The 50,531-nt window shown below is 46.3% G+C and overlaps 1 protein-coding gene across 3 annotated transcripts; it reads right to left on the reverse strand.

Moving 5' to 3' along the window:
- Positions 1–349: 349 nt before the first annotated feature.
- On the reverse strand, positions 350–14,165 carry IL1RN (interleukin 1 receptor antagonist). Of its 3 annotated transcripts, none has more exons than XM_087426089.1 (5): positions 14,131–14,165; positions 5,317–5,368; positions 4,016–4,104; positions 2,762–2,874; positions 350–1,632 (listed from the first exon to the last, which is right to left on the reverse strand). In XM_087426089.1, the coding sequence occupies exons 2-5, from the start codon at positions 5,328–5,330 to the stop codon at positions 1,423–1,425; spliced, it is 426 nt and encodes a 141-aa protein (XP_087282215.1). In that variant the 5' UTR covers positions 5,331–5,368; positions 14,131–14,165; the 3' UTR covers positions 350–1,422. The 3 variants fall into 3 exon arrangements, with proteins under 3 accessions (XP_087282215.1, XP_087282214.1, XP_004435826.1); XM_087426088.1 differs by lacking the exon at positions 14,131–14,165 and adding an exon at positions 5,511–5,569; XM_004435769.3 differs by lacking the exon at positions 14,131–14,165 and having other exon boundaries at positions 5,317–5,504.
- Between the last annotated feature and the right edge of the window lie 36,366 nt (positions 14,166–50,531).

The following is a 50,531-nucleotide window of genomic DNA, read 5'->3' on the forward strand; positions in this document are numbered from 1 at the left end:
AGGCATCTGTTTTGTTGAGTGCAGCTGGCTGCAGTTCATCCATTTTCTTTGCTGTGGAGCATTGCTATGTGTGAACATACACGATTTATGTGTTCATTCTTCCGTGACAGGTGTTTGAGTTGTTTCCGGTTGGGGACTGTTGTGGACAATGCTGCTACACACCTTCCTGGCAGGGAGATTTGCTCTCATGTTATCCAGGGGGAATGAAGTCCAATGATGAAAGGACTCTCAGAGGAGAGGCAGCCAGGCCCAGACCCAAGTCAGAAAGACCCAATGGCCTCCCCATTCCCCAGCATCTATGCCCCAAGTCCGGCGAAGCCATGGACACAGCCAGCAAAGTAGATGAGTTTCAAGGTTTTATTGTAAAACAGACCATGGGCTCGGCCCTGTGGGGACCTGAGACACATGCGAGTCACGCTCCCTGCTTTCGGGAGCTCACAGTCTGGGGCTGGAGATGGGCAGAGACACAACCATCTTTCCAACAAGTCTCAGAGTGTCAAAAGTGCTAAAATGGTCAAGGAGCGATTCATTCCCCCTGGGAGATCAGGGGAGACCTCGGAGGAGCCGCATCTGTGCTGTGCCGTGGGCGCTGGGGAATTTTGGATTGGGGGGTGGAAGAGGAGAGCACTGCAGGCGGCTGTGAAGGGTCTGGAGTGGAGATGGTCCTTGGGCCTGGGCAGTGGGGTCCAGATTTACAGGAACGTTTCAGAAAGAAAAATATTATGGACCAACATAACTGAACACTAACTGCTCATTGTTACTGGTTAGGGTATTACAAATATAAGAATGAACACTAAGAAAGGAGGCCTACTTTCACCATTACTTCACAAACACAGGAATATTTTGATCCCCCATTCCCTTCCGGAAAGGAAATAATCTCCAAATAAAGGACTCTTCTTCAAATTGGATAAAGTTGGCTTAAAAAAAATGCCATGAAATCCTTATTTTCCATTTTGCCACAGACCCTGAAAATCTTCCCTATGGAGCAGCATCATTTTGCAAAACAATGTACAGAAGCCATTGGCAGGGGGTCAGTGAGTAGCCTGAGGGATCTGGGGCAGGGACAGTGGGGTGAGGGAGGAGAGGGAGTTGGGGAGAGGAGAACAGAGGGCTTCCAGGCTGGCCAGGTGGCCTGGATTTTATCCTGAAGGCACAGATGACACTGAAGGGCTTTAAGCAGGTCTGTGGTTCAATCTGCGCTTTAGAAAGACCACGGTAGAGGCAGCATGGAGGTTGGGTTAGCTGAGGAGGCTGGAGACAGAGTCCTGTTATCAGGGCTCTTGTACCTCCTTCTGATGGTCCACCCCACCGAGGCTGCTCCTCAGAGCCCCACGACAACCCAGGAGACCCAGCAAGGGTGGAGAGGCAGTCTCTGGAGTCATCGATGTGCTGGGAGTGGAGGAAGGGGAGGGATGGGCAGTTCTACTGCTCCCGCTGGAAGTAGAACCTGGTGAGGGCCTCTTTGGTCTTGTTGGTGAGGCTGACGGGCTGGTCTGCCTCCAGTGCCGTGCAGAGGAACCAGCCGGGACAGGCGGCAGACTCGAAGCTGGTGGTGGGGCCGATGTTTGACCTGATGAAGGTGAAGCGCTTGTTCTGCTCCTTGTTCTTGCTCAGGTCAGTGATGTTAACTGCCTGAAAGCCAAGAGATAAGCAGGTGAGAGCTGAAAGCTGGAAGATGCTACCTACCTCTCCACCCCTCACCGTGACATGGCCCTCTGAGTAAGTGCCCGAGACATGCTGACCTGGAGACCACTGTAGGAGGTCATGTGTCCCAGGTCTCTTAGGACAGCAATGATACAAAGAGGCTGTCCCATTGTTACACCTTGACTTGGGGAAATCTGTCCACTCTAGCCATTGGCCAAGAAGTTTGATAAACACATGGCACCATCGACAGAGGCCAAGGCCTGGGGAGGCTGGTGCTCTGTCAGGGTCTGTGCGTCCAAGGCCAGAGGGTGGTGGAGAAGGTGGGCAGAGAGCATTGCAGTCCATTTGACACATTGCACACAATAGCCTGGTCATCCCTACTCCACACAGCGCAGGCAGCTGCTCTCCAAAAAAGTGCCCCATCCGCTAGTGGAGGGAAGCAACAGTGCCACAGTTACAGCCACTCACATTTGGGTTAAGAACTTGTCCAGCAAGCCCCTGAGAAAAAGCCATCTTTTCCCAGGGCTGGCAGCCCATTAATATTGCATGGGACCAAGGAGTACAGGGCCCCGGATGGGATGCCAACTCATGAGTTTGAGTAGATAAGGATTGGAAGAGAAAGGTCCTGAAGCTTGGCTTTACAGGAAGAGGGTAAGTCTAAGTAGGTTGGGAGCCTTGGGCAAGTGAGTGGCACACAGAGATTGAGGTCCCTGAATGAACCATGCCCCCTGGTGTTCACATCCTGTGTAGTCCCCTCCTCCACTGAGGCTAGACTTAGCCGCGTGACTGGCTTTGGCCAATGGGACATTAGCACTATGATGCAAGCAGAAGTTTGATAAACACTTGCATGTTGAAGCTTGTCTTTTCTGGAATACTTCCTCTTGGAAGCTGGCAGCCATGTTGTAAGGAAGCTCAACCTGAAAACTGAACTTTGAGAGACCATGTGGAAAGCTGAGCTCCCTGCTGAAGGCAGCTACAGAGGAGTGACCCCAGCTACATCATGTGGAACAGAACTGCCCAGCTGCCTAGTCAACCCACAGACTCATGAGAAAGAACATATTGTGGTTGTTTTAAGCCACTGGGTTTGGGGTGGTTGTCGTCTGAGACAGGTCCTTACCTCCAACCGGAGCTGAATCTCATCACCAGACTTGACACAGGCCAGGCACAGCTTCCCCTCGTGGAGTCCCAGGAATAAACCATCAGGATCAATGGGTACCACGTCTATCTTCTCTGGGGAAGAGTAGAGGGGAAGGTCAGGTTGTAGAGAAGAGGAGGCAGAGATGGCGAAGTGATGGCAGCCTGGACTCTCTTTGGGGATTTTTCTGTTCCCCTCCTCCAACTAAAACCCCAAGGTCAGAAGGACAGTGAGTCCTCACCTTCCTGGTCTGCATCCAAACAGAACCAAGCACATCATCTACCTACTCCTAAGGATTAAGTTGTCTAGATTCTGCTCTGTGTGACCTCTATCCTTCTCTTGCTTCCCCAGGATACCTATGCTCCAGGCCAACAGGTGTGTTGCCCATGGGCAGAGAAAATAGCACACAGGTCATGAGCGGAGCCCCAGGGTTTGGTCCACAGGAGCCTGGGTGACTTTGAACCCACTTCTTTTCCTCGGTGGTCTCCATGCCCTCATGTAGCAATAAAAATCTCAGACTCTCTGTGCTTCCGAGTGTTCATCAGGAGAATCACCAAAAGGGCAGGAAAGGTGGGTCTCACGTTCTTTCAGGGCAAAGCAGGGGAGAGAGAACAAGGGGATGGGGCAGGATGGGGAGATTCAGGTAATACCATTCTACAACTCCAAGCCAGCAAAGGGACGTGAGAACATCCTAGAAGGCTAGTGCTGAAAGAATCTCGCATCACATCATCCAGCTGCCCCAGTTTTACTAGAGGGAAAACTGAAGAATGGAGTGGGTGAAGACTGCCCAAATCCATCCAGAGCATGGACGTGGAACATGACAGAATGTGGTATCCATGAATAAGGGACGTAACACAGCCTTGTTTATGGTGTATTAAATTTTGGGTGGGAGTTAGAGTTAGAACACACAGGAACATGGGGGCTTACTAGGTACAGGGGGAAGGAAAGGGTCCATCTTGCCTTCTGGGCCATGATCTGCTCAGCTGTGGCCCTGGGACCATTGTGCCTATAGATAGCGGCTCCCAACCTAGGCTCTACCCATCCTTGCCTTCTTGAAGCTGCCCTCATATGTACCCTCCAGTGGCCAGGCCTCCCTAGCTTCCAACTTGGCCGCAAAGAACCAACAGGGATTAGGATGTTGTACGTAAACCTCTGAGGGCAGGCCATAATGCTGCAGACCCCAGGGCAAAGTGACCCAGTGCCCACACAACACTGGCTTTCCTGGCCACCGCTCACCTTCTAATTTAGTATTTGGTCCTTGCAAGTATCCAGCAATTAGTTGGTTATTCCTCATGTAGAAGATCTTCTGGTTAACATCCCAGATTCTGAAAAGAGAAAGGACCCAGCTGTAGGGAACAGCCACTGTGTGCTTGGCCCTGTGCTTAGTCCCTTCCCGTGTCCCCCAGAGTTTGCTAAATCTGCATCCAAATTTCTGCCAGAGGTGTGGTATTGTAACACACCCAAGACATGGATGAGGAGACTGAGGTCAACACTGGTTAAGAGACAGGCCCAACCCCTCTCCTCGACTTCTGCCTCATCCTCTGATTCCTGGGGCACGTGCCTTCTACCTCAGCAAAGCATGCTCTAGAGTAGCACCATCCAATAGAACTTTCTGGGGTGCAGAAATGTTCTATATCTGCACTGTCCAATATGGCGGCCACCAGACACATATGGTGCTTCTCCTGGAGTCCCTAGCCAACAGGAGGAGGCAGAGGCAAACCTCCTGAAGCAGACGGTTTCCTATGTCTGGGAAGGGGAGGAACTTGCCTAGGATGCACACACGCACACATGTGCACACACACATGCCCCCACACACAGAGTCCTGACCTGCAGCCTCAGGCCAGAGAAACCCAAGAGTTTGAGGGTGAGGTCACCCTGACACAGCTTCAATCCTGGGATGTCCCAGGACAGAGGGCATGTGTAGACAGCCCTCTGTTTCTATCGGCATCACAGCCTGTCATTTTTACAACAGTAACGGTGATGTCTCACAAAGCTCCTGACTCAATTTTTAAAAATGACAATAGTTTTTGGGCCTTTTGCACTTCACAGAACACGGTCACAGTGTTACCTGTGCGTTTGATCTTCACTACAGCCCTGGAAGGCGGGCAGGGAGTTATCATTAATCCCATGTCACAGATGGGGAAAGTGAGGCTCCAGGAGAGTGGGATCCTCCAACGTTTTCAACACAGACTGGCATTGACAACAACCAGTTGGCACTTTGGAACTTTGGCCTGTGCCCTGCCCATGGTGCCCTCTCTGCTTCTGTGCCCAGCACACTGCCAGGCCCAGATCCCAGCACGGCTCCTCGGCACATGTCTGTCACTCACTGAGTTGCCACAGTCTCCGGGAAAGTCAGGCAGGCCTCTAGCCAAGCTTTGCACATCTGGGATATTTTGAAACACAAACCCTGAGCACCATCAACGTGGCAGCCCCTTTCTTGAATAATGGACATCCCTTTCCAGCCCAAACCCAGTTTTCAGGCCCTGGGGAGGCAGGCAGCCCCAGATGGCTGTGATGTGTCTCCATTCCCGCCTTACCTGAAGGTTTGCATCTTGCAGTGTCTCTTCCCAGAGGGGCGGCAGGCTGTCTCTGAATAGAACAGGAAAAGGAGGAGAGAGATTAGGTGACTGAGGGGACACCTGCGGATTTCCATCCTGTGGCCACAACAAGGCAACCAGAGAGTGCCATGTTGGGCTCAGAGGAGCTGCTTATAAAGAAAATAGTCGCTCACCCAAGCCAGGCTGTTGCTGCCCGCCTGGCTCAGAGAAACGGAAATGCCCTCACATTTCCAAAAAGAGAAACCCTTGCTGTTGTCACTTTCAAGCCTGCTGAGTGTCGCAATAGGGTGTTGTAACTGATTCCCTCCCCTTTTCCCCTGTGAAATTTCCCCAAATTGAGATTTCTATTTCCCCCTTGCTGAGTTCCTCGGAAAAGCACAATGAAGCCCAATCTCCCTTATCTGCCTGACAGGTACCCCGAGCCAGTTTGTTGACTTAACAAACAGACGTGAGTAGAAATGTCTCCCTTTCCTAACAAGCCAAGCGGTAGGGCTCCCAGCACACGGGGCAGTCTCCTGTCACTTTGTGTCCTTTGAAGGACGGACAGCCTTACTGGACTCTCGACAGGGACTAGCAAACATTCTGGAAAGGCCCAGATAGTAAATATTTTAGGATCTGTGGGCCATATGGTCTCTGTCATGATTACTCAACTCAGCTGTCGCAGCTTAAAAGCAGTCGTAGACAGTCTGTAAACGAACAAGATAATTATGTTCCCATACAATTTTACTTACAAAAACAGGTGGTGACTGGATTTGGCCCGGAGTTCGCTGACTCCTGCTCTAGAATAAACTTCCTGAGAGGTGCTTTGAAACCAACTCTGTTCCTGTTATCCACGTCTTTGAAGTTATTGTCTCGGGAAAATGGGGTGAACTCAGCCCTGGGACAGAAATGGATCCAAGTTGCACCTCTGCCACTTGCCATTTGCCGCTCATGTGACCTTGAACAAGTCACTTCACTTACGTGGGCCTCGGCCTCTGCCTCCTCGTGCTCAGAATGAGGTTGATCGTATCTTCCTTACAGGTGCATGGAAGGAAGGAGAAAGTTCTGGCCTATAGTGGGCACTAATAAACATGAACTTCCTTCCTTACTGCGTTCTAGACAGTCAGGAGAAATGTAAGCATACTCCTATTTATGGATAGAAAAAAGGTGAGGATGGTTTCTACATGATCTATGTGGTAGGAGGACATAATGCTAGTGCAGAAGCATAGATTGTCGTGTTTGAGACCTGGAGCTCAGCATCATCCTATCTTGCCCTATCATCATTTTGAAGAAGACCCAGAAAAATCCAGAGAGGAGGAAGGACGTGCCCAAGATCACACAGCTCATTAATGGCAAAGGAAGGGCCAGAAATCCACGTCTTCTGACTCCCAGCCAGGGGTTAAAGTAGACCGTGATGTGTTTGACTTTATTTTCGACCAAGGAATGAGAGTCTGTGTCCACATGAGGGTAAAATCCTCCAGAGAGGAAGGCTACACTGCATAGCTGAAAGTTGCTAAGAGAGTAGATCTTAAAAGTTCCATCACAAGAAAAAAAAATTTTATAACTATGTATGGAGATGGGCGAATCATGATATTGTACAGCTGAAACTAATATGTTTTATGTCAATTATACCTCAATAAAACAATTTTTTTTAAAGAGGAAGGTTACATTGATTTTCTCAAATCTTTAAAGAGCTCCTCTTTCAGAGGGAATGGAATATTTCTGCAAAAATTGTATCACCTCACTAGGTGATTACTGTGAGGGATAAAATGGCACGTACATATCCCTGCTCTGTTCTTAGAAGCTGTGTGACCTTCAGGGAGTCATTCACCCTGGAAATGCTTTAGAGAAATAGCGTCTACCTTGGAGGGCCAAGGGGGCATTTTGTTTGCTTTTGTGAGGGCTGGCCAAAGGAGGAGATGTGTAAGAACCCACTCGATTATTTGCCACTTGCAGTATTTGCTGAATTGGGGTTTATCATTTCTGAACATTTGTGAATCATCAGGTGCGTCACTTGGTCATCACACCTGCTGAAAGGGAAGGCAGTTAGCACCCCACCGTGATAAGTTCTCTCCTATTTGTCTTTCTTACACTGCTTCCAAAGCCCTCCTCAATTGTTAAATCAGCATCCTTCAAAAAATTGAAGATTGAAGAAGAGAAGTGATTTTGCCAAGGGGAGACCAAGGGGCTCCATCCTGACTGCCGGCCCTCAGACAGCGTTCCGAGTCTAGGTCCCAGCCACACTGCAGCCCCTGGGTAGACGTTCCCCTGTCCCTGACCCAAATTCAAAGAGACAGGTTTCTCCAGGACAGCGGCAGCCCCAGGTTTCCCATCTTTTCCAGGTCTGTGCCCTTTTCCCCCTGTGCCCGAGAGGTGGCCCGGCGGGCCTTTCCGGGCATAGGGGAAGGAGTCCCTAGGGCCGGGCTGTGAAGTCAGGCTGACCTTGGGCTGCACCTTCTCATATCATTTATGAGCTGGGCCACCCAGGCAACGTGCCGAAGTTTTCTTGGTCTCAGTTTCATTATCCTTTAGATGGGGCTAATAATAGAAGCCCTGTCATGGGTTGCTATGAGGATTGAGATATTGCACATGATGTGCTTAGCCCTGACCCTGGCACGTAGGAAATAAACAATAGATAGCTATTGCGTATGCTTCTTCGCCCCGGGGAGAGTGCAAGAGGTCAGTCGCAATGCCCCTAACCCAGTCAACCCTACCCTGCACTCTGGCCTCCTTTCCAGGTCCCATCCCAAGCCTGCTTGACTTCAGAGGGGGAGGCCTCACTCCCTCTGTGTTAGGGGAGGAAGTTAGCGGGGAAGAGGAGCTTCCTTTCTCTCCTCACGCTTCTGGCCACAATTCCACTCTTGGTTTCGTCTTAGCAAAACATTTGGTGTCTCTATGATTTCTGCCCACAGGAAATCTCTGACTAAACTTATTCTCAGTTCTGGGTGCTCAGCCCCTCACTCCACTTCCTGAATTAGGGTTAATGACCACACCATGTAGTGGACTCTGCCGTCCCCGTCAGCACCTTGTGCTTTCCTCCCGAGCACTAGGCAACACGATTGTATCTTGTGTCTTCTACATGCTGAGCCCTGCCCTCCTAGACACTGGTGACAACAGAAACCACTAAGATCCACTTAGTGGGAAACAGGAAAAGCAGGCTGTCCCTGTCCTGAGAGTGACACTAGACGGCTCTGTGGAGACCACATGCTGAGCCTTAACTGTTGATGCCTGCAGAGTGTTCAGCACAGCGCTGGCCCCATAGGGAGTGTCCAATAAATGTTAGCTGTTTCTCAATTTCAGTTAATTGCATTTTTCAGTTCTAGGATTTCCATCTGGTTCCTTTTTTGTACAGTTTCTAGTTCTCTGCCAAAACTTTCAATCTTGTATTTTAAACCCTTGAACATACTATTCACGGTTCTTGTAAAGGCTGCCCCTGCTAACTGCATCATTTGAATCTCTGCTTGGTCTCCTTCGGTTGTCTGTTTTTCTCTGGTGCACAGATTGTCTTGCATACACCTGATTACTTTCTATTGACTGCTGGACAGTATAGCAAAAACTGTAGAGATCATTTGAGGCTCTGGAGGACGTTGTATTTATCCAGAGACGATTCACTTTTGCTTCTGCTGGGCAGTGAGGCCAGGGGCACTGCGGTCCCAGGTGACCTTCACCAAACAGGGCTTGAGGTGATGCAGAACTGGGCTTCAGTAATGGAGGGCTGCTCCATTTCTGTTCGCTCCTAATCCTCCGGGGTCCCAGCCCAAACCTGAGGTGTTTATCGGGGCCTCTCCTCCTCAGTGAGAGATAAAGCACAGATTTTATCGTCCCCCAACCCCAAGCCCCAGGAGTCTGTCCAGAGCTCAGCGGCAGCCTTTGAAACCGGCAAACGCTCCCAGAGGTAAAGGGCCCCAGTGCTGGGTCCCACCTCTCTCGGCCCCTGCAGCTCCTCAAAGCCTTGGTCATTCTTGGATGCCTTCAGATTTTTTATAAATACATTTTCCTAGCTTTTCTAGTTACTAACAGAGGAAGGTTGGGCCTCAACAACCTAGGCCAGAGGTGGAACCTAATGTTATCTATTTTTAAGTCTTGTTATTCAGGATGGTCAGAGTTTGAGCAGCCTTTAGGGGTAAGAGCAGGAGAAGTGATTGAAAAGTTGGGCAGGAGCCAGAGGAGGAAGGGCCTTTAATGCCACACCAAGGAATAGGGAATTTATCTTAAAGAAAATTGAAGCAGAGGGTGACGCTGTCAGATTGTTTTATTAAGATCATCCTGGGGACAGGGGACAGGGGGATTAGACTTGGATTGTAGTTTGGTGTGACTGAACCTGACAGCAGGGCAGTGGTGTGCTGGTAAGAGTTGACAGCTGGATCTCCAAAAAAAGTTCTGATTTGCCGCATTTGCCGATTTCTCTGGTGTAAGTATTCCCACCATGGACGGTTTCAAGCCACCAGCATGGCATCACTGAATGCAGAGTTGGGAAGAGCTGCACACAGTCGGATCTTGCTGGTTCCAGCACCCCGCAGAGGCAGGGAGAGTTGGCTGCCCTTCAGCCTTTCTAGAGAGAAATCGTCCCCACATTTCCCAACTCCAATCTCCCTTCTCAGCCCAAATGGCTCCCCCGACAGGTACCATCTCCCTTTCAGAAAACAGTCCCTACTGATAAGTCCAGCTTATCAGGAAACTTAAATGAATCTTGGTGCAGACATTTTTAGCTGTGCCTCTTGGAGCTGCATTTGTGTCACCCAAGCACTACAGTCATGCATCGTATAATGACGTTTCGGTCAACGACGGACCACGTACATGACAGTGGTCCCATAAGATTAGTACCATACAGTCTAGATGTGTAGTAGGCTATACCACCTGGGTTTGTGTAAGTACACTCTATGATGTTCACACAATGACGAAATCACCTAAAGACACATTCTGAGGAATGTGTCCCCATTGTTAAGAGATGCATGACTGTATTTGTAAAAATTTAAGCAGCTGGCTTTGGGTGGACAGGTGTGCACCTTAAATTGTAACGGCTTAATCTCATATTTAGATTCTTCAGCCAACTGTTGAATGCCTGAGTGTTACAGCGAACTCGACACAATACCGGCAGTACTGTCCAAACTTTGTAAGTTTTTACTAAGATAATATAGTCATACGACGTTCATTGTGTAAACATCTTAGAGTGTACTTACACAAACCTAGATGGTATAGCCTACTACAAACCTAGGCTATATGGTACTAATCTTATGGGACCACCATTGAATATATGGTCCCTCACTGACAGAAACGTCGTATGAGGCACATGATTGTAGTACAAAGATTCTGGTTACTCTTGCTGAGAGATGGGTAAATATATTAGTACAAAGAGGAGGAAGAAGGACAAGTATAATCTGATGTCTTCTCTTTGTCAGTCTCCACCTACCCAGCCCTGCTAGGTAGCCAAGTCAATTTTAAGCAAATCCAGTAGTTCATTAGAAGCTCCCTACAGCAGCAGGTCAGGTTTGGAGACAGGTGTTCTCCTGGGCATCTCTGCCTACCAAGCTGTAGCCATTAGAGTGACCGCCAGGCTGGCGAATGTCAGGAGATTGTGTATAAAGCCGGCTGTTATCGATTGCTGCCTTACAAGAAGCCAGCTCTCCTCCCACACCTAAATGGTAAATATCATGAATTCTTTCCGAAGTTCAGAGTTTTGCAAGATGGGTTTTGCTCCAGCAGCCTCTGAGTTTGATATGGATCTGTACCGAAAGCCATTATTTATCTAGCTATCTTGTGTTTTCAGAGATATGTATTTGTTCTTGCCTTCTGGCTTTGATGGTTAACTTTTCAAGGCAGCTGCTCCGCAGGCAGGAGGAGAGGGAGAGTGACAGCAGCTGGGGGAAGGGACAACTGTGTTTCCTACCTGCAGTGTTTCCGGCTCTGTGTCCTGCTCTTTCATACAGATCTTGGTTAGTCTTCCTAACAGCTAGGCAAGGTGGCGATATTTACACCCACTTTCAAGATGGGTGTACACTTATACTCACTTTGTAGAATGAGAAATCAAGGCTCAGAAAGATTAAATCACTTGCCCCAGATCCTGGCTGAGCCGGGATTTGAACCCAGTCCTTATATTCCTTCCTACACTACAGTTCTGCCAGAAAGGCAGCTGAGATTTCTCTTCTCTGCTTCATTGCACAGTTAACAGAAGCAAGAATTATATCTGTTCTTATGGTGTTCCTTTTGGTTTGAACTCACATCTTATAGAACAACAATTTACTCTGTAATTGTTTGGAAATTTTAGGAGGTTTTTTGGTAGTTAAAAAAGGATGATTCTAAATCCTTACATAGGTTAGAGAAAAAGCTCTTTACCTGATTATGGACTAGGGTGGCCAATTTCCCTGGTTTTTCTAGGACTTTCCTGGTTTTAGTACTAAAAGCTCTGCATCCGGGGAAACCCCTCAGTCCCTCGAAAACTGAGATGATTGGTCACCATATAATGTAAACCCTTAAAAGGTGCTGGCACCGTCTGGTGGCTAGTGCTACAAACTGCAGGCACATTTACTTGGCTAGTGCTACAAATTGCAGGCACATTTACTATCAGTCATTGCACCTTGCCAGTTTGGACTCTTTCTGGTAGCAGAGATGTGGTCCATTTGATTAGATAAATAGACGGGTAGATAAAGCACACAAAAGTATCCAAAAATCTTAGTAAGTCTTCCACTCAAGGAAAGAGACTATAACAGATACAATATTGATCAATCACTCTCATTCTGATCAGGTTAATTTTTTTTTTTTTTTTTTTTTTGTGAGGAGATCAGCCCTGTGCTAGCATCCGCCAATCCTCCTCTTTTTTTGCTGAGGAAGACGGCCCTGGGCTAACATCCGTGCCCATCTTCCTCCACTTTACATGGGACGCCGCCACAGCATGGCCTGCCAGCAGTGCGTCAGTGCGCGCCCGGGATCCGAACCAGCGAACCCCGGGCCGCCACAACGGAGCGCGCGCACTTAACCGCTTGCGCCACCGGGCCGGCCTCTGATCAGGTTAATTTTTAATTAAGCCATTCATATTTAATTTTCTCCAACTGTGTAATCAAGATATGGTCAACATCTAATAGCTTAAAATTGTTTTTAAACTTAGGTTGTAAAAAGGATTTACCGTTTCACTGTGATTGTCTTCACCTTCTCCTCCTCCTTCTCCTCCCTCTCCTTTTTTACACACATTAGCTGTGAGGTCAGTGGTGTAGAGAGGAGGCAGCGGTCCAGTGAGGTAAAGGACTTGTCCAAGGTAATGGAGAATACACACACAATGGTCGCATCTTCTTCCTTGTTCCTCTGTCCTCACTTTCCCAGTTCTTCAGTCTAACCATGAATGTCTCTATGGACTCTCTTCTCACAGCCCTGTTCTCTCATTGGCAACATTGGTACCATCCGTGCTCGCGATCTTAGGTGGAGAATGTGGTTCCTCCTCCCAGGAAACATGCTATCTTCACTGGGCTTACATGCACTTGTCTCCTCAATTCAACCCAATTCAACTTCATACACTTTATTTAGCATCTACTTTGTGCCAATTTAAAATATTTTGGAATGAACCATTTTTATGTATAGTCATTTCTTCACATTATATCACTGTCTGGTTCTGAGAGTGGCATCCCCTTTTGCACATTTGAAAGATCATACGACTGTGGGCTAACATTTTAACACATCCCGCTGGAGACCACTACCCCCAACCAGGAGAAGGAGGAGGATTTGCTGCCCTTGGAATAACTGCTTGTGGTTTACAACGCACTTCTTCCTCCATGATCTCATTCAGTCTCCATGCCCCTATAGCATAGCACAGTGGTTTGGAGACAGACTGTCTGAAGTCAAGCCCAGCTCCTCCCCTTATACTGGCTGTCTGGCTTTGGGCAAATTACTTAACCTCTCTATGTCCCAATTTCCTCTTCTGAAAATGTGAACAGTAATAGTCCTTCCTCACATGGTTGTTGTGAGGATTAAATGAGATAAGCCATGTGAAGAGCTCAGCAGGCACCTAGCTTACAGTAGGCACTATGGAAGTGTTAGCTGTTACTGTGTCCATGAATCCGCAAGAGTTTGCCAGTCTCCTCTTGACAGTGAGGAAAGTGAGACCCAGAAAGCAGAAATAGCTTACCCGTTAGAGGTCAACTTAAATTAGAAACTGGGTCTTCAGACCACCAATCTTAAGATCTTTTCCCTGCTCCACACATAACCAGAGGTTGCAGACTGAATATTTTATTTGTTCCCTTTTTTGTTTTATTTAACCAAAATTCTACACCTAACAAAATCAGAATATCTGACTCTTTTTAAAAAATGAGAAGCTCTGGCCCCCTGGGCCTGCATTCTCATGTGACCACCATCTGCTGGAATTGACTAGTGACAGCCCCTAATTCTCCGTAGTCCCTACACTGCCCTATTACCCCTCGGATCTTGTGGCTGAGTGCCAGATTCTATTAGTATTTCTCACTGAGCTCACACTGTTCTTTCATTTTACAGAGGTATTTATCCAGTTTTCATGTCTCTATCAACAGTGGAGAATGACCAATAGACTACAAGGGCTCCATGAGTTTTCTCACAGCAGACATGCTTCCTTGTTCACCTGCTGGCCCAGCAGTATTGGGCCAGCAGCCCCTGCCTGAGAGCATCTGCATGGTCACCCACGGAGACTGTTGCCTCCACAGTGGGCAGGTCTCCCAGACAGGTCTGGAGCTCCATGCCCTTGACATTTCCCTGGAAGCTTGCTCTTCAGAGGCTGAGAGCATTTGGTAAACAGCAGTGGTAGAAATTTTCCTTCCCATTTTTCAAACAGAAAACGTAGGAATGGAAGGAGCTTACCTAAAGCCGTGAGGAGGGCCTGGAGGGTACGAGGTCTTCCGAGGTCTTCCAGCCTCTGGCTCTAGACTGAGCCACTGCCCAGAGAGGAGGAACACCCAGGCGGTACCTGTGCCACCAGCACCTCCCAGGGCGGAGCTGCTCCTTCCTTCCCAACTACCCCAGGGGAGTAGGAGGAGGAGCTACAGCCTGCCTTCCCGCGTACCAACACGGGGCTGGCCACCTGAGGCAGGCTCAGCTTCCGGAAGGGTGACTCAGGCTAACACAAGCCAACTCGTTCTTATCTGCGTAAAACTGGAGGTGACATGTAAGGAACTGAGCTGGATTAGTGGGGTTGCACCTTTGTGCCCACCCAAGCCCAACTGCCACCAGTTCAAGCATGCATGCCTTCATTCATCCAAACAACATGGATTGACTTAATCCTGTGAGCCAGGCACTCTTCCAGGCATTGGGGAAAAGCCAGAGAAGGTCCCTGATATTCTAACGGAAGAAGGCAGACAAGAAAGGAATAAATTAATAAACAAATATCCTATGGCGGTACGTGCTATCGGGGAAGTCAAAAGCACAATGTTTTTGAGGGACCTGGGGGTGGGTGTGTATTTTAGGGAAAGTGGTCAGGGAAGGCCTCTCGGAGAAGGTGACGTTTGAACTGAGACTTGAGAGATGTCAAGGAAGGGGAGAGTGTTCCAGGTGGAGAAAACAGCAGGAGCAAAGGCCTTTGGGTGGGGACTTTCGTGGTTATTTGAGAATCAGTTGGAGGCCAATACAGTTGGAGCATGGTTTAAGGAGCAACGGGGTGTTCATTCCCTCTTCCAGTTACCCTCAGGCTCTATACTCCAGCTGCTGGTGTGACACTGTCCACAAAGCCCGATACTCTCCCCACCTTCTCTGAAAGACCCTTGTTCTAAACCTTCTTCTCTTTGCCATTCAGAAACTGCTGTCTAGCATCATGCCCCAGGGCCACGCCATCAGGTCGCAGACAATGCAGGAATCATTAAAACCATTTGGGTTGATGCCTGGGAGCAATGCCAAGGGCTAACTCAGCAGGCTGAACATCCTGGGTCTTGTCCCCAGGTCTGCAGCTAACCAGCTGTGTGACTCTGGACACGTCCCTTCTGCTTTCCAGGCCTCACTCTGAGGTCTGCCCCACCTTAAATTAGGGAAGGACCAGAAGAAGGAATGACAGATAGATTAGAAAGTACTATATACATGGTGTGCATTGAAACAGGACCTTGCTCTAGGCAATGCCTTAGGGCACAGAGGAAGGGGAGAGTGAAGGGGACAGTCCTGCCTAATGGCTGCCTCTGATCCTGCCACTTTCAAGCCTGTCTCTTCTGTCAGGGAAGGACAGGCCACACTCACTTGCAGGAGGGCTCATGGTTCATAAACATCTCCAGAGGGTCTGTTGGAGGCCTCACTTTCCCTCACCTTGTCTCTGGGTCCCAGGCTTGTCCCCAGGGTCCCTTTGCTCAGCCTACAGGGCCTGAAGTCAGGCTGAGAGGTACAGGGCCCCCTGGCCTGGGTGCTCCTGACCACAGGGACTTCCCACTGGGCCTTCACTTCCTGCTCTCTTCAACCTTGGCTCACCAGCTAGAACGCTAAGGCCTCTGAGCCTGGGCTGGGAATTTCTGAAGAAACTGTAGAGAAACGCCTGTTTGCTAACAAATCAGGAACTAAATTTTGTAAACCTGGAAAGTTGGGCCTTGGGGCAGCTGGGGAACCCGCCTGTAGAGCCCGTCTTGTCATCATGGTGTACGTATCTGTTATTACATCAGGAAGACCACATCGTGAGGTGGGCTCCAGTGCCTGGAGATCCAGATCCTGGCCTCGTGTGCTATATCTGTGTGACCTCTGGGAACATCTGTAAAACGAGGGTAAGACCGTTGCCCACCTTGTGGGGTGGTTGTGAGGACTGAGCTAACAAATGTAAGGTGCTTAGAACACAGGAGGCATTACTTAGGTATTAGCTATTATTCTCGCAAGGTATGGGTCTGATTTCTTCCCTGGGGAGCCAGAGGCTGGCCTAGGCTGGGGTCAGTAAGGAGATAGTAAACTAGGCTACCAGGCAGGACCAAGAATGGCACGTTGATCAGTGCCCAAGGCTGGGGGCTCCCTGGCTGGCCCTGACACTGGGCACATCCAGGGTGGAGGGACCATTTGTGGGCATCTCTAACCGCCCAGGGCCTAGCCCACTCCAGAACTCTCCTCTCCAGGCCTGCCGCCACTCCTCCAAAGCTGCAAAGCTCTGACTACTCCCTCCAGCACAGACCCGCCTTGGGCCAGCCCTCCGCACAAGGAAGAAGGGGCGAGGGGATGGTAGAAGGGAGGTGGAGGCAGGAGGTAAGGGGAGCAGGCGTCATGAACAGAGGAGCTAGATATTGAGGCTTGGTGTTGTTAGAACCTGTGTCTGGGATTGAGACAGTCACAGGCACGGTCCCCTGGCATGAGAAACCCCAAGGCCCCAAAGGGAAGTCCTACTGTGGGCACAGAGTCTGGGCCGCCAGCTGGGCTCAGCGGCAGGGCCTCTGTGTGCTGTGGGAAGAATAAGAACGTGGGTGAGTCCCCTCACTGCAGCCGTGTGGAGAGGCACCGAGGGCGCATCCTGTTTCTCGCTAGTTTAGGCACAAGGGGCCACAGCAATGCATCTGAGTTTTGAAAAGAGATGGCATTGGTTTTACAATCTGATGATTGTAAACCCTTGACCTGTTTCCCACGGTCTTAGATAAACCCTAAAGTCCTTTCATGGTCCGTAAGAATCTACACAATCTGGCTCCAGGCTCAGGTTGTAAAAAACAACCCCCTTTGTTCTCTGAACTCCAGCCATGCAGGCCTTCTTTTAATTCCTCAAATTCACCTCTTCCTCCTGCCTCAGGACCTTGATACAGGCTCGTCCTCTGCATGGAACACCCTTCCCTTCCCTCTCCCCTGACTAGTTGACTATCCTCACCCTTAAGACCTCAGCTCAGGCACTTCATTTGCATAAGCCTCTGTGCAACATCTGCCTCCCTGGCAGCTCACAGCAAGGACTGTGTCTGTTTTGTTCACCATTATATCCCTGACTCATAGCATAGGACCTGCCACGTAGAGAAATCAAAGGAATGGATAGGAAGCCACGGCTCATGGACACAGTGTTTGTGTGTGTGTGTCTCTCTCTCTCTGACACATACACACACACGCACACCCCCCACATTCATACATCTCTATACATGAATGAGACTCCCTGGCATGGCATTCATAAGTGGTCACACATTGAAACACATAGGTTCACACCATTCAAGGCCAAGATATACAGACTTTGCTCAACCCATGATCCACTCCTCTGGGAACTAGTCCTATCACCACCACCACATCTCACAGGGCCAGTCATGTGTAAATGTACCTGACTTTGTCCCCAGGCCATGCCTGATTGGACCTGTAGTGGGCTGCTGCTTCAAACGAAGCCACTGCCAGGAATAAGGAACTAGAAGCAGCGAGGTCAGGCCACGTGTAACTGCTTTCCAACCAAAGTCTTTGAAATCCACGAGCCTTAGAATGGCCACTATCCACAGGAGCCAGAGAAGCAGAAAAAGCCATTCTACAGGGAAGGAAGAACGAAGCAGACAGACAGACAGAGTCAGAAATGAGAAGGCAGTGGCCTTCGACTGACAGGCGGTTATGGCTGCCTTCATTTCTCATAAGCTCCTCGTTCCCAGTTAGAGTCTCTAACAGGATTGGGCTGCATTTCCTGTCACTGGATCTTCTCTCACAAACTCCCTATTATGGCAGAAGCTAGCTCGAGCATGTCTGTCTCCTGCAACCAAAGCTTTAAATTAAATCATCCTATAAGAGCCAACAAGCAACACATAAGGGAGCTGGAGAGTCAATCAAAATGAAAATGTGGAAGGGAGGGACTCCAGCAAGGCTCAGGTTGACCGATGGGAAGATTCGTTTCCTTCATCTGTATGGTCCATTCCAGTTCACAAGGCTCCGGGACATGACTCCATCGGTTCAGCAGTGCTCGTCTGAGCTGTGTCTGCCCAGCACCCTGCCTCGTGTTGGTGAGCCATGCCTCCTTTGCTCACTCCAACCGTCATACCGTGTCCTCAGCCACAGTGCACTGGGCACAGGGCCGCGTCAGAACAACCCGCATCCTCCTGGTATTGTTCAAGCTGAATCTGAAGGAAGAACAGCAGCTCCTCTTGCTTTGGCAGCAGCCAAGGGGTAGAGCTGAAGGTTAGTTCAAAGTGGGGTTTGGGCCCCTGCAACAACATCCAATAATCATAACAAAACCTAGCACGCATTTGCTCCCCAGCATTTACTCCCCACCCACCACTGCCAGGTGCTTTGTTAGACCCTGAGGGTGCAGAGGTGAGCAAGGGGGCGTGCCCTTGTCCTCAAGGGACTCACAGTCTCACACCTCCAGAAAACTACACCACAGGGTGATATCTGAGAGGATAAAGGAAGCACAGGTTTTCGTGGGAGCACAGAGCAGGGTCACACCACTCAGGCTTGGAGGTGGGGTCAAGGGAGGAAGATAGGACAGGTAGAAGAGGAGGAAGGGAGGCTCCAGATGAGAGAAAGCATGGCTGGGGGCTCAGGCAATTATAAATAAATCATCAGAGCTGAAGTGTAATGTTCCAGAGGAAAAGCAACGGGAGTAGCCTACATGGGGCCCTTGGCCTCCAGACACTTATCCATTTACCCGATCAAGGGCTCTGGACTTGGGGCAGAATTAAGGGTTCCAGAAATTCCAATGGGGAAGATTGGGGTGGCAGTCTTGTTAGAAGTGGGGGAAAGGCTAGCAACTCTTCAATTTGCATTTTCCCTCTTACATCGTACACTTCTCTCGGGGAGAGGGAATCGGGGAGCTGATTGTAATTATGGGGTCCTACCCCCCAAAAAAACAACTTGAGCTAAAGTGTATCTATTGGTCGTTTCATGTAACAGGGTGGCTGGGCCCTGGGAAGCCCTGCCCCAAATGTTAGTCACCTGAGAACACTTCCTTTTCTGAGGCCAGGGGCTTTCACGCGAAAAGTAGAAGCATTCCAAATACGGGGTCTTGCGGTGCGTCAGAATTCCTGGAGAGACTGAGCTACAAGCCTCTCTGTGCTCTGTAACAGGAACACATGCAATTGACCTGTGGTCTGTTACAAAGGATTGCATCATTGGGGAAAGTAGGCTATGCCCAGGAACAGAACAGCCCAGAGTCTGGGGTTGCCAGACGTAGAGGCTACCCCAGCTGGCCGGATCCCAGGGCTGGGGGCCAGGGTCATGGACTTAGACCTCAGGAGGGCCTGCATGTCATGGTCTGTTGCAAGAACACAGGGTGCACACCTGTGTTCAAAGCAGCCTCTCTGCTACTCTGGGAAGAGGGCTTGGTGTGGATGGTTCCATGCAAACTCACTCCCCTTTGTGGTTCATGCCTGACTGACGGTGGATGGTTTTCATGCATGCACACAGAGCCTAGCATGCAATGGAGATGAGCATTCAGGGCATTTATTGGGGAGTTATCTCAAGATCCACACTTGTGTAGTGTGAAGAAAGGACTGAGGAGAAAGAGGAATTGTGCTACAACACAGTCACAACATAGGCCCAGCCCACTCCCTAGGAGATCTGGAGTGGGGTGGTCCTGGCAATGGAGCCAGGCCTTTCTATCCCCATATTGACTGCTCATTGGATGCAGGCTTCTCTTGGGGAGGAGATGTGACCTCTTTAGCTGTGGGCCATTCTCATGGGGCAGGGGAGGAGATCTGGGCAGCATCCCCCGGCATCTACTAATGACTAATGACAGCTGTCATGATATCATATGGACCATCTCCTCGAGTTTTCACAATGGCCTTCAGAAGGTACTACTATTATCTTCATTCTACAGATGAGGAAACTGAGGGACAGAGCTGACTCAGAGCCCACTTTACCACCATAACGCCTCCTTCACGAATAAAGCCCTAGATGTATAGTCAGGAAACCTCCATTCAAAAAACCTTAACTTGTCATTTACCCACTGGCTGTCTCCCAGACAAGTCTTTATTCTTCTCTGAGATTTGCTTTTCCCAGTTGTAAAACGGGGATCACAATACTTGACTTGCCTTTTATTTTCCTTATAAAATTGTTGCCAAGACCAATTAAAAAGAAGACCACATATGTGTGTGCGCTTTGGGAACTGCTAAAGCCTAAGCAAATATAAGATAGAACTCCTACTACACATGAAGGACAGCACATGATCTAAGAGATGGCAGCATAAGACCATCCCAAAACCTCTGAGGATAGCCGGGATCCTAAACCTTTTGGACACTCCAACAGGCAGAGGCAAAAGGCAAACACCTCCATCTGGCAAATGGAGAGATAGAGGTAAGTGATGGAAGTCTGTAGACAGAACTTAGGCCAAAAATTAGTTCCCAGAATCCATGTCCAACACAGCCTTTGTACGGCTCTGATGCCACAATGGAAACAAGAGGCGACCCACCCAAGAGGGTATGGACTTGCCTAGCGAGGTAGGAAGGAGGCAACATTTGTTAAATGCCCACCTATGCTGGGCACCATGCCAGGTGCTTTTATATATGTTATGTTTCCATCCCTTCAATAACCATGGGCACTTGACAACCAACAAATCAGAGGGTCGAAGGTAGGGAGCAATATGTTAAGGACATAGAGCCTGGAAGGGGCAGGGCCTTGGCTTTCTCCAGCTCACCTGACTGCCTCCTGTGAGGTGAGGAGCTTGCTCTGGTGTCGTATGGGCCAGCCAGCATTTGAACCTGTTTCTACCCAGGAGTTCAAACTGTGGGAGAGAGTGAAAGATTTTGTCTCTTGCAGCAAGACCTGTTTCTTTAATTTTGGGATTATCTGAGGCCCTTTCTGGGGATAATATGCTAGAGGGCCTGATGTGGTTGATCAGAGAAAGTTGCAGGCTACGGAGGCCAGGATTGCAAGGCCCAGCACAGAAAGAAACCTCTGGCTGAGACAAAGGGCCACAGAGGAGAGGCCTTCCTATAAGCCCCAGAATGACAGTGGTTTCCTTAAAGAGCTCCAGAGTAGGACCTGGGATCTAAGTGTTGGCACCACTGCCGGGCCAGGAGAAGGGTGTGTGTGTGTGTGTGTGTGTGTGTGTGTGTGTGTGTGTGTGCACGCAGTGATTGACCTGGGGTCAGGCATACCACGAAGCCTCTTGATTTATTTGCAACCAGAGAAGCCTCCATCCAGATCTATCTAAACGCATTTCAAGGGTGACTATGGTCCTTCAGTAAAGGCACACCACCCCTCATCCTGATGGATGATGCAAAAAAGTCCTCCAGGTGAGGTGTGGGCTCAATGAGAAACATGCAGTGCCCAGAAGACACCAAGGCGTGGCCCAAGTATAACCTCTTCCTCTGTGAGGAAGCTTTCCCCATCTGTGAAATGGGAATGATGACAACACTTGATAATACCAGTAAAGCTTTTAGTAGAGGGACGTGGACATTTCAGCTGATAGCCATGGCTCCTCCAAAATTTTATGTATGTTGAGGCTATTCTTATTTATTTACTTTTGCAGGCATACAACTTTAGAAGCGTCATATATTAGTGATGAATTAAATACTTGGTCACCGTGTTGTGGCCTTCCTCTTCCTCTTGACGCTTTCTCAAGGAAATTCTGCTCTGATCTTAATAGAGTGGCCCAGCTCTCTTCTAATTAGGGCTTGACTCTTCTTTCATTCTTTTACTTTCAACTTTTCTGTTGAATATTTTAGGCATGTCTCTTGTAAATAGCATTAAACCAGATCTTGAAATCCAATCTGACAATCTGTCTTTCAACTAGGAAGTTTAGTTCATGCTCACTTTTTTTGAGGAAGATCAGCCCTGAGCTGACATCTGATGCCAATCATCCTCTTTTTGCTGAGGAAGATTGGCCCTGGGCTATCATCCGTGCCCATCTTCCTCCACTTTATATGGAACGCTGCCCCAGCATGGTTTAATAAGCAGTGCGTTGTTCCATGGCCAGGATCTGAACCTTTGAACCCCAGGCCGCCGTTGAGGAGCACATGAACTTAACCGCTACACCACTGGGCCGGCCCCCAAGTTCTTTTTTTTGTAATCTTTAACATATGTGGACTTGCTTTTCTACCTTAATTTTTAATTTCTATTTTAATCCTTTTTCAATGCTTCTTATTTCTCCTCTCCTGCCTTATTTTTGGATGGGGGGGTGGTTATTGTTTTTTTATTCCAATCCCCCCTCCCCTACTGGTTTAGCAGTTACATACTGTTTCTGCTCTTTTAGTGTTTACTACTGAAATTTTACCATGAATATTTTCCTTTTTAGAGTGTAAACGTAATAAATATCTAAACTTCTTTCCCTCAAATTACATGGATCTATGAGCATTTTTAACTTCAATCATCTCCCTCTTAACCCATGTGTTATTGTGGAATGGCATTTTAGTTCTGTCCTTTCTCTAACCCCACATTTAGATTTTTTTTTTTTACAGACAAGATAAGGTTTGTTTAGATTTTCCTACATGTTTACTGGTTTCTTGGCTCATCATTCTTACTTACATCCCAGATCTCCTGATACAGACGGAATAATGTCCCTTAAAAATGTCTACATCCTATTCCCCAGAACCTGTGAATATGTTATATTACATGGCAAAGCGGGAATTCAGGTTGCAGATGGAGTGAAGGCTGCTAATTAGCTGACCTTAAAATAGGGAGATTATCCTGGATTATCTGGGTGGGCCCAGGGTAATCACCAGGGACCTTCAAAGTGGATGAGGGAGCAGAAGAAGAGACAGAGTGATATGACATGAGAAGGAATTGCCTACCCTTTCTGGCTTTGAAGGTGGAGGAAGTGTCCACCAGCCAAGGCATGCAGGAAGCCTCTAGAAGGTAGAAACAACAAGGAAGTAGATTCTCTCCTAGAGCCTCTAGCAGCCCTGCTGACACCTTGATTCTAGCCCAACGAGACTTGTGTCAGAATTCTGACCCACAGAAATGGGAGATAACAACTTTGTGTTGTTCTGAGCCACTAAGTTTGTGGTAATTTCTTATAACAGCTAATAAAAAAGTAGTATACCTTCTCTCTGGGATCATTTGTCTTCTTTTTAAAACACCCTTTAGATATTCTCTTAATGAGGGCCTCTTGGTGGTAAACTCATATTACTTATCTGGAAATATCTTTATGGTGTCCTTCTTCTTGATAGATAGTGTTGATAGGCACACAATTCTATATTTACAGTTAATTTTCTCTCAGCACTTTGAAAATGGATTCAACTATCTTTCTGATTCCATTTTTATTGAGAAGTCAGCTGTCAGTCTACTTGTAAAATACTCTCTTTAACTTTGGTGTTTTACAGATTTTTTACAATGTATCAGTGTGCAAATTTCTCTTTATTTATCTGTCTTTGTATGGGCTGTATTTCCTAGATATGTGGATTCATTTACTTATTGGTTCTGGAATATTCTAAGATATTAACTCTTCAAATATTGTTTTTCTCCTTGCTTTCTATTTCCACCTTAAGGGGCTGTGATTAGATGTATGTTAGGCTCCCTTATTCCATCCTCGCAGTGTCTTAACATGTCTGTCATATATTGAATTGCCCTGTTTCATTGTTCTGCATTCTGTGTAATTTTTTTGGTTTCTTCCAGTGCAATAATTCTTCTTTAACTATTCATTCAGTCTGCTGTTTAAACTCATCCACTGAGTTTTTATTTCAAAAATTATACCTATGACTTTTAAAAACTTAATTTAATTCTTTCTCAAAATTGCCAGATCATTTGTTATTCTTCTCTCTTGCTCACTTTTTGATTCATTTTTTTAACTTTAAATATTTCAAACATCGTTATTTAAAATTCTGAGTCGAATAAATCTGAAGTCTTTGGGGGCTCTACTCTTGTTCTTTTTGTGTCAGACCCTGAGGTTTCCACATCACTGGGACTATGTCACACCTGAAGTTGGAGGTCTGAATGGTGAGGTGGTCAAATTCCCATCCGGGACTTTGAAGTCCACCCAGCAATAACCTCAAAACACTCAAAAAAAAAAAAAAAGGAAAAGAAATAAAGACTACATTGAATTATTTACAACATTAACTTATAACACAAAACATAACAAAACAGGTAAAAATAGACAAAGATTAAATGAACATTTTAATTAAAGCAATTATTAAAGAACAAAGGATCTTAACCTGAGAGGGGTCAGTACGTAGGCCTCAGGGGGTGCATGAACTCATTTAAATTCTATGCAATAAGTCAGGTTCATTTTGGGGATAAGGACTCACATCTCAAAAGGATGTATAATCTCAAAAAAGGTTAAGAATCACTACTCTGGAAGAACTTCAAAAATGAAAATAGACTCTAAGTTATTATTTTGTCTCTTTCTTCACTACCCCTCTGCTGTTCTGATTCCTAGTCTCTTCCTTCATTTCTGTAGCTTCCACGAGAGACCTCTCGTGATTTTCCCATGTGTGATTTTGGAGTCATACAAATTGGAAAGAAAAATATTAAAATTCCAGTAGATAAATGAGCAAAGAAAAAATTGCAAAAAGTTGGAATCAGATGGAAAACAGAAATAAATATGCTTAATTTCCATCACTAACAAGGAAATCATAGTTAAAATAGACATTTACACCTAATGAATTATCAAAAATTAGGAAAAGCATTGGTGAGGTTACAGTGAAATTCGATGCCAGCGACAGGCTATCATTTCAACCTTTCCTGAAGGTGACTGTGTGACGTGTATCAAAAGCCATAAAAATATTATGAATCTTTGATCCATTAATCCCATTTCAGAGAATCTTTGAATAGAAAATAATCCAAAGGATAAAACTACATAATTATTTCAGCATAGATGAAAACACTAGACGAAATTTTAAGGTGCAAAAAAGGAAAATTAATTAATAATGCAGCATTTATGGAAAACTACGCAGCTATTTGAAATGTTTAATTTTGCAGACTGGGTAGCAAAACTTGAAAAAACTTATAACACACTGTTAGTGTGATTTCACCCAACTGAGGCTCAGAAAAGGGAAGGAGATTTCTGAGGAACACAGTTCTCAGAGGATATGGCCTAGGGTGCAAATTTCCCTCTATTTTAAAAAAGTTCTGAGCAGATGGCTGTGCCTCATGATCGAATGACCATATCGTATGAGTAACAAACTAAGAAGCCTGTGACTACATGTATAGAATTTACAGTTCTGATCAAACAAATCTCACCAAAAAAGTTACCCTGGGACATACCTTAATGAGCAACATAATGATTATGGAACAGAACGATAAGTAGGCTGAAAGGTTCACCTACTTGGTTCTCATGAGCAATGATGTATAATCAGCGTGGCTTTAGGACTTAGCTGGACGTGTTAAGGGTTTTCTTTCCACAGGATCTTCAGTCATCATCCGAGCCAACAGTACCCCCTGATGTCATAAGCTCTTGACTCATCGTTGTGGTCACCAGCCTACTCACTCTTCCCAAACCTGTCCACCATCTTTACGCCTGCATATTTCTCTCTCTACCCAGAAAGCTCTTCTTCTGGCCAGAAACTCATTCACCCCTGAGTCCAAGGCCACCCGCTCTGAGAAGCCTCCCCTATACATTCCTATATCAGTATTAGAGCTTCTACCCAGGGCTTCCGTGCCCTTCTTTTTAGTTCCCCATTGCTACATTCTGTCATGGTAAGTTGCAATTCCATCTGTTTCCCCACCGTGACTGGGAGTTTCTCAAAATCAGAACCATGTTTAATTCATAGCAAAATGTATCAAATATAGGTTTTGGAGTTGGATAAACCTGGCTTTAAATTTTGGTCACACCACTTGCTAGCTCTGTGACCTTGGACAAGTTACTGAGCCTCTCTGAACTTCTGTTTCGTCATCAGTACGATAGGGATCAAAGAAAACCTCTTCATAAGGCTATGGCACATGCTAAGTGTCCAATAAATGTTAGCTATGCACCCAGGCTTATGAACCACTGGAGTAGACTAAGACCAAAGTCTTTTGGCTCCCAGCTCAGTGCCACACCATATGGGCTGAGGAAGGTGGATGAAGCACAGAACGTCCCAGCTCCTTGAGCCAACAAGAGTCCAACCCTAAGTCTAGAAATCAGCAGTTGCTTCTCCTGTTCCCTTGGAGCCCTTAGACATTGGGGAAATCCCTTCACCCACCTCCCCCTGCCCCCACAGTGAGTAGGCCCAGGAATAGATCACTGTAAGGGAAGGAGGAGTCAGATACCTTAGCCACTGCCCAGCCTTCTGCCCCCTCTCGCTGCTGGGCCAACAGACAGTGAGTCACTGCTGACATCATCTGTGACACCCACCGGTCTTGGAGTCAGTGACCTCATGACGTGAGGAAACTTTCCTTCTGAGAAGCATCTCCTCCAGGTTACTAAAAACTCATCTCCCATCCTACTACCATTGCTCTGAAGTTTATTTACCCCCAGCCTCTCAAAGTGAGCCCTTAACACTGACATTACCTATTGGGGACCTCATCTTCTGTGTTAACCGAGAGGAATCAGCACATCTGTCAGGGACTTCCTTCCTCAGAACTGCAGTAGAACCTTAACACCATGTAATGAGAAAAATCACACAGTCCAGAATCGGATTGGACCCCGATGTGAGTATGGTTCTGTCTGTCATTAGTTGAGTAATTTTGAGCACATCTCTTAACCTCTGGCCACTTACCTGGGCCACATACCTGTGAAAATCAGATTAAAAAAAAAAAAAACCCACCTCTAAGATGTCAAGAGAATTAAATAAAATAACTTGGTAAAAGAACCAGAAACCTTACAGGTACTCAACAAATATTGGTTATTATCCACTTCTCTTCCTTTCAAAATATTGTTGTTCCTTCCTTTCTGTCCCTGAATTTCCAGCTGTTGGATGGACATCTCCTCAGTAATAAGCATCCTACCTGTGACATCCAGAGTGCCCAAAACGGAGTCCTTCAGCTTCTCATTCCACCCTTCAGAGTGCTCTGTTTCTGTTGATGATACAACCCTCCTTGTATTGGTTTCCTATCACTGCTGTAACAAATTATCACAAACTTAATGGCTTAAAACATAAGTTCACTGTCTTACAGTTCTGTAGGTTAGAAGTCTGATACAGGTATCACTGAGTGCAAATCAAGGTGTCAGCAGCACTGTGTTTCTTCTGGAGGCTGTAGGGGAGAATCCTTTTCCTTGCCTTTTTTTTCCAGAGGCTGCCCACATTCCTTGGCTTGTGGTCGCATCTCCTTGACCTCTCCTTCTGTTGTCACATCTCCTTCTCTGACTCACACTCTTGCCTTCTTATTATGAGGATCCTTGTGATTACATTGGACCCACGTGGATAATCCAGGATAATCCACCCATTTTGAGATCCTCAACTTAACCTTACCTGCAAAGTCCCTTTTCCCATGTAGGGTAACATGTTGACAGGTTCTGGGAATTAGGACATGGACATCTTTGGGGGACATAATTCTACTCACCACGCTTCTCCCAGACTCCCAGGCCTGAAGCATCAGGAACATCTGTGTCTCCGCCATCTCCATCCCCATCCCCACCTCCCTTCATAGGCAATCACCCGGTGCAGTCACAGCAAAGAGGTTTCGGGTCACACGCCCACTCTGATCCACTGGTGCAGGCTGCCTGGAGTATGGTGCTGAGAAGGACTGTAAGATACGTGAGGCTGTATCTTGGATCCAAAGAAAGAGCGATCTGGTCAATTAGTTGTGTCTGCCATGGTCATGGGACAGCAGAACACAGCATGAGTGCGGTACATCTCCATCCTGGCTCCTCCTGCGTCTGATCTCTCCTTCCATGTCCACAGGCTTCCCCTCACCCCCAATTACAACTCATTGTCCAAAATACTGCAATAGCCTCTTAAGAATTGAAATCTTTCCTCTGCCTGTATGTAATCTCTCCACAGCTCCAATTTGCCTTCTATACTATTGCCAGATCTCTCAGAGCAGTGGTGTCTACATGTTGGTCCTTAGACCAGCACCAGTCTTAATAATGGGCCAAATAAAATGAGAAGAGTGAGAGCCCTGTACTTGATATTTAAATATATTGGGGTGCTGTTGACAACTTTCCTTTTTTGAGATGGGCTGTCCTTTCTTCTGAGATCATATCTTTTCTTGTGAAGAAAGAGTGGTGTAAAAACGGCCTCTCTTTTACGAATTAATGGTTACAGTAGATATAACCTGTTATTTTGATTAACGTCCTTGTCAAAATTAAAAGTTGGTTTCCCAAATTAAAAAAAAAAATTTTACTGACATGAATTGTTCAAAAATCTGTGAATAGCTGTTTTAAATCATAGCTTCCATTATAGAATCATAGATCATATCAGGCCTTCTGCCCCCCGCCCACTGTCAATCTAAAAACATTAAGGCCTCCCTCCGCTGATGAAAGGAAACCATTTCACTCCTTATGCCAATCCAGGTCCTTCACAACAGGGTCCCTACAGTGGGTCCCCACCTGCTCTGCCCTCCATGAATTCCCACAGGCCATCACGTGGGCCCTTCACCGTCTCTAGAACTTCCCCCCGATACACTCCCCTCCTTGGCTTGTTTTGCTCGCTCAATCTGCCCTGTCCTTCATGCACACGTTCTTCTGCTGAAATCCTGGTGACCCTCAAAGCCCACATGGAACACTGCTTCCCCCATGAAGCCTCACTGATCCCACAGCCTTTTCCAGTCTCTTCCTCTTCACAGATTGTCTGGATCTTCCTGGCAGCATCTATATCTTGGCTTGTTTGAGTTTGTTAGACACCCTCTGCCGAGAAGGAGGAGGAATGTGTAGTGATTACAAACCCGAGCTCTCAGTCAGGAAGGTCTGAATTGGAATCTTGTCTGCACCACTTACCAAAGCAAGTGATTTAACTTCTCCAAGCCTTAGTTTCTTCCTCTATGATGGGGTATGAAAGTGCCCCTGATGTGAGGCTCCCCAGGTTATGTGCTCAGCACAGCACCTTCAAGGGTAACCATTAGGCCAACTTCATAGATACAAAGACAGGACTCATTCCTTCTGTGTCTCCCACAGGGTCCAGCACTGGGCCTGACCCTCTCCTGTCCTGGCACCACGTCTTGTCATTCGCTACTTCTCCTGAGACAGGACTCAGCTAATACCTGCTGGTGTGAATATGAATTTGTCTAACCACAAAATAGTCTCATTTGCTGGCTTTTAAGAAAAAACAAAATGCTACAGCAGAATGTTCCTTTCTCTCTGAGTGGCCATTCTCTCTATCCTTTCTTGGTGTTTTTCCCCTCAATTTGCCTACCCTGCCCCCACCTGCAAAAAGCTTCCTTTGATTTCTGCCCATTTTCTGAACCAGTTATCTAGCTTTCCCATCAATTCTGGGAACTACGTGATAATTTTTTTTCAATAAAATTGACAACTGAAATTAATTGAAATTGAAATTAAAACTGAATTTAAACTAATTGTTTAAAGTAGTCTGAGTCCATTTCTGTGACTTGTCCCACTACTAAACCCTGGCTACTATACACAGATCTGTCAACAATGATAGGCTTGTCACACTAATATTGTCAACACTTCACATGCCATGTATGCATTTGTTTTCCTAAAGTGTGTGATGGTTATCATTGGTGGTACGTGAGACAATTTCAGATCTCAGAATATATTTGGATATTTCAATAGTATAACTATGTGTTTAAGATGTAATAGAAACAAATATAGCTGGCACATTAAACTTGTGATTTCAAGGATATCAGTGTCCAAGAGGAGGCTAAAATGGATAATTTCTACTTTAAAAACGTGTCCATAGTGTAGCAGCTTTTTTCTTTTTATCCACCAACTAAACACACTTCCCATTGGGGATAAATCCTCCACTGGGCGTGTCTTGGTAGGAAGTAGGGCTCTGCTTTCTGTTGTTGAAAGAACCAAATACTTTTTTCCTCTTCCCTGGATAGTGAGGAGGGTGTGGGCACATGACGAAAGACAGGCCAACTGGATGCTCCTACTGACGACTTTGAATTGGAGGGAATGACGCAAAGACACAGAAGGCATTATGTTTTCCATGGCAGTGGTGGCAGTAGCTCTTATCCTAATCCCTCACTTTATGGGTGAGCATTTTGATGATGTGAAGCACTGAATGAGATCCAGAAAGTTGAACGAGTTTGTCCAGGTCACAGAGCTATTGACGAGTAGAGTTCACTGAGGGACAAGACCTCCTGCCCAGGCCCCTCCTTCCTTCCAGTTCTCTACCGACTACACTCCCCCCATAGGAGAACATCAGATTTGTCATTGTGAGTCAGCCACCCCATGAGCACTAGTCTCGCACTAGTCGCACACTCTAAGCTGCAAGATGCAAACCCAGAGAAGGAGCATGAGCTTCAATAGAGAAGAATGTGAGAGTGTTGGCTCAACTTTCCACCGTGGGCATAAAGTTCAACACACCCTGCACAGGTGGACGGCATGGCAGGGGAGTGAAAGGAGTAACTACCCTGCATAGAGCTTGTCCTATCTCTACCGTCATACGAGGGCCATTTCTGGTTGCCACCACTCAGTAGGCATGGGAAGGGGCAGTGCATATAGTAGCTTGGCTCCTCAGCATCTCTTTTAGCATCCTTCCAGCTTGTCCTTGCAGTGCCAGGAAAGCTGAAAACCACATTTCTGAGACACCTTTGCAGCTAGAGCTCCAGATGTGATTTCAATTCTGCCAAGCAGACACATCCGTGGGAGATTGAATTTGGAATGCATTATTTGGAGAGAGTGATCCATTCTCTTACTGCGGATTTTAGCAAGCACAGCATGCTTCGGGAGGTAGCCTTCTGGTCTCCAGGTTGTGGTTGACGCTGTGCGTTCCTGGAGCCAACGGCCGTGGCGGCCACTTCCTGATCCCTGCATTGGGCTCCAGTGGTGTGAACCTGGAGCCAGCAGTTGTGACAACATCTTGCAGGTTGTGGCAGAGATGACGGCTCCCCCAGCAAGCCAGTTCTGGAGTGTTCCTCTGGGGATTATTCCTGCATGCCCAGTCCAAAGGCCATTGCTCTAGTCCTCTAGCTGATTCAGTAAGTCCCCAATTCTTTATATGAAAACATTTTCTGATTAAATCAGCTGGAGTATTTTCTGTTACTTGCAACTGAATGTTGACAAATAATCCAACATTTCACCATCTTCCTCATCTCTGTACCTTAGCATGTGTTCTTGGCTCTGTGTGAAAATCCTCTTGCCCTGAATCTTTGCCTGGATGTCTCCTACTTTTTACCTCAACACTTGGCTCAAACATCACCTCTTCCTTGAAGCCTGTATGCCTATTTGAGTATGGTTTAGTTCCTGCTCCTCTTCATTCCCACGCACTCTCCATCTCTCCTTCTTTCTTTTTTCCTCTCTTCCTTCCTCTCATTCATTCTTTCTTTCCTTTCATTTGCTCATTTATCACATATTTATTAAACACTTGCTACAAGACAGTCACTGGAGATACAAAAATGCATACAGCACAGCTCTTGCCCTTAGGTTCTTACAGATTAATGAAGGGGCTCACAATTAAAATGTAGTTTGGCAAGTGCTAAGACAGGGGTGATCCGGGGTCTCATAGGAGCTTAGCAAAGGGATACTTAATCTGGCCACCAGGCTACATGTTGTTTCCCTGAGGGATTGAGTCTTTAGTTGAGCTCTGAAGTATGAGTAAAATTAGCCAGGGAAGTGGAAGAGGAATGCTTTTCTAAACAGAAGGACCAGCATGTGCAAAGACAGAACTTGTGAGAGAGAGTAGTATCCTGGGGACCAGCAAGAGGTTCACAGCGGCCGTAATATGCTGCATGTGCACGAAGCTGTGAGGGAGATTGAGAGATGAGCTGAGGGATTGGCAGGACCCAGAAGATAAGGGATCTTGTCTGTGCTACAAGCATATGGGAACCATTGAAGAAAAGTCATAGTACCATGCAGATGTAGCAATGTAGACCAAAGTTTAGAACAAGGAAGACTGCAGTAAGAAGGCTGGCTGTGAGTGTGCCTCCGTAGCCCACAAGTGAGGAGACAAGAGTCTCAACTATAATGATGACCATCAAGATGGAGAGAAGGCCCTAGAAATATATAGGAGGTAGATTCAATAGGACTTAGAGACTACTGAATGTGGGAGGTGACTCTCGAATGTGGATGGACAATAGGGATCAAGAATGTTCTTATTTTTTGGCTTAGATAACTGGGGAGACAGTAGAACCATTTATTGAGAAAGAAGATACAAGAAGGAGGAGGAATAGATTGTTTCTGGATGGAGACAGTTAATTCAATTTAAGTTGTGCTGTGTTTTGGATGCGAATGGGACACCCAAGGGAGGTGTCCAGTTGGCAGCTGGACTTACAAACCTGGAAGTTAGAAGAGAAGATTGTGCTAAAGACAAAAATCTATAAGTGATGATTGAAGCCTGAGAGATGCCTGAAAGAGAGAGTGTAGAGTGAAGGGCAAACCAATATTTCAGGAAGTATTGTTTTGTAATGTCATTTTAAAAAACGATCTCTTCTCCCTGCTGGATTATGAACTATCACATTTTTATCCTTGAGTCTCTATTTTCTACAACAGTCTTGAATATAGTAAAAGCTCAAAAAGTTAAAATAAATGAATCAGTAATGAATTAATTTAGTCACTTTAAAAGAGAAGGGCTTTAAATGTAGCTAGAAAAATATTTTTTCCTCATGATCTCAAGAAGATGTCCAGGTGAAGAGACAATGAGGAAATACAGTCCCGTAGGATTCATGAGAAAGGAAAATCAGGCAGGGGGGCACTGATCTGGGGCTGAGTGGCATTTCCAATGCCCTGGCCAATCAGGGCACCAGAGAGGTTCATAGGAGCCCAGGGCTGCTGCTCTTGGGGCCGCCTGGAATGAGGGCACCCTCCCCAAAGTGCCCATTTCTCATTACCAGTCAGTTACAGCTCTGTCCCCTAGATATTGTTCCTGGTCTTCTGCTAGCCTTATTTAGAGATCAATTAAGAAAGTAAATTTCCTATGTCTACTAACTGCTGGTAAAGTAAAACTTCCTTTTCTTTGCCCTAAAAAAGTTGACTCTAATCCTCAATGAGTGTCATGTCTGAAGTGCTAGCCACTTCCCCTTGCTCAACTTCGAGAACGCCATGGCTGCCTACACTACGTGCAAACTGTCTGCCCTAGAGGCTGCCTCCAACCCCCGCACAGCAAGCATCTGCTCTGCTGTCCAGTGGCTCCGTGACCTATGCGGCCCGTGGGCGGGGGTCACAAGTGTCCGTCATTGGCCTTGAGGTCAAGCAGGTAGGAAAGGTCATGCACTGGCCACAGCTTCCCCAGGGGGCCACAATGAGAAAGAATTACAGTGAAAACTCTGGCAATTCTTTTGCAAAATCACACAACCCACAGCGATGGTTTGCAAACCCTAATGTGCTTTGCTCCATCTGCTTCTGTAAAGCTATTTATTCTAGCAAGCATTCATCCAATAAAATCTATCTGGGCTTACCATTGATGCAACTCCCACCGCACCCTCCATTCCCTTTGGAGGACATAATTTGTGACATATAAATCCCCACTTCCTCCACACACCCCTTACTTTCCATCTAATAACCCTATTTTTTTTCTTCACAGGCTGTATCACTATCTGACATCGTATTCAGTACATATTTGCTCAGGTGTTTGTTCTCTCTGTCTCCTGCCACTGGAATGTAAATTCCTTAATATGTCTTATTTACAGATACATTCCAATGCCCAAAACAGTATCATACACATACCAGATGCTCATAGTCATTTTTTAAATGACTGAGTCTATCTCTCTTGCCGTTCTCTTTTCTAAATATTCCCCCAATTCCTGCCTTGGCTGAAACCTGACTCTCTTCTGGGGACCATGCTTTCTCTGCAGCTTTCTCAAGAAGAAAGAACTCATGCCCCTGCACCCAGATATTTCAGGAACAAAAAGTTGGGGCCAATGTTGGGTCATCTCTCCACTGATATTAAATTGTGACATCTGCAATCTTTGTATAAAATGAACAACCAACCAAAACAAACAAAATCCCCCGTCTTTTGAAGTTTATACTATCCTTTATCTCTCTTTGTAGCTTTCAGTTATGACTTCCTGGTCATTTCCCTCCATTTATTAAATATTTGGTGCCGAAAACCAAGTCCTCCTCTTTGTCCTAAATCCCAAGGGACCTTGATGCACATTTGGATGAGCAACACCATGACCTCTCAGTCGTTGGACTTTCTCACCTCCAGTGCCTTCTACCTCTACTCTCCCTTTTTTACCCACTCCCAGGGCCACACCCTGTGCCTTGCCATCACTCAAAACCTTTTCATCTCTAAAAAGTTCAAACATCCCGTTACTGGATACATACCCAGGTTCTTTACCCGCCACACAAGAGGAGCCAAATAAAAAACTGGAACCCCAGGCTTATGGCAAGGAAAGAGTTTTTATTTTGGGTGACATCAGGCGGGAGATGAGAGCTCTCAAATGCATCCCATCTCCCAGAAAGATGAGAGGCAAGGGGTTTAAAGGTTGTGAGGGAGAGCATGTGATGGGATTTTAGGTAGGGGATAGGGAGCATGTGCTGGGATTTTAAGTAGGGGAGAGGGAGCATGTGCTGGGGTTTTAGGTAGGGGAGAGGGAGCATGTGCTGGGGTTTTAGGTAGGGGAGAGGGAGCATGTGCTGGGATTTTAGGTAGGGGATAGGGAGCATGTGCTGTGATTTTAGGTAGGGGATAGGGAGCATGTGCTGGGATTTTAAGTAGGGGAGAGGGAGCATGTGCTGGGGTTTTAGGTAGGGGAGAGGGAGCATGTGCTGGGGTTTTAGGTAGGGAGAGGGAGCATGTGCTGGGATTTTAGGTAGGGATAGGGAGCATGTGCTGGGATTTTAGGTAGGGAGAGGGAGCATGTGCTGGGATTTTAGGTAGGGGAGAGGGAGCATGTGCTGGGATTTTAGGTAGGGGATAGGGAGCATGTGCTGGGGTTTTAGGTAGGGATAGGGAGCATGTGCTGGGGTTTTAGGTAGGGGATAGGGAGCATGTGCTGGGATTTTAGGTAGGGAGAGGGAGCATGTGCTGGGATTTTAGGTAGGGGAGAGGGAGCATGTGCTGGGATTTTAGGTAGGGGAGAGGAGCATGTGCTGGGGTTTTAGGTTGGGGAGAGGGAGCATGTGCTGGGATTTTAGGTAGGGGAGAGGGATCATGTGCTGGGATTTTAGGTAGGGGAGAGGGATCATGTGCTGGGATTTTAGGTAGGGGAGAGGGAGCATGTGCTGGGGTTTTAGGTAGGGGAGAGGGAGCATGTGCTGGGGTTTTAGGTAAGGGAGGGGAACATGTGGACGTGCTGGTTGGCACCTTCCCGTCAGCCTGTGTTTGGCCTTGAAGACTGAATTTCTTTAACTTGACTGTCTGGACTTTTCTGGTTAGTTTTCATCTTCAGCCTGTGTTTGGCCTTGTGAGGCTGAATCTTGATGTCTGGACCTTGACTTCCTGGGAAATACAGCTCACTCATATACTAAGGAGGGACAGAAGGACCTGGTTAGTTTTTTTTTTTTCTTTTTTTTTTCTCCCAAAGCCCCAGTAGATAGTTGTATGTCATTGCTGCACATCCCTCTAGTTGCTGTATGTGGGACGCGGCCTCAGCATGGCCGGAGAAGCTGAGCGTTGGTGCGCGGCTGGGATCCGAACCCGGGCGGCCAGTAGCGGAGTGCGCGCACTTAACGGCTAAGCCACGGGCCGGCCCAGGACCTGGTTGGTGTTAAACCACAGTTGATTATGCTGAATATGCACAACTGCAATTAACAAAGCTTATCTCAAAGTTTTTCTCTCTTCTTCTAGCCCAGAGGAGATTCTTCAACCTCTTTGAGCTCGGTTTCAATCCTACTCTCTGACTACATCAGACAGAATTTGTGGCCTGTTTCTCCTTCCCTCCTCTCTCTCTCTCCATCTGTTCCTCATCTCTCTCTCCATTTTTCCCATGGTTTATATATTTCAACCAGAGATCTCCAATCCTTTGACCTCCTCACTTTTGCTCTATCATCTCCTCCTGTCTTCTTCCTTTCAGCCTTTTACTTGGACCATTCGTTTGTCAATATTTCCCACTGTTTGGCCTTTCTGCCTTCTCATTGCACCGCTTGGAAAACCTCTGGATCTGTCAAATGTCCGCCCTCTCAGATCCTACACCGAAGTCACTGATCACCTTGGGAGGACATGGCAGATCAGCGCCATTGCACATTGATGATAGCCAAAACCAATTGGCCTTTATGGTTTCTTAGTACCCCTTCCATGTTTCTATACAGTCATGTGCCACATAGCGACATTTTGGTCAATGATGTACCCCATATACAAAGATGGTCCCATAAGATTAGTACCATGTGGCCTAGGTGTGTAGCAGGCTATACCATCTAGGTTTGTGTAAGTACTATGATGTTCACACAATGATGAAATCGCCTAACAACGCATTTCTTGGAATGTATCCCCGTCGTTAAGAGATGCATAACTGTCGCATCTCCACAGAAAATATTTCAAATATTCCCCACTTTCTTCAATCTCCTACCCTATCTCCTTTTCCCTCACTTATAGCAAGAGACAGAAACTAGCAGGAGACTTTCTCGACTGCCCATCAGCCCACATTAAAACCTATTGAATCTTTCTTTATCTTTTCCTTCTTCCCTCTCATCCAACAGAAGCAGGAGTCCTGCTCTTATCCAAGGCCAGTCCCTACACTTTTGCCTTGGGTACCATCCCATTCAGCTTCCTCGAGGTTCTCATATCATCAGTCATTCTCGATCATTTAGTGAACATCCTGTGCACTGGCTTCATGCTAAACGTTTGGTAGGCATTAGCTTACTCAATCTCCCACAAAAGCCTATGATGTGGTGGTCACTATTGGTATACACCACTTTACTGTGCCAGTTTACACAAGGAAAAACATTCTATGCTCCTAATTCTACTATCATTAAATAAAAGCCTATTTAGTCTTTTTTCCATTTCTACTGGCAAAATTAAGCCCAAAGGGCTGCTGTTTGCTTATCATACAAATAATATTGTCTATAGTGCTAGTCTTCATAACTAACAAACAAAAAGTTTCAGCAATACAGGAGGTGTTCCCTCTCCCTCACAGCTTCAGTGGGAAAGATGTGGTTCTACATCATAAAGTAGGTCAAAGAATCCATTTTGAGAAGCATGAAATTGAGAACAGCCACAAGACTACCACATTTATCTGTGCATCATGAAGACCTGTATGAATATTCATTACTATCACCAACTTTTCCGTTCTTAGTTAAAATATGTATGTCCTTGCAAGTATTATTTGAACAAAAGGGTCTTATAAAACACTGAAGCCTTCAGAAGTTCTTATGCCCTGTAAAAATAACCCTGAAGAAAAGAAATCTGTAATTTTAATTTGTTGTTTTAATTGGCAGTGTGTTGCTGTTGTGGTTTTAAAACATGTCCACACATTCTTTGAGACTTTTCTCATTAAGAGGTGGAGTGTAATTACCCTCCCTTTGAATGCAGGCTGACATTAGTGACACACTTCTAGTGGAAGTTGTGCTGAACGACTTCTGAAGCCAGGTCATCAAAACTTAATACAGTCTGCCTGGATCTCTCTCCCAAGACACTCACTATTGGAACCCAGTCACCATGTTGTGGGGAAGCCCGACCTGCATGGAGAAGCAAATGTTTTGGCCAACAAACCACTGAGGTCCCACTGGAGAGCCAGCAACAACCGCCAGAGCTGTGAGTGAGCGAGCCATCAGATGACTCCAGCTCCCACCCTTTGTACCCCCTCAGCTGATGCTGAGTGGATAAGAGACAAAGATGTCCCCACTGAGCCCTGCTCAATTGCAGATTCACAAGCAGAATAAGTATTGTTTTCTTCTTTTTTTTAAGCCACTAAGTTTTAGGATGGTTTATTTCATAATAACAGATAAATGAAACAGTTGCCTTGGAAATAACACTGAAAAAGCTTTTCCGTATCTTTAAATGGTATAGATACTTCTTAAAAGATTTCTCGTTAAGTCTGAAGAAGGTCCATTGGCAATTTTCTTTTCTTCCAGATACATCATGGAAAGATAAAAGCATATGATTCTGCTACATTTATATTTTAAAGGTAACTTGAGTGTGTCTATTTCATTCAATTTACTCAGATAAGAAATAGCAAAGCAGAAATTTAAACTCAGGTAAATTTACTCCAGAGCCCATGCACTTACCCATGAACACATACTGCATCCTCACCCAGTTTTTTCCTAACCCATCCTTCTCCACTAGCTCATTCCTATCAGCTTTTACACATTTTTAAACCTGTTACATCTTGAAAAACTCTTCCCTTAGCTCATGTCTTCCTCTAGCTGCAGCCATCTCTTTCTCCTTTCTTTCACAACCAAATTTATTGAAAAAATGATCTCTACTCACTGTTTCCATGTTCTCACCTTCCACCATTCCTGAAGACCCTCTATTTTAACTTTTGCTCAACCATCCTCCTGAAAGTACTCTAGGGTCTCTTAGCTCCTAGATTTGATGGACACTTTTCAAACTTTACCAGACTTGATGTACCGTCAGCATTCGACACTGCTGACTTTCACTTTGAAACCCTCTCTTCTCTAGACTTCCATAATTCATGTCTCCTGGTGTTCTCTTTACCTCTTAAGGCCTCTCCTTCTAAGCCTCTGAAGACTTAGAATTGAAGGCTTTGCATCCTCTGCCTGACTCTCAAATATTTCTCTGTCCTGGACCATCTTCCCTTTTAAACTAATCTCCCCATTTCACTCACCACACAAATTCAATTATCTTCTTTATGCTGAGAACTCCAAATTTTATATCTCTAGTCCAAATTCCTCTCCAGAACTCCAGATCTGCAAAGATAACTGCCCACTGAACACCTCTATCTGGATGTTTATATATACCTCAAAACTCAACATAGTCAAATCATATCATATCATCACATCATCTTTCCCCCAAAACTGCCACCTTTTCCTCCATTATTCCTTATGTCAGTGAATAGAATCACCATCCATCAATAGAATCACTACCATCAGTAGAAACATCCATCAATAGGCACCAAAACTAGAAATCTGGTTCTCACCTCAACAATTACTCCCTCGTTCTGCATATAACAAATCACCAAAATTTATCGAGTCTACTGTCTTACTATGCCTTAAATCCATTCACTTCTCTTAGATCCCCTGTGACAATTATTAGACATTCATCTCTCAACCGGATTGGAGACAAGCAACACTGGAGCAGAAACTTCACTTAAGAGGCTGTGTCAACATCCATTCTCCAGCCAGCAGCCAGGAGCAACTATTTTAGGAGGCAAATTTGATCATGTCATTCTCCGGCTCGAAATCATTCATAAGGACTCCATGTTGCCCCTAGCATGCCTTAACAAATTTCAGGATCTGGCCCTTGTTTTCCTCTGAGCAACATCTCTTGCCTCACCTCCTTTCCTTGTACTCTTTTCTCCAATAACTTGCAGATCCTTGGAGTGATTAACGAAAGGCTTCCTTTCCCAATTTTATTCTCATCAGCTAGAAAGTCAATACAAATACTGGCTTTTTTAGTCTAAGACACTTTATTGCCAACTACCATAACTTTGTCATAATAAATATTCAAGTCTATGATATCAAAATGTGGATGGTGCCCCATAGAGCCACGCAGTGTAAAACCTGCACATATATATGAAGTGATCCTAATAGCCTTGTGCTCTTTAGGAGCATATAGAAATAAAATTGGCAGTCTCTGCCACTAAAGAGCTCACAGTCTGGTGCCATATAATCAGAACATTGATTAAGGGCAAGCATCCACCTACTGCCAGCAGAACATTTGGAGTAAGTGGGAATGGGCTGTGCCACACTCATACTCTCTTGTCGGGGTCTCTTCAGAGCAGGAGCTCCCATCCCTTTGGTAAAGCGATTTGGCCACGCCTAAGAAGTGCCATCTACAAGGTACAACAAAGGTGTACCCAAGGACAACACAGTAAGGAGAGACACCCAACCTCCAGAACAGGAAAGGAGGGAACACCAACCTTGAACCGTCACCCAAAACCATGCCCTTGCCCCCACACTAGCCAATCCTGGGCAAAGCACCTCCTGTGCCTAGTGGAGTCTATTCTAGTGAATTCTCAGAACCAAGCGTCCCTGAGTTTCTATTCACTTCGCCTCTCTCGCAGGGTGTGTGGGGAAGTAATGACTGACGATCAGCCTCTCATAATGAAGATAATTTTCCATGATCTTCTATGACTAACAAGCCCGAGCAGTGAATGACATGTCGGGTCACAATTTGTAGCACCTATTTTTGTATAGGAAAGTTATGTTTTTATTCTCAACTTCCTGTTTCAGTTATTCACTTTTTGCCATGGAAACACACATACAGAATGTCATGTACTCTGACTGGGATCTAATTTCTGTGAGGCTGATCACGGAGGAAGTGAAGTTCAGGATACATCAGAGATCCTCAGAGTCCTCCCAAGAATCACGTGGAGGCTTCCTAGAAATTCAGATTCCTAGGCTTAGCCCCTCAACTTTGTGTCAGCAAATTTGACATGGGGATCAAGAAATTTTCATTTTTAACTAGCTAATCTTGATATAAGTGGTCAAGAGAATTTGAGAATCTCTGGTGCTCTGAGGCCAAATTATTATTTAACACAGTAAACATGCAAATCTGTACTGCCTAAAATGTGATCGCCCTCCTCGGAGATGTATGATGTGAAGAGGAAATGGTCTTAGACTAGGGTCAGGCTACTCTTTAGAATATCTGTGAAAATGTTCTTGGATTTCTTCTCAGCTTGCATTTGTGTCTTAGAATCATTCAAAGCCATTGATTTTGCTCTCACTGTGTGCTTAACAGTGAATTCTGGGTTTTGGAGAGCAAGAAAGAAGTATGAGCTTGAAAAGGCTGGGAAGTCAAACCTTACACATACCTCCTAGCACAGAATCTAAAGTAGGAGTCAGTAAATACGCATGGAAGGGAGGAAAGGAAGGAAACATTGGAAGAAATGCATAAGTACCTTTATCGTAATAATATTGCCAGAGCCGCCAGAGGTTAGTCGCTCTGAGAATGGGTTCTCTCCTTCAGAACCCATTCCTTGGGCCACAGACCCTTTGTTTTCTGATGTTCCTCCTCCAAATTGCTCGGGTCTGTCCTCTCAAGCCTTAATGACTTGCCTTAAATCCTGCCTCCACTTCTACCCGTCTGCCTCCCATAGATTAGGGCTCCAGTTGGACTTTGCTTCCTTCTGGAATTTCTTCCAAGGGCTAACTCTCTCTCTTGGGTTCCCAGTTAACATTAAAACCACTAAGCAAGATGAAGAACATCTGAGAGGGCTTAAGCAAGCTTGGCCTTCCCATCTTCCTCAGGAGCACCACGTGCTGGACCCCACTTATTTCTAGATCCCCCGTGCCCAGCACTGCACTTGAACACTGTGAGTGCTCAGTAACATTTGATGAGTGAATGAATGAATGAGTGAATGAATGAGGAGGTTACTGGCCTTGCAGCCCATGTCAGAGTTTGTTGTGAAGACAGGGTAACATGAAGGTCAAGAGTGTGCATTCAGAGGCAGCCCTGATGGCCTAGTGGTTAAAGGTCAGTGCTCTTCTTCGGCGGCCTGGGTTCAGTGTCCAGGCACGGAACCGCACCACTCATCTATCAGTAGCCCTGCTGTGGTGGCGGCTCACATAGAAGAACTAGAAGGACCTACAACTATAATATACAACTATGTAACGGGGCTTTGGGGAGGAGGAAAAAAAGAGGAAGATTGGCAACAGATGTTAGCTCGGGGTGAATCTTTCCCAGCAAAAAAAAAAAAAAACAGAGTGTGCATTCTGCATACGGGAATCAGTCCGCCTAGGCTTAGCCCCCTCCTCTCCCATTTCCTCTTTCATTTCCATTGAACCAGTGACTCTGGGCACAAATTCTTTGCGGTGCTTCCCATCAGGAAGTAGAGTCTGGTTCTCCACCCACATGCCCTTGAATCGGGAATGGCCTTGTGACTTGCTTTGACCAATAGGATATGGCAGGAGTGACTGTGTGAGTTCTGAGGCCCAGGCCCCACAAGGATTTTCAGTTTTTACCTTTCCCCTTTTGAACAGCTGCCCTAAGAGGCCACACAAGGAAGTCACTATAGCCTACTGGAAGATGAGGGAGGAGAGCCAAGGCCCCCAATCAACAGTCAGCATCAACCCTTAGACGTGGGGGTAAGACCATCTTGGACCTTCTGGACCAGCTGACCCTCCTCTGACTGTGTGTGAACCCAGGAAAAACCAGCAGAGGAACCACCAGCCAACACACAGAATTACAAAAAATAATAAATCGTTGTTGTTTTGAGTCGCTAAGTTTTGGATCGGTTACACAGGAATTGGTAACTGAGATATCATGCCAAGTGCTACAGACATTGGCTGGCAGCCCTGAGGCCCCATCCACTCCCACCAGCCCTCCTTCTGGAAACTAGACCCTTTCTCCACTACTCTCACCCACTACCCCAGTCCATCCTGACAAATCCGGACAGTGGTCCTGGTGCTGTTCTCCGTAGGGCCTGACCTCCAAATTGGACCGTTTGGGGATCCTACTTGAGTTTTCTGGAGCTGATCCCCACGGTGACCTGACTAACCAGTATTCCTCCAACTTACTTGTGCAATTCCTGTATTCATTCAGAAACGTTGCTGAGTGCCTGACACATGTCATAAAAACTTTTGCACGCTCGTGATATATAAGCGAACAAAACAGACAAAAATCTCTGCCCTATGGAACTTGCATTCTAGTGGACGGAGAAGGACAAAAGTACAATAAAAAAATAAATAAATCATAGGGGCCGGCCCGGTGGCACAGCGGTTAAGTGCACGCGCTCTGCTTCGGCAGCCCAGGGTTCGCTGGTTCGGGTCCTAGGCACTCTCCGACACACCACTTGTCAAGCCATGCTGTGGCAGCGTCCGATATAAAGTAGAGGAAGATGGGCACAGATGTTAGCCCAGGACCAATCTTCCTCAAGAGCAAAAGGGGAGGATTGGCACTGGATGTTAGCTGAGGGCTAGTCCTCCTCACAAAAAAATAAATAAATAAATAAAAATAAATCATAGAGTGTGTTAGAATGTGACAATACTATGAGGGACTTAGGAGTGCTGAGATTGGGGGAGAGGGGTACATGTTGCAATTTTAAATGAAGTGATCAGAGTAGCCTCATTGAGGAAGTGAGACTTCCAGACAGAAGGCTAGTGCAAAGGCCCTGGGGTAACGTTATGCCTGGAATGTTCTCTCTGGAGAACAGTGAGGAGCTGGTATGGCTGAAGCACAGTAAACAGGGAGAGGCATGTAGGAAAGCAGATCAGAGATAACTGTGTCAGGGTTCTCCAGAGAACAGAGTCAGTAGGATATATGCAGATATATATATAAAAGAGGAGAATTATTATAGGAATTGGCTCACACAGTAATGGAATCCAAGAAGTCCCATAGTCTGCCATTTGCAAGCTGGAGGACCAAGAAAGCTGGTAGTGAAATTCAGTTCAAGTCCAAAGGCCTGAGAACGAGGGGCAAGTGGGGGGGTGGGGGCGTAGGGCGGGCAGCAGTGTGTGTGTGTGTGTGTGTGTGTGTGTGTGTGTGTGGCAACTGTTGGTGTAAGTCCTGGAGGCTGAAGGCCTTAGAATCAGGAGCTCTGATGTCCAAGGGCAGAAGAAGAAAAGAGAAAAGAGAGAAAATTCACCTATTTTTGTCCTATTCGAGCCCACAATAGATTGGATAAAGCCCACCCACATTGGTGAGGGACATCTTCTTTACTCATTCTACTGATTCAAACTCTAATCTCTTCCAGAAACACCCACCCTCACAGACACACCTACAAATAATGTTTTACCAGCTCTCTGGGCATCTCTTAGCCCAGTCAAGTTGACACATAAAATTGACCATCACAGTGACCCATTTTCCCCACAAACCTATGAACATTCATTGGAATAGCGTTTCCTGGAACCAGTCTGGAAAATCCTTCGCTAGGAGGTAGCGGAGGCTGCAGTCCTCTGAGTAGACAGGCTCACGTGACCAGTGCTATTTTTTTGTATCTCAGGTCCCACAGCTATGGGCCCTCATAAAATGTCCATGGGAAATGTTCCAGTGTAGAAGATCCTGTGCTGAAACTCCAGGCTTCCAGCCGCCTTTGTCACACCAATTCTATGACCAGAGCCTGGGCAAGGGTGTCCTGTGGGAGTTGGAGGGTATGAGTGAGGGAGAGGATGATTCAGCACAGCATCTGTCGCAGGGAAAAGGGATCCCCAGGCATGTGTGTTTTGCTCTTTCACACAGATGCACAAAGCCTGAAAGTGAGTATGTGTTTAATATCTCTCTTCGCCGCTAGGCTACAAACTGCTAGGGAGCAGGGGCCGTGTCCCTCTTGTCAGGGGGTGCTAGGAAACTGTTGTCAGAAGAAGAAGCACACAGAGCTTTGTGGAGTCTTCACATGATTCGGATCTGCACTCACACGCCATTTAAGAAGGATGCATCTACCGTGAGTGAGACAGAGTGGGGCACTGGGGCTGGCACACAGTGGATACTGAATAGTGGAGGGATTAATTTCCTTGCTCACGCAGCTCTGGCCCCAAAAGGCAGCACCGAAGTTGATCTGTGCCGCCACCTGCAGCCCAAAGGTCTCCCTGCAGGCTCCTGCCCTCAGAAATGGGCTTGCCGGATCCCCGACCTGGCTTGCTTGGAGTTTACACCTTTTAAAGGGCAGAGACCAGAATTTGCTTTGGGGATAAATAGACTCTTTGTTGTGGTAGAATCAGCAGGGAACAACCCTTTTATTTATGCAAATGTAAAATCCACCTCGAAATGTAGTCAAATAACTCAAATGTCAGTGCTTCTGTCCAAGACGTTCACTTTTCTGTTAGATGCTTATTATGTCCGTTTCTGTCTTGTTCACTTAGGAAATAGTTGTATATTTTGGCAGAATGGTACCCAGGAAAATTTGGTTTCCTCTCGAGTTGTCTTCTTCACTTTTACTTTTTCCTTCCTAAATCTGGGTATAGGCTTCCCCAGAACTGCCGTGTGTTGTGTAGCCTGTGGAGTTCCGTGTGAGATGTTTTAGCAGTTGTTTGTAGGGGCCACAGTAATGTGCGGGCGTGGGACCACGAGATGAAAATTTGCATCAAAAGGGAAATGTGACAGATTTTGAATCCTGGTTAGAATGACTTAGGACACACGGGCTGTAGGAGACCCTGAACACATCACCCTTGTGTACAAAGTTTCTCCAGAGCTTCTCACAATAAAGATAAGGCCCTTTATGCATCAACCGCTGCCTGTGTCTGGAGCCCCTTGTAGACACACACACAGCACACACGCACACCCAGGCACTCATGCACACACACAGCTCGCATGTGCTCACATGCGGACATAGGTTCATGCATGCATACATGCACACCACACACACATGTGCACATTCATGCTCATGAGTGCACACAAACATGCATGCACTAACACACGCAAACACCCACACTCAGGACTTCCTTCAGCCCTATACGTGGCTGTCTTCTCTGCCTGGAACATCCTCACCTGCCCCCATGCATCCCCCTGCCCCTCGCTGGCCCCCGTGCATGCCTCACTTCCTCTAAAGCCTTTCCCCACCCCCTTGGATGGGCCCACCTACCCTCCCCACCAGCCCAGCTGCCCGAATAAGTGATCATCATAGTGTGTTCCAATTATGTTTACTAGTTTCCGGCTCCAAGACTACCAGTTCACTCTGAGGTGTAAATAGTAGTGAATGAGACCAAAAGTGTGCCTCTCCCGGGAATTTACATAACAATAGCTCTGATAGGCTGGTCATGGAAGGAAGCCTTTCATGTGGTTGCCGAGGAGAAGGAAGAATTTAAGGGACAAGCTTTGGGAAGTGGGAGAAGAATATTCCTGGCATCTCTGAACTGCACCTATCAGAAGTTACTCCCATTTCTTACTCTTAAATCCCAAGTGCCAGAACATCCCATCATTATTTCTGCCAGAGCCCTACAGAATTTCTATCCACATCTCCCTGAGTGCTGTTTGTAGTGGTGTCTCATAGTCATTCTGTAGAAAGCAGTCAACAAACATTGGCTTTTATTCATAACATCTGGGCTCCCCACACACACTGTGTGTCTTTAAAGGGCAGGGACTGGGTCTTCTCAATCTCTTGTCTCCTCTTCCTCTCCCAAGCACTAATACAGAATTGGCCCATACTAGATGCTCAAAATGATTTTACATTTACATTACTTGATCCACCTCAGCTTTGCTTCCCCTTCTCTTGTGAGCTGTGCCCAGGAGCCACCCAGGCCTCCTCTCACTTGTGGGCCCTGCTCCAAGTTGGGTCAAGTTGAGTGACTGTGAGTGAAGGAAATGAGCTGGCGTGGGAAGATGAAGCAGGAGTTAGGCCAACCTGGGAACCAGAGCACCAAAGCTGACCCCAGGGCAGTGCCAAACAGAGGGCAAGTGGGTGAGAGGCGAAGAGAAGAGGAAGCTGAGATGAGCTAAAGCCCACGTAGCAGCTGGGTTGACCCAGTGTTGACCTCAGGGGCCCAGGCTAAATATACAGGTCCACTTGAAATACTGGAATGATTCCTCTGGACCTCCTGGATAAAGTCTAACCTCCTTCGCAAGGTGTTCACAATGAGGCCCTACCTATCTTCTCATCTTAATTTTCAGCAGCTCCTCAGCCGCAAGCCTTGAGTCTCCGCCACATGCATGACTCCCCATGCCCCAGATGTGCTGGGAGCACTCTTCCACCACAGCTTTCTGAGTTGTTCTTTCTGCCTAGAATGCCCATCCCCACATTCTCTGCTGGAAAACTCCTACTCTTTCTTTGAGGCCCGGATTAAATGCCCTTTCCTTTGTGAAGCGCTGTCCAGTTCCACCTCCGTGCTGCAATGGCATCGGTTCTCCTTGCTGCCATGGCTCTCCTCACACTGCATCCTGAATCCCAAGAAGAACCAAGTGATCATCAACTAATTCATTCAAGATTTTGCACTTACTCAGCACCTTCTGGTGTACCAGCAGCTGCTCTGGGCACACGTGACACAAAATTGAACAGAATATGCCCTCAAAAAGCATAGAGTAGTCTCAATACATAATATAGTTATGACATAATAACCAGGTGATAAAGTGATCAGGGCACACACAGATCACGGAGAGGCAGGGAAAGAACCTAAACTTACTAGAGCCATAAAGCCCAGCATGTCTCTCCTCTGCTTAAAACCTTCCTGTAGCTTTCCTTTGTTTCCCTTCAACAATAATTGAAGCCCTTACTTTGCCTTCAAAGCCGCCTTGATCCAGGACCCGCTCGTCTTTCTCACCTCCTATCCTCTCCCTCACTTTCCAGGCTCCAGCCCCACGGCCTTCCGCTGCTATTTGAACTCAACAAGCCCCTTTCATCCCAGGGCCTGTGCATTTGCTCTTCCTCTGCCTGGATCTCTCCTAGTCCTGCTCCTTGCTGTCCTTCAGCCTCAGCTCAAATGTCACCTCCTCAAAATAGTCAGAGTCACCTCCCCTGGCCACCCTCTCTAATGTTACCATTGAGTACCTGCTGCCCTCACCCTCTATCATGTAAAGTGCCCTTATTTGTTGTCTTGTTTGTTTATTTGCTTGTTTAGTGTTTCTTCCACTCACTTTTCAGCTCCAAGGAAGCTAGGTTTTGTTTGCCATTCCCTGCCCAGCTCCTAGAATAAGAGTGGAATAAAAATTTGTGGAATGACATTGGGGTCAGATGGGCCAGATTTTGTCTTGAGCTCCAACACGTACAGCCTACATGACATTCAGCAAGTTATGTCACTTCTCTTATCCCAGGCTCCTCATCTGTCAGTGGAGGTAAGAATGCTTGCCTTGCAGGATTGTTCTGAGGGGAAGACACGCTGTTCTTAAGTGCCCTACTCCACGGCGCATGTTGGCTGGATGCTGAGTAATTGTACAAAAGAGGGAGAGCACCGGCAGCCAATCATCCGAGCCCTGACACCAGGGGCTCTCTGCTCTACCTGGAGCCCGACCACGGATTCTCTATGAAATGGAGAGAGATTTGGGCTCTGCGGACGAGAGTCAGTTCTAACTGCAAACTCTCAGTTGAGTTCCAGCCCCGTGTCCCAGCTGTAAGAAGTCACCTCAGCGCATCAGTTCCACTGTAACCTTAAACTCAACACATCCAGTACAAACTCACTGCCTCTCCCTCACTGCCCCTCCTTGCTCTTCACACATCTAAACTAGAAGACAACTGATGGTACTGATCAACTGGTTGAATGACTGATTCATTGTGAAATATCGAGAGGAAAATCATAAGACTTGAACTAAAACTAAAATTGTAAGCATCAAGGCATTGTCCATGGACAGAAGAGGACAGCTGGGTTCTGCCTGGAGCTTCTTGGCTGTTTCTAGAAGCACTGGAGCAAATGGACTGGAGGAAAAGCTGTGGCCAGCCTTCTGAGAACTCACCAGTGTGTATACATACCACATCTTCTTTATCCTCATCATCAGTTGATGGGCACTTGGGTTGCTTCCACATCTTGGCTATTGAGAATAGTGCTGCAATGAACATGGGGGTGCATAAATCTCTTTGAATTGTTGATTTCATGTTCTTTGGATAAATACCCAGTAGTGGGATAGCTGGATCATATGGTATTTCTATTTTTTGGTTTTCTGAGAAATCTCCGTATTGTTTTCCATAGTGGCTGCACCAGTTTGCATTCCCACCAACAGTGTATGAGGGTTCCCTTTTCTCCATATCCTCTCCAACATTTGTTATTTTTTGTCTTGGTAGTTATAGCCATTCTGACAGGTATAAGGTGATATCTCATTGTAGTTTTGATTTGTATTTCCCTAATGATGAGTGACGCTGAACATCTTTTCATGTGCCTGTTGGCTATCTGTATATCTTCTTTGGAAAAATGTCTGTTCATATCCTCTGCCCATTTTTCGATCGGGTCATTTGTTTTATTGTTGTTGAGTTGTATGAGTTCATTACATATTTTGGAAATTAACCCCTTGTCAGATATATGATTTGCAAATATTTTCTCCCAGTTGCTGGGTTGTCTTTTCATTTTGTTCATGGTTTCCTTTGACCTGCAGAAGCTTTTTAGTCTGACGTAGTCCCATTTGTTTATTTTTTCTTTTGTTTCCCTTGCCTGAGTAGACATGGTATTCGAAAAGATACTGCTAAGAATGATGTCAAAGAGTGTACTGCCTATGTTTTCTTCTAGGAGTTTTATGGTCGTTCCATTTGTAACAACGTGGATGGACCTTGAGGGTATTATGTTAAGTGAAATAAGCCAGACAGAGAAAGACAAACACCATATGATTTCACTCATATGTGGAAGATGAACAAATTCATAGATAAAGAGAACAGATTAGTGGTTACCAGACAGGAAGGAAGTGGGGGGGGAGTGGGTGAAAGGGGTAAAGGGGCACATATGTACGGTGACAGATAAAAATTAGAATACTGGTGGTGAGCACAATGCCGTCCGTACAGAAATTGATATGTAGTAATGTACACCTGAAATTTCGCAATGTTATAAACCAAAAAAAACACATCTAATACAAAAAACCAACGATATTCTCAATACATGCTGCCTTCAACAGCATTCTCAAATAAAACGAGTTTTGCATTTTAAAAAAACAAAAACAAAAAAATCCAAACAAAAAATGACTTCCCAGGTCCTGTGGTGGTCCACAGGTTTTCTGCTTTAGTTTGGGAGTTTTTTCTTTTCCTTTGTTTTGGTCTTACATGGCATCCATCCCCCTTCCTCTGATAATAAATAGTACCTCACTGCACTCTCATTCCAATAGTTAGGTGGGACACACAGGCCCAGCCCCAGTTCGTGAGTGGACTGGCAACCCTGGACTAAGCCAACCAGCATATTCTGTTACCCCACCCCACTAGGTAATCTGTTCAGGGTTGGGCACATAACCCAACCCAGACCAAGGACAGGTAGGTCTAAGTGTTTTATGGGTTTGATAGGAAGGAAGAAACTTGCTATTGCTAAGACCAGTGATTCTCAACCAGGGGCAATTCTGCCCCCCAAGGGACATTTGGCAGTGTCTAGAGACATTTTTGGTTGTTACAACTGGAGGATGAGAGACACTAATGGCACCTAGTCGGTAGAGGCCAGGGTTGTGCTACACCTACAATGCACAGGACGGTCTCCACCACAGTGAATTAACTGGCCCAAAGTGTCAGTAGTGCCCAGGTTGGGAAATCTTGCTTTTGGATTTAGACTTCTGAGGATACAAGCCTGGAATTTCTGGTGTCATAACATATAAATGTATGCAGAGAGTTCCAGAGGAGGTGGAACAAAGACGAGGCGGGAGAGAATGGAAGAGAGAGAGTGAGAATAATGGTTCTGATATGGTTGAGGACCTGGATGAGCTATGCCTGAAGCCAACAAACTGGGGTTCTTGTGCCAATGAATCTCCTTTTTTGATTAAAAAAATAAGGGAGAAGAAGAACTCACCAAGTTACCCATGCCCCTTGCATTAATCATTGCCCACTAAGGCCTCCTAAGGCCTTGTATTAGTCTCCTACTGCTGCTATAACGAATCACCACCAATTTAGTGGCTCAAAACAATAAAAATTTA

Source organism: Ceratotherium simum, chromosome 40, assembly GCF_057802395.1.
Source record: "Ceratotherium simum simum isolate JZ-2026a chromosome 40, ASM5780239v1, whole genome shotgun sequence".
In the NCBI taxonomy this organism is placed as follows: domain Eukaryota; kingdom Metazoa; phylum Chordata; class Mammalia; order Perissodactyla; family Rhinocerotidae; genus Ceratotherium; species Ceratotherium simum.

What these genes read in the sequence shown, in the direction of transcription:
- IL1RN (XM_004435769.3), bottom strand. Translation starts at nt 5,432, where the DNA reads ATGGAAATCCGCAGGTGTCCCCTCAGTCACCTAATCTCTCTCCTCCTT. An exon ending in ACCAAATACTAAATTAGAAG is followed by an intron (nt 2,875 to 4,015) that starts GTGAGCGGTGGC and finishes ACTCTTCCCCAG; the next exon opens with AGAAGATAGACGTGGTACCC. An exon ending in AGATTCAGCTCCGGTTGGAG is followed by an intron (nt 1,633 to 2,761) that starts GTAAGGACCTGT and finishes CTTGGCTTTCAG; the next exon opens with GCAGTTAACATCACTGACCT.